Source organism: Lutra lutra, chromosome 9 (genome assembly GCF_902655055.1).
Source record: "Lutra lutra chromosome 9, mLutLut1.2, whole genome shotgun sequence".
Taxonomy (NCBI): Eukaryota; Metazoa; Chordata; class Mammalia; order Carnivora; family Mustelidae; genus Lutra; species Lutra lutra.
The window spans coordinates 78,740,658-78,812,564 of record NC_062286.1 but is presented as its reverse complement, the minus strand read 5'-3'; the positions used below and the strand labels follow the sequence as shown (position 1 = coordinate 78,812,564).

Genomic DNA, 71,907 nt, shown 5'->3' with positions numbered 1-71,907 from the left:
CAGACATTGCCTTCCCACTTAAGCCTCTGTTTCAAATGGCCTCAAGATAGTTGTCATTAAATGGAGAGCTCTTGGCAGGGCCCAGCAATCTGTAAGTGAAGGAAGAGCTTAGAAATTTTGAACAGGCAAGAGCTTTTGTAGTAGTAGTTTCTTGTCCGTGGAATGAGCAGAAGTGAACGCATTTCAGAAGCATTTGAAAAAATCATTTTACCAAAGGAACCATAATCCTGTCTTTGAAAAGCTTGCTCGAGCCTTAAAAATCATCCCTGGGGACCCAGTCCTGTACTAGTAGGAAGGAACCTGAAGAACCTGCACAGCCCTGTGAGAGTCCACACAGGTGTGTACGCAAAGGCCAGTGGACAAGGGAGTCTCCTCTAGGGAGTAGGACAGGGGTTCCATCGGGAGAATCAACTTTGGAATGATGGCCCTGAATATAAGTATATGTGAAGGATAGTATGCATGTAACACACAAAATCTGAAAAATCGAGATAAGTTACCTCCCCATGCCAAGCTCCCTGCAAATGACCTGTTATTCTATCACATTGCATGATTTTGGTACAAGTTGGTCTTTTTTCTAAGAATATCTGTTTATATGTTTACTTGTTTATATATGCATCTGCTAAGAAATCACATTATGCTCTATTTACTATTTTATATTCTACTTTTTAAACTTTGCATTTTATTATGAATATCATCTCTTTGTCTTAACTATTCTTCTCAAACATGAAATTTGATGGCTGTATAATATCCTACTATGCAGAACTCATAAAGTTGGACATTCAGATCAGTTTTTCTACCTTAGGATCTCTTCCTTCACATGGAAATACCAGGCCATAGGGCACAGACATTTTTGCTATTTACTACGGTCTGCCTACCTCCTTCCAGCATGGCTTTTACTGGTTTACACTTCCTCTGGCTGTCTCTGAATGTGCCCATTTTCCCATTTGCGCTACCACATGGGCTGACACTCGCTTTCATCTTGGGGATGGTGAGGTCTGAGGCCAGCACTGTCCCTGTGCAGTAAAGCTGTTGCTTGAGTGTTTTTGGCTCTTTTGCATATCCACACTGAAGATTTTTTTCTGATCGTCTCCTTGCTGAGCTGCGCCAAAGCCTGTGGGTGACCATCGGTGTGACATCTCCAACACTGTATGTCATTGTTCAGGATGATCCTGTGGGTCCTTATATCATCTGCAGAAATCCTAGCTGCTTTCTCGAGGCCAATACCCAGAAAAAAGAGATACTGTAAGGTCTGAGCACACACGGAACCAGGAACCATCCAGCCACAAATCCTTTAGTGCTTACTTGAGAGAAAAGATGCAGTGTCTTCCCTCATTAATAGTCATCTCCATGACTGCCAGGTTGCTCATTCCAGTCTGAAGACCTGCTGTTATCACCAATAGATTTCTGATGACAAAAGTAGTCCTTGTTCTTGGAAGGACTTAAAAAAAAAAAAAAGGTGTAAAGAAGAAAATGGAAGTCATACATGACCTCCAAGAAAAAAACCCCAAGGTTGACATTTTGGTATATACATTTCCAGAATTTTCTTCTCTGCATGTTTTTCTCGGAACTACAATTATCTAGTGTACAGCTTGCTTTAAACATTACAAAGAGCTTCAAAGTGACCAACATGTGTCATAAACATTTAAAATTGCTGCATATTATTCAAACACAAGTGTTCCAGAATTTTGGGGGGCATTCCCCTATTACTGCATGTTTAACTGTTTCCAATGTTTTAATAACAAAATCTGTAATGCTTCATAAGTATCTTTGTGCATAAAGCTTATCTTCTTTTGGATTACTTCCCCATAATCAATTTCCATATGTGGAACTATGTGTGTTTCAAAAGGAAAGATGCATGGCTCCAGGTGATGTGGAGGAATATTACTGGGGGAAGACTGTTTGTGGGCCACATCCCACCAGACTGGGATTAGGGATCAGTCAGATTATGTATGGGTCACTGTCGAAGGCTGAATAATGTGCCCTCCAAAGATGCCCATGACAGAGTCCCCTGAACCTGTGATCGTGTTACATGGTGAAAGGGATTCTGCAGATGTGAGTTGGTTAAGAATTTTCCGATAGGAGTTATCCTGAATCATCTGCCTGGGCCAGTGTGATGACAGAGGTCCCAGTTAGAGGGAGACAGGAGGGTCAGAGTTATAGAAGGAGATGTGATAATAGAAGCAGAGATCAAAAGAGAGAAAGGGAGATTTAAAGATGCTACACCGTTGACTCTGAAGACAGATAAGGGGACCATGAGCCAAGGAATGAGGCAGCCTCTAGAAGCTTAAAAAGGTGAAGAAGATTCTCCCTTAGAATTTAGAAGGAGTGAGTCCTGCCAACAAGTTGATTTTAACCCAGTGAGGCCGCGTTGGGGCTTCTGAGCTCCAGAACTGTCAGAGAATAAGTTTGTACGGTCCGGAACCACCAAGTCAGTGGTAACTTGCTACAGCAGCAGTAGGAAATGAACACAGCCCCGGTCTATCACAAGAGCTAAAATGTCACTGAAATAAGCAAAAAGTATGGTCTAGGTCATATTCCCATACATGATTTTCAGATGTCAGTGTTTAACACACGGGGGTCTTTCTCGCTGCTGCTAGTCCCCGCGACTCTGCGAAGCACATGTCCTCCACGGAGCCACTCGGGGGTCCGTGAGTGCCTACGCCCAAGCCCTACGGCCTCCTTCATCAGTGAGGCAGATGAGGAGGGAAATCCTTGCATGGGTGCTTCCCTACCTCGGGCTAGGGGTGCCTCCTCTCACAGCCCTCCGGCAGAGGCCAGCCCCTGGCTCTGCCTGGCTCTAAGGGGCTTGGAAAGTGTAGACTTCCTGCTGCCGGCGAGGGGATGGGAACTGAGGATTCACAGACACCAGTGAGCCTACCGTGCGCTGCACGCGGGAGTCGTGAGAAAACGGTCTTTACTCTCAGACCCTGGAGCTCACAAGTGCTGTGCTGACTCCCATCTGCGAGTCGCCCGGTGTAAATTCCAGGCCTCCCCACCAGAGACGGGCAGCAGACAGGTGCCTCGAGCCGGCAGCCCCATCCGTGGAGACTGAGAAACCGAATCACGTGTGCGGTAGCTGTTCTCGGAAAAAGAGTGGTTTGTTTTATTATCTAAACTTTGAACGTCTTAAATAGCCCTGCCAAGAAGGCACCTGGCTCAGGGAACTGCAGAAGAACTGTGGCATTCTGCGGAAGGCCAGCTCCCACCCACGCCCCACCCTCCTCCGTTCTCTCTTTTTATTCATTGCGACATCGTGTTCCTGATCATCCAGGCTCCAAACCTTGACATCCTTGCCGAGTGTCACTCTCAATGACCTCCCATCCAGTCAGCTCCCAAAGCCCACCACTTCTGTCTCTGACTGGGCTCTGGTCTCTGCCTCCACCTCCTCTCCCTGCCTGTCTCACTGTCTGCTCTCCCAAGTAATTTGTGCCTCCCTGCCCATCGTCCTGCCCCCGCCTGGCAGCCGGCTCCACACCCCTTGGGTGGCTCTCACCGGTGCTCCCCTGCTCCCAGCCCTCTAGCAACTCCCTGCCACCTTTTGGGCTTATTCCAGACTCCGGAGTGATGTCGCAAGTCCTCTTGCCATGAATCCGATGTTTTTTAAAGTTTTATTTATTTATTTATTTGAGAGATTGAGAGAGAGAGAGAGTGAGAGAGCACACAAGCAGGGGGGGAGCTCAGAAGGAGAAGCAGGCTCCCGCTGAGCAGGGAGCCTGAGGCTGGACTCAATCCCAGAACCCTGGGATCGTGACCTGAGCCAAAGGATTACATAGCAGCCAAGCTGAATCGCGGACATTCCATGAGTCTCTTCCAGGCTTTTCCATCTCTGGGCCTTTAATGTCACTGCACTGAGAGAAGACTGCCCCTTGGTTCCCCCACCTTTTGGTCTATTGAAGTCCTACCCGCTCTAATGATTGCCCAAATGTCCTTGCCTCCACAAGACCTTTTCACATGGAAGTGGGTTCTTCGATGTATTCCCTAGTCCTTTCAAATTGTCTCAAAGCTTTATCAAATTTGCCTTGTATTGAGGTTATTTATGTAGAAGTCTTATCTTGTGCACTAAACTACAGGCTGCTTAAAGGCAAGGAAGGCAAGCCCCTTGTGGTTTCCATCTCTGTGGGCACTAGGGAGCCCAGCAGAGTTCTTAGTGGAGCTGGTTCCCCATCCACATGCAGACAGGCTGAGAGTCGGAGAAATTAAAGAGGTTGCAGCAGGTCAGAAACTACACCCCCAACTCTCGATGCAGTCTTTCCCCCTTAACTCTAAGATTGACCATTTTGCCACCCAGCATACACTCACTAGGTGCTAACCATAGTCGAGCATACGTCCAGCATTAGGTGCTGAGGGTACTGGGTGAATAAGATCCAGCAGGCCCTGTGCTCATCGGTGGCTTATGGCAGTGGGAAAGCAGGGAAAGGAGGAGAAGGCACAGGTTTGTGGGGAAAGCAAACCTCAGGGCCTGGTAACAAGTGCTGGCGAGGAGAAGCAGAGTGCTAGGGCAGCATTGAAAAGGGGCGTGTTTCCAGGCTTGAGGTGCTGAGGGAAGTCAGCAAAAGCTTTCCTGGGGTACTGTTGACTAAAACAGCCAGTTGAAGAGGACCAAGAAAAGAATGCATATTCTCTCATGCAGAGAGAACAAAGTATTTAAAGGCAGCAAGGACTAAAAGAAGGCCAGGGTGACTGCAGCATAGGGAGGGAGGGACACATTGGCAGGAGATGAGACTGCTTAGGAAAGTTGCAAGTGTCTGATGGCCACTTACAGACAGGAGGGGCTGTGGCTAGAAGTGGGGTGTGGAGAAGTGAGCACACAGTGTCGAGTGGAGTGGGGAGATGAGTGGCAAGAAAACTGGAGACATCAGACAAGATGTCTGGGGTAAAGTCTTCCCGGTGGGACAGATGAAAGCAGGCAGGCTGCTACCCCCAGCAACCCTCTCAGTGATCCCACAAGGCAAGCCCATGCTTGGAAGGGCGCGGGAGTAATTCGTGCCTTTTCCAGCTGCTGGTTTGGGCAGACTGGGGAGAGAAGTCAGTTCCTCCACACACCCCTGTGTGGCTTGGGCAGAACCTGGAGCCTCTCTGGTTTTCATTTTCAGAATCATATAGTGAAATGGGTAAAGCCTCTCAGTCCTTGCCAGGAGAAGCGTCTAGATTCCCAACAGAATGGGACTCTAGACATCCTCTAAAGAATGAATGTTATTTACCCTCTCTTAGTTTTCATTTTGCCCCTGATGAGGGGGGGGGCTGTATATGAAAGAAAATGCTTAAAAAAAAAAAAAAAGCATCATTGGCTGCTCTAAGAACTCGTCATTGCAGACTGGCCTTTGCAAGGTGGATAGAACTTTGCTGTTTGGGGGAAAAAAAAATGCAGCCAGCCACTCATTGGATTAAGAGTGTAGAAAAGCAAACGTGTTCAAATCTTAAACACATCATAATTTTAAGCATCCACAAGTGTTTAAAAAGTGTTAGCTGCTATGAGCACATACATCCATTTAGTAGTTAAACATCATAACCTGTTTCTTTTCTAAACACATGGGCAGGGGAACCGAGGACAGTTAACATGTTAAACACACTGACATGTTTACAATGTGTTGCAAGAAGGTGTTTAACTTTTTGTGCTCCAAAGCTAAACACTTTGGAATTAGAAGGGTGGCTAATCCCCCCCCTCCCCCCCCAGTTAGTGTGGCTATTACCTAGCGGTCGCCTTGGCTCTCAACAGACGTACCTTTGGAAACACGGACAAGCTAGTGACAACATGGCTTCCACGAAAGGCAGTGCAAGGCTGCTTTACGGCAGGATCCTGGGTGCAGATGAAACCGATGTTTTGGAAAATGGATTGGAAAAGGACTTAGTCCTGAATCTGTGAATTGCCAAAGCCAGCCCCTGCCACAGTTAGCATGATCCCTTTCTTCTCTCAGGTGTTCCATCTGTTCTGCTGGTGGGAGCTTCCGAGGCCTGGGACGCAGGCTGGCTGGGACCCTGATCTCTGCTGCACCCTGGCTCAGACTTCCATAGAGAATAGAGCCCCAGAAGCTAATTTGGAAAGAGAGACAGAGTGAAGAAGAAGGAGAAGGGAAGAAAGGGTGAATATTTGTTTTGTATGGCTGCTTAGTAGATTGCCACATGGTGTGGGAAACAACATAAATTTATCATCTTATAGTTCTGGAGGTTAGAAAGTCCTTAAATGGGTCTCCTTGGGCTAAAATCGGGCATCAGTAGGGCTGTGTCCCTTCTGGAGGCTGGAAAGGAGAATCTGTTTCCTTGCTTTTCACCTTCTAAAGGCTGCCCACATGCCTTGGCTTGTGGCCTCCCTTTGTCTTCAAAGGCAGTGAAGGGCGGTGGAGGCTTTCTCCCCCTGTGTCACCTTGACACTGCCTCTTTCACTCCTAAGGGCCAGTGATCACCTGGGTGATCCAGGATCCCCTCCTTAAAGCTAGCAACCTGAACGCGCCCTTGCCATGGAACAACATTCAAGATAACAGGATTAGGACGGAGACATGTTTGGGAGGCGTTATTCTGCCTGCCTCAAGGTGTTATGGAGAGAGGCAGAGAAAGGGAGAAGGAATAAGAGAAAAGGAAGTAAATGGAATCACACAAAGTCGGAATACTGTTTAGCCTGGACTTAGAGGCCATCTCAGACAAGCGTGAGTCAAAGGGTGGAGGCTGGCACTTGGTCACAGTGGGAGCCATTGCATGCTGTTCTTAAAATTCATTGCATCAGTTAGGGTGTGGGCTCAGCTGCTATTATAAAATACCCCCAAATACAATGGCTTAGACAAGAGAGAAGTTTCTTTCTTTTTCATGGTAATAGCGGAGGCTGGCAGTCCAGGACCCCTGCTCTCCCACCCTCTAGCCTCTGGCTTCTACTCCTCAGTCCAAAGATGTTGGGCCAGTTTTGCTCAGCTTATAGCCTGGGGGAAAGGATGAAAGGGCCAGAGGAGGGCATGGACATTCCTTTGAAGGGCATGATATAGAATAGAATATCTCAACCTTGACACTCAGTCACATTTTGGGCCAGGTAATTCTTTTTTGTGCACTGTAGGATGTTTAGCAGCACCCCGGGCCACTGCCAGTGGGATACCCCAGTTGTGACAACCAGAAATGTCTTCAGGTGGGGAGGTTAGGACCATCCCTGGTTAAGAATCACTGATCCAGGGGCGCCTGGGTGGCTTGTGGTAAAGCATCCAACTCCTGGTTTCAGCTCAGGTCATGATCTCAGGGTTGTGAGATCGAGCCCCAAGATGGGCTCCACACTCAGCACAGAGTTTCTTTGAGATTCTCTCTTTCTTTCCCTCTGTCCCTCCCCTCACTCAAGTGTGCTTTCTTTCTCTCTCTCAAATAAATAAATAAATAAAATATTTTTAAAAATCACTGATCTGGAAAAGCCTTCTGGTGTTATCCTATGGTCCTAACAAGCTAGGCAGTCATATACCTGTCTAGAACTTGGAAGCTCTATTACACAGCAAGAGAGAAAATGTTTGGGAACAACTAGTGGTCTTTGCGTCCATTTCTGGCATCTGGACTGCCAAATTACTGAATCCTACCTCATATATCCTACCTCATACTGAATCCTACCTCATATCCATGTGTCTAACATGCAAAATGGGAGGGAAGGGATTAAATGTGGTCACCAGTAAGAAGAATTTCTGGGGTCCTCTGCCAGAGCTCTGGATGGTCATCAGGCACCCCTGGGCAGAGCTGCCTGAGGGGGCTGCCAGCTGGGTCATCACTGCAGCCTGGATTCCCAAAGCTGAGGGTGGGGAGCCCAAGGCATTTCTGGGAACCTGGGCCCTGCCATTCTTATTCCATGCATCGTGAAATGGGACTTGAATGCCAGGGGCTCTGGCCTGCGTGCTGTCAATTGTAACATCTTATTCTGCCCTTGGGGGTGACAAGGTGACCTTGGGGACTCACTGGCCTGGATCTGTATAAGGTAGTGGGTTTAAAAGACAGACAGAACTGGGTTCTAATTCTGCTTGTGCCATTTGTTAACTATGTGATTCCTTAATGCCTTCATTTTCCTCGTCCATAAATTAGGACACTGTCATGTCCTGCATTGAAGGAGGTTGTTGGGAACTTAGATGATACGTGAAAAAAGACAGGGCCATCCCCAAGACTTTGTAAGCACTTGGTAGATGGACTCATATGTCTCTTTATTCCTCAGATATTATTTGCTGGGTACCTACTATATGCGAGACTCTGCACTGGCTTCTGGGAATGTGAACATAGCAGTAAGCAAACTTTCTCAGTAGTTGTACTGTGGCAGTTAGTGCTGCTGTTAATGACTGTCATCATGATTCTAGAAGCAAGACTAGAGATTGACCATCTGCCAGTGGGGGGGGTTGGGCGTGGTGGTGAGGTTGAGCCAATGAACTCGGGGGCTGAGTGTGTGGGAATGAGGCTGGCTGTTGGGGTGGGGACACTGAGATCCCACCTGTATGTTTGATGGGGCCGCTTGGGTAGAGTGGGAAGGGAAGAGTTGGGGGGCTGACTGAAGCAGAACAGCTGAGGACTTGGTCTTATAAACCAGGAGCAGGGCTTCAGAAATTCCTAGGAATTCAGAGGACAAGACTTGAGAAGGGGCTGCCATCCTGGGACTAACAAATGGGGCAGGGAGAGGTGAGCCTTGAGAAGGGAAGCCAGAGAACAGGGACAAGCATCAGGATAGTGGAGCTACTTTGGTCCAGTTGGAGAAGCTAAGACCTGGCTGAGGTCAGACTGCTAGGGCCAGTCCCAATGAAGCAAGACTTGCTGATGAGGCAGGGAGGGCTGTGTCTTGGGGGTGACTGAAGTGCCCCCACAGATAGCCTAAGAGAAAGTCTTGTACAAGCAGGATGGACCCTCACCTCCCTGATCCGCTGCCAACCCCCATGCTGTCTCACACCTCTTGGCAAGCTGAGTAGGAGGGCAAGTTTGGGAGGCAGGTCATCTCCATTCAATCCTCAGGGAGTCCCTGATGGCTCCAGAGTGGTGAGTCTCAGACTTTCTCCATCTATATCTCACTCTTGGCAAAGTAAAAGACCTCACACATTTCCACATACTAAAAGGAAGCCCTTCTTTCTAGAACACAACTTAAATTCCATGGTCAATCATTATATTCATCCCCTTGCCCCTTTCATTTCATTGTACTGTCTTGGCAAAACCACCACCAAAATTAAATCCAAGTCCCCCCCTATTTACTCCATGCCTGTCTGAGGTAAAAATACAACCATGCTGACAGATCTCACTTTAAATCCACTCCCACAGTTTCCAGGGAGGACTCAGTTGCTGCCAGATCACCTTCCTTCCCTGTCCGCTCACTCTCTGACTCCCCTAGGTGACTGTCTCTTCTCTCTCCAGCCCCAGAAAGCCTTTCTCCAGTGTGACTTTGCGTCCCTCTTTACCACAAAGTTGAAGGAATCAGAAGAGAACTCCCACAGACTCCGCCAGCACATCTCCCCCAGCCCCGACCTAGATCTGTCCTCATGTCCTCCATTTCCTTGGCTGTAACTTGATGAACTTTCTATGCACCTCTCTAGAGCAACCTCTCCCCCTGTGCACCAGATCTCATCCCTGCCGCCTATGCAAGGACAATGCTTCCGCCATATTGCCCACTTCTCTCCTCCATCTAAATTGTTCATTCTCTCCTGAATCCTTTTCATGCACACAGGCATTTGATTTTTCAACCATATTAAAAACAACTTCTCTTGAACCCATTTCTCCTGCAACTTTTCATTTACTCCCCATTTGCAGCAAAACTTCTCCAGAAATTTGTCTAAACTTTGTATCTCCAATTCACTTCCTCCAAATCTTTATGGGGATATAAAATGTGTTTCTATTTAAGGTATATAACTTGATGTTTTCCTATAGGTATATATTGTAAAAAGATCAACACAGTCAAGTTCAGTAACTGATTCATCACCTCCACATAGTCCCTGTGTGTGTGTTGAGAAGATTTAAGATCTATCCTCTCAGCAGACTTGAAGTATACAATTCAGTACTGCTCATTATTATTACCATGCTATGCATTAGATCTCCACAATGCATTCATCTATTCAACTTGTATAACTGGAACTTTGTACCCTTTGACCAACATCTCATTTCCCCTTCCCCTGCCCCTAGCAACCACCAGAGACTACTCACAGCTTATATATATTTGACTATTGTAGATTCCACATATAAATAAGATCATGCGTTATTTTTCTTTCTGTGTCTGGCTTATTTCACTTAGCATACTGTCCTCCAGGTTCATCCATGTTGTCAAAAATGGAAGGATTTCCTTCTTTTTAAAGCTGAATAATATTACATTGTACGTGTGTGTGTGTGTGTGTGTGTGTGTATACAGAGAGAGAGAAAGAGAGAGAGAGGTACATATGTAGAGAGATACACATATATATTGGTATATACCATTTTCTTTAATTCATTCTTTGATAGACACTTAGGTTTTCCCATATGTTGACTCTTATGAATAATGCTGTAATAAACATGTAAGTACAAATATCCCTTCAAGATACTGATTTTATTTCCTTTGGATATACATCCAGAAGTAGGATTGCTGGATCATATGGTAGCTCTACTTTTAATTTTTGGAGCATGATTTTCATATTAGCTGTACCAATTTACATTCCCACCAACTGTGCACAAAGGTTCGTTTTCTCCACATCCTCACCAACACTTGTTATATTTTGCCTTTTTGATGATGGCCATTCTAACAGGCTTGAGGTGATACCTCATTTGTGATTTATATTAGTTTGATGTAGTTGCACTTATCTATTTCTGCTTTTGTTTCCCGTGATGTTGGTGTCAGATCCAAAACATTGTTGCTAAGATCAATGCCAAGAAGGTCTTCTGGTATGTTTTCTTCTAGTAGTTTTACAGTTTCAGGCCTTATATTTAAGTCTTTAATTTAAAAAAGTTTTTTCCTTACATTTAAGTCTTTATTTTGAGTTAATTGCTCTATATGGTATTAGATAAAGATCCAATTTCATTCTTTTACGTGTGGATACCCAGTTTTCCAAGCACCAACTATTGAAGAGACTCATTTCCGTCTTGTGTGTTCTTGGCACCCTTATCGAAGATCAATTGGCCATGAATGTGTGGATTCCTCTCACTCTCTCTTAAATGAACTCCAATCACTCAGCAGACTGCTCTTACCAACTTTCATATTATGGGGCCCACTGGTCAAGTCTCAGTCTTGACCATTTAGTCCATCAACTGCATTTGATGCAAGTTGACCACTTTTTCCTCCTTGATACATGTCCTTCACTTGGCTTTCAGAACAGCACACTGTCATTGTTTTCCTCCTGCCTTGCAAGTTGCTCCTTCTTGATCTCCTTTGGTAGTTCCTCCTCATCTCCTTGATCTTTTAGGGTTGATATACCCCAGGAGATCAGTCCTTGGTTCCCTTCTCTTCTTTATCTACATTGCTTCTTTTGGTGATCTCACTTGATCTCATGGCTTTGCATATTGAATATCACTGATGGTGCCCAAATTTAAATCCAGATCTCTTAGAAAAGATATCACAACTCAGTATACTCTCCTGATCTGCCCGCATGCCCACTGATACCTCATAAACCTGCTCCACGCACAGCCATCTCCATTTTGATGGCGACTCCATTCTTCCAACTGCTCAGGCTTGCTACCTCCATGGATACCAACCTGCTTGGAACCTCTGTAATGTCTCGCCTGGATTCTTATAATAGCCTCCTAATTGCTTCCACCTTTGTGCCTCTGCAGTCTATTCTCAAAATAGTAGCTAGAGGAAGTCCTTTAAAATTTAAATCAGATTGTGCCATTTCTTTTCTCAAAACCTTTCAATGGCTCCAATTTCCCTAAGGCTTTACAGGATCTGCCAACCTATCTCAACTCTACGTCTCTGAATTCACCTCATACCATCTTCCTCTTATGTATGTCATTCCATCCCACTGACCATATGGCAGTTCCTCAACTGTCCTCCACTGTACATAGTACACTGTCTGTTCACTCTCCTGGTATCCTCCTTTCCCAAATAGCCACATGACCTACTCCCCCACCTCCCTCAAATCTTTGCCAAGATGTCACCATTTCGATGAGACCTACTCTGACTTCCATATACCCTACCACTTATCAGCATGCAAATCCCAACCCTCCTTACCCTGTTCTACTTATTTTCCATAGTAGTTATCACTTCCTGACATACCCTGAAATTGCTTATTTTTTAATATTTCTTGTTTGTAGGTCTCTTCCTGATAGAATATAAGCTCTATGAAGGCAGACTCTTTTTCTACTTTTGTTCACTGATGAACCCCAAGGGCCTAGAACAATGGCTAGCATGTATAGTAAGTGAATGGTAAATATTTGTTGGATGAATGCTCAGAAAAACTGTTGCTGTTACGGGAAGACCTCCATGAAGGATGTCTGCCATCCATCCGCCTATCTGTCTACTTACCTATCCACCTATCCATCCAGGTTAACACAACGAGTGTGTTTTGAGTGCCTGGTCCTTTTTTATCCTCTGCCTTGTCCTGTGGGAAAATGGCATCTACCCCAAAGGAACTTCCAATCAAGTTAGGGGAAAAAACCCAGACACAGGAACCATTAAAAAGAAGTTAGCCATTGTTATTGAAGCCAGAATGAAAAGCACAGACATTGTTACTCTGGAGGGCTAGTGACAGGGGTGGTAGCAAATATATTTATGGCCTGGCATTCCAGTGGATTTTAGGGTTTGAAGATCAAAGAGGCTTCGAGGACCCACACACTGCAAGTCCTGGGGACGCTGGAATCGGCTGGGAGGGGGAGGGAAGAAGCCTGTTCCGGGAGCCCGAGGCTGAGAGAGGAACTACCACCTTGCTATTTACTCTGTGTTTGGCCTCGCCCTTGGGGCTTTCCCCCCAGGAGCTATGGGACAGTTTTAGGCCCTCAGACAGTGGTGACACCAGCTACCTCAGTCCAGGGAGCTGCCCCTCCCTGAAGGCAGCCTCCTCGACACTTGGCGGAGCTGGAATCCCCACCAGTGGTGAGATATGAGAGCCTAGAAGCCAGGCCCTGGCTGTCCTCAGCTTGGGATCCTTTGTCTCACCCCTGAACCCAACCTGAAAGGAAAAGAGTCCTAATCCTACAGCCCTAAGCTGAGCAGCTCACAGCTGGCCAGCCCACCAAAACAAATAAGCCGGGTACCCTGCGATCCACAGAACTGGGAGGAGAGACTCCCATCCCCTCTTGCTCCTCTTCTTTGTTCTGTGGCCCACTGAAGGCTTGTGGGGAGGGAAGCAGTGAAACACTTGGACGCATCTGGAGGGGTTGCTGCAGCTCGGGGAAGGGGCACTGAACAGGGACTCAGGGAGAGAGGCGGCCGGGAAAATTTACATGCAGGCACCCCATACACACTACGGCAATAGCTGGCACCCCCAGGCCACGCTCTCGGGAAAGCTGGTTCCTTTCCCGAGGAGGAAGGGGGCGGCGGAGCAGGGAGTAGCTCTCCCAGCTCTCCACTTCTCCCCCCAGAGCTCTGAGTGTGCTTCCCACACCATATAGCTATTTCTATGTGGACACGAAGGACTTAATCCTCCGAGCGTGCACGAGAGGTGAAATCACTCAGATGAAACTCATTTTGCTCATGGGGCCTGGTCCCTTGCCCCTGCTTTAGCTTCCTCCTGTTTCAGAAACTCGTCATCCAGGCCTCTAAATGAATCCAAATGCTTCTGTCAAACTTTACGATTTTTCATACCAGTGATTCATATTTATTGTAGCAAGTACAGAGAAATTAGGAAAGCGTTCCCGTCACCCGTCATCTCCCCTCCCCGCCAGAGGGAACTACACTGGGGCACACACTGGCCAGCCCGGTCCCCAGGCTCACACACATCCATGTGGTCAAGTCATCTACCGTGCTGTTCATCGGTGTGGCTTCTCTCTGGTTCCTTTCCTCCTCTAGTCTAAGCCTACGCATTCTTAGCCTGGGGGGATTTAGGGGAGGAGGAAGCAGAAGCTGTCCCCCCTTCTGGCTCTCAGGAAAACCCAAGCTCCCTGAAGAGTAGGTATTTTGACAGGTGCGCATGGGGACTTGGGAGAGGGAACAAGACAGAGCCCGCCCTGGTCAGGGACAGAGAATGATAGCCCTCAAGTTGCAGAGCCTCTGACCTGTCCTGGTGGCATCTGCAGAGGGGACAGGACACTTGGAGGAAAATGACTGTCCCCAGAGAACAGGTTGAAGGCACTTGAGCTCTCAGGTTTGCTGAAGAGCTACCCCCGCCCCCCGCCTTCTGTGAACACCACATACCTGCAAGGGGCCTATGGGCTTGACCATGAGGATGTCACAGTCACAAGAGACGGGAGGCTGGAGGCTGGCCTCCTGTTTTCTGGGTACCATGTTAGCCTGCTGGATTCTCAGGTATCACTGGGTAGGAGAGGAAACCCCAGGGATGCCTGAAAGTGAATTTCCTACCAGCCCAGCAGGGTAAAACTTGGAGTCAGATTTGAGTTGATTTAAATAAGGAAGTGACATGTGATACTTCTTCCATATCTCAACTTGTGTAGTGTGAGTCATACACGCTGCACGTTGATACTTTGAGCAAAAATGGAGCCATTCTGTTCTGTTACCTGTTTATTTTGCTCAGCACCATGTCACATATCCTTCCACATGTATTCATATGCCCTCATTATTTGTAATGGTCACATCACATTCCATCATGTGAATGAGTCCCAAGTTACTCAACCGGCCCATCTAAACGTTTCCTAACCCAGGCTGCCCCTAAGACCCAAATCTCCAAAGGACTAAAAGAGGGGAGAGTCTTCATTTTGCTGCTCCCCTCAGGAGCTCTGCAATGGCTCCTCAGATCTTGACTTTTCAGGGCTTGGTGCTCAGGAATGATGGGCAGCAGTAGGGAGAACATGGCCCCAGTAATAACAGTAATTAACATTTCCCCAGCCCACAGGGCTGGACCCTGTTCTCAGCACTTCCAACATATTCTCTCACTTAATCTTTACAATGAGCCTACAAGGTCATACTCTTTTGATCCCCCATTTTATAGATGGGGAAATCAAGTCTCAGACGGAGAGAGTGGTGACTTGTACGAGATCGGCCCAGTAAGGGGCTGTCCTGGGATTTGAAACCAGTGGTCGGCCAACAGGCTGGTGCCTTTCACTACCAAATTAGCTGCTTGGTTGGAGACTTTGGGCTGGCTATTGGGAATAAGCCAAAAAGGTTTTTTTTTAACTTTTCCCCCTAAATTTTGGCAGATTGTATTTTGAGGCTTCCATTTTTTTTTTTTAAACCAAGAAAATCATCTCTAGTTTCCCTCTAAAGATTCAAGAGCCCACACCCTCTGGGCCGGTCATTCCAGGGCAAGGCCCTGCTGACTGACTGATAGGCTACAGGTCAGTATTTTGAGCTGCTCCTGGTTAATAGGGCCTGACATCCTCCCTCCTGCCTCCCCAGGATCAAAATGACAAGGATGTCCCCCTGCTGGCAAAGGGTCACCGTGCCAGCCTTCTTCATCCTGTACCAATATGTTTCTGTGTAGAAGGTGACCCCATGACTGGGTTGAATCTAGTGGTTCTAACTGAGGGGTGCAGGGTGTTGATGTCTACTGTTCAGCTGTCTATGGGGACCCTGGAGACCCACCACCATCACTGAGATGCTTTTGCAATATTCAGATGCCTTGGGTCCAGACCTTGGGTTCCAAAGGAACTTCTGGGGTTGGGGCCTTGGACTTGCACCTCTTGGAAAGGGCCCCTAGTGAATCTGATGCCCAGCCTGGGCTTGGGGGTCGGGGTGGGGAGTGGACTTTGACCAGCTTCAAACTTAGATTTCCTCTGCCTCGAATGCCCACTTGTACAGAACGTCTCCCACCTACCTCAGGACATTTGGTGTAGAGGTTGAGGCTGTGTGGGTGTTAGCTCCGTGGATCATGCTGTCTGAAACCTAGAGTTGAGACCCTTCCTGCTGGCATCCAGAGACTGGAGGGGATTAGTGTCAAGGGCCCTGCGACTGTGAACAATCCCTATTACTTGTTACTGGCAGTGCAAATAGATGGAGAAACACTCAGAACCATTCTGTAAACTTGCAGTTGAAGAATCAAAGGCTTTGGCGATTCTATTCTCAAGCTTAAGAGAACAAACATTGTTCTCTAAAAAAAACAAAATTGTTTTTTTGGTGTTTTATTTTGCTTTCCCTTCTCTTTTCCATTTTCCTTCAAGGAGGATGAGAAAAAAACAAAATCAAAACAACAACAAACAAGAATGCATTTTCTTGATCTAAAAGGGAGCTGAGTCCTTCTGTTTCATGTCCTACTTTCAGCCCAAGGACGCCAGCACATCTTCCCCATCTAACAGGTGCCTGGGCCTCTGATGGTAGGGGCTTGTGGGGGGCGCAAAGCTCTGAATTTTAGCCTTTTCTTCCCAGTAGCTAATCTCATCCCTGCTTCTACAGTTGAACCACAGTTGGGAAGCTCCCTTCTCTCAAATGCACTGTGGGCAGAAATCCCTACCAGGTACTGTAGGGGGGTGCAGAAGAACAAAATAGTCTGTGTGAGGTTTCGACACAAACTGGTAAATACCCGTCTGTGATTCTCATTAACCGTAGGAAGGTAGTGTGGCCCACAAAGCCCCAAACCCTTTAACTTAAGGTAAATAAATAAATAGATAAGAAAACTATCCCCAGGTTATTGAACCATATGCACTCTGTTTCAGAAATGAACAAAAACTCATTTGAACTCACATAGCTTCATGGGCTGTCTTCACATCAGACCCTTGGATGACCTTATACTTATTCCCAGGAGGCTGCCATTGACGGCTCTGAGAGCACTTTCCCTGTGGGGCTCTAGGAGCCCAACCCTGGAGTCAAGGGAAGAAGGACTTCTCAGGGTGCTGGGGTGGCTCAGTTGGTTAAGTGTCCAGCTCTTGATCTCAGCTTAGGTCTTGATCTCAAGGTCATGAGTTTAAGCCCTGCATTGGGCTTAAAAATAAATAAATTTAAAAATAAATAAATAAAAAGAGAAGGACTTCTCTGCCCCAAAGTATCCCTCTTCTATGGGCTCACAGTGCAGAGTGCCATCCTCTTCACTCGGTTAATTCTGGTGGGGGGATTTGTGGCCACGCAGCCTTTATGTAGTCCTTGGCCAGACAGAGCAATGCTCAGGGTATGCCTAGGAGGGGGACTAGAGGGGCTGGAATGCCCCTCTACCCCACACCCATGGATGGCAGTGTGCCTCCTGTGGGGGGAAGCCCTGGGGGCCCGGCTTCCCCCAGGAAGTTACAGACTCTTGTCATGCCGCACCACAGACACAGCAGCTTATCTGAACTTTGGATTTCTAGAAATGACCGATAATGGAGCACTCCTGCCTGATGGCCCATCCCAGAGTGTGCTGTGTTCGAGGCTCCTTAAGATCAGGAAGGCTCTGCTTTCCAAAGGCATGATTTCTTACCGATGATTTTCCAGCACCCGAGGTACAAATCTGTTGAATTACTAAAAGCATTTATTAGCCAGATTGGATCCTAGAACAGGAAAATGGTATTAGTGGGAAAACTGGTAAAATCCAAAAGAAACGTAAACTTTAATTACTAGGAACCCACCAGTGTTAATTTCTTAGTTTTGACAAAGGTACTCTGGTTGTGTAAGATGTTACCATCAGGGGGCACCTGGGTGGCTCAGTCGTTAAGCGTCTGCCTTCGGCTCAGGTCATGATCCCGGGGTTCTGGGATCGAGCCCCGCATCGGACTCCCGGCTTGGTGGGAAGCCTGCTTCTCCCTCTCTCACTCCCCCTGCTTGTGTTCCCTCTCTCTCTGTGTCTCTCTGTCAAATAAATAAATATTTTAAAAAAAAAAAAGATGTTACCATCAGGAGAAGGGGATACAAGAACTCACTTTACTATCTTTGTAACTTTTAGAAATCTAAAATTACTCTAAAATGAAAAAGCTTATTTAAAAAAAAAAATATTTGGTAGGGCACCTGGGTGGCTCAGTCAGTTAAGCATCTGACTCTTAATTTCAGCTCAGGTCATGATCTCAGGGTTGTGAGATTGAGCCCTGCCGTGGGGCTCTCTGCTGAGCAGGGAGCCTGCTTAGGATTCTCTCCTTCTCCTTCTGCCCTTCCTCCCTCTCATACACACATGCATGGTCTCTCTCTAAAAAAACAAAACAAAACACCAAAAAAACTATTTGGCAGAATGTCCTCAGCTCTGGCTGCCTACTCTACCTCAGTCTACCTCAATCTACCTCAGTCTTGCTCTCCTTTTCCCTCCTACCAAAGAGCGTCGTAGGTTGGAGAGAATAGAGCAAAATGCTGTCAGAAACCTTTCTGCTTCCTTTCGATTCCTGGAGAGCTCCCGGGACATCAGGCACTTTCTAGAAGCTTCCATCATTAGGCCCCCTCCTCCTGAATATTGGTGCCCTTAGACACTCCACCTGTGTTTATTGGGAGCTTAGGGGAAGCTCCAGCCCAATCGTAAAACCCTACTTAAATGAGGGGCCCTGAGCCTTAGCTTGGTCCAGATGGCCCCGAGAGCCTTGGAGCTGGAGTTGGGAGGAGCATGGGCAGAGGTGAGGACGACTAAGGTGGGTCTGCACGGGGGCCCAGAGCCCGCCCAGTCTCCACGACCAGAGGCTGCTCTGTTCCCCACCACGCCTCCTGGGCAAGCTGAGGAGCTCACCCCGCTTCAGTTTGGCTGGCCCTTGATTTTGGAGGGTAGGGTGGGGCAGTGGGCCAAATCCCCCAAGAGCCCTCAGTCTGTTCCCTGTCCTGCCTTCAGGCTGAGGTGGAAACGGCAGCCCTCCTCACTTCCTCTGGACCCGCCCCTCTCCAAGGCTCCCAGGGTTCTCCAGCTGTAAGGGAAGACCAGCAGATAGGAGTGAGTGGGGCCAGGGAGGAGGGAGACAAGCACCACCACGATGAGTGCCTTAAGTTAAGCTCTGTGGCCCTCACAGCTTTTCTGAGGCTGACTTTGCTCCCCTGAGCGACTTCACTGGGACAGTCACAGGGTGGCGTGTGTCCTTAATACCATGTCGCTTGCCAATTTCCAAATAGCGTACTTTTGGCAGGAAAGGAGGGCCCGTTTGGAAGTGAACAATAGTTCAAGGCAGGAGATGGCTGCTGCTCACTGAGGTATCTCCAGGGTGTAGCTCGTAAGAGCCCCGTGAAATAGCAGCATGAGCCCGGCCAGGAAGCTGGGAAAAGTCCCCCGCCCACCAGGCACTCCAAGATCACCCAGACGAGGAGCACAGCAGGAGGCAAGGTGTGCAGCGTGGAGGGGAGAGGTCCCAGGAGGAAGAGGGTCCAGCTGAGCCTGGGAGACTCAGAGGCTGGCAGGGATTCCAGGAGACGAAAAAGCTCCGGGGGGATGCTTTCCAAGGAGGGCTTCCAGCCAGGAAAATGCTTGCAGGTAAGAAGGGACGTGGAGAATGAGGGAGTCACCCCGAGGCTCCCTGGCCCCCTGAGCCCTGGGCTGCACGTGTTCCCAGTCTGCAGCAGCTCCCCCCGCCCACCCTGGGGTCATTAACCACGGCAGGGGAAACACCTGCCCCTGCTCTGCGCCCGGGGTTTTATGTCGTCTTCATTGCTTCGTGCTTATCTCATTTATGATTATAGAAAAGATTCTTGGCAGCTGTCACCAAATCCTAACAGAGCCTTTAATGTCCCTCGTATATCCTGAGCGTGTCAGTAATTCCACACTCCACATTTATGCCTTTCTTTCGCTTGCAATAAAAGTTTAGAAAAATGTAACTTCGACAGAAATGCCTGTGAGGACAATAAAGAATATAAACACTCGCTCTCCTAGCGCTGGAGGCAAATGTGTGCGAGTGTGCAAGAGCACACACGCAGAAAAGTGTGGGCTGAAGTGGCCGTGGCTTGAGGAAGACACCAGGCTGTGGTGAGTGGAGAGCCTGAGTGCCCTGGAGAGAAAGACCGTCAGTGTGACGGCTGGGCCAGCCTGGGCTTTGTCGGTGGGTGTGGCGGGGGAAGCTTGAAGGTATCATAGCTGATGCGTGTACTCTCTCGCCTCTCTTATGGGCGTTAGTATGGTTCTTTGGCTTCTACTAGGGAAATGATAGGACCCCTGACACCATGTCCCTCTCACCTTCCTGCTGGAGACAGGAGCAGGGCCTTGAGTCAGGCCCGGGTACCATGGTGTGGTCATCGTGGCCAGCGGAGCCTGGCTGGGGATGGCAAGCCCCTAACAAATCCTCTTAGCAAAGGAGGCATTCATTAGCAGGCCTTCAATGAGCAGTTATGGGATAGCTGACCCCATGGAAGGTGGCAGGTCCAGGATAAGCTCCTCGGCTCTCAGAGTGCCAAGTGTCGTCAAGTCCGGGCATGCTATGTTCACAGGGCACATGCACTGAGCCCTTGTAAGAAATTCTGAAGCATCATGCCACCTGCCCAACAAGCTGAGGCCTGTGTACATTCAAGGGAAATCAGAATGTTTCCATATGTCCTTCGAGGTTTTGTTGTACACTCGTATTTGTCATCCCACCTCAGCGGCCCCAGAAGCCATTCAGAAGTCCAATCAGAGTCCTGCCATACTTGGAATGTGGGCGGCCCTTTCGAGTCAAGGCGGTGAGCTCAGACCTGCCTTTGCCACTCTAGCCTACCCACTATGTACACAGTGTGCGCAGCGGTATGTCCACAAAGCCAGCCAGGGCACCTAGAAGCAGGAGCTCCCCGGAGAGAAGAGATGCCCACCTGTATACTGGTGAGGGGAGAGCAGGTGTCCATCACCAAGCATGGTGGCTGGGCCTCAGGAGATGCTCAGCTCTCCTCTCCCTTCCCTCCCCTTGCTGCTGGGAACGGGGCTCAGGCCACGGCGAAAAGCACTGGCTCTCTTTGCTCCTGGTGCTCCTTCTTTCATACTCCAGGGCTTTGTAAGACCTGGCAGTTGCACAAGAGGGTGGCCCCTAGGAAGGATCTCAAAGTCACAGCAGCTTTAGGGGCTTGGCCTTCCTGGGGAACCCAAAGCCCCAGCTCCCTCACAGTATGGAAGGGTGGTAAGAATGGGCAGCCTCTGTCACAGAGAATGCCTCAGCAGCCATTCCACTGTCTTCTGGGTCAGCACTATCCCAAATGCAGGTGAAGTCTGGAGTCTGCCACAGCCTTCAAGTTTCCAAATTGGGTGGTACCCATGTTGGGAAGTCATCTAAGGGCCCGAGTAAAATTAAAAGTGAGTCAGGGATGAGCCTTCAAAACTACATCAGAGGCTCTTTAGAAAATTTACTTGGGTTTACAGAACTCTTAGCTGTCAAGGGTCATCCCCATGACACTTAATGAACCTGGATTTAAATTCTGGCTGGGAGACATTACTGGAGAGAGGCATCGCCTAGAGACAAGGGGTGTCTAGCTTGGAATGGGAACTGCTCCCGGTGCCTTTGGGATTGTAGGATTGCTGACCCTGGGCAAGGGATCTAATGCCTCCTTAAGGAAGTTCAGAGAATACTAGGTCTGATTTGGGGGATGTGGTCAGCTTTACAGATCATTGGTGTGCACAAGGCCCAGGGAGCACATGTGAGCCAAATCTAAGTTTTTCACCTATCTCAAATATGGTTTTGGTCCATGTCTGGGGTGTCACACTGGACAAGTCACCCACAGCTCAATGGAAATTCAAGAGAGTCAGGTTAGCAGGAATGGCCTTGTGGTCAAGAAGAGGAAGAGGCCAGATACAGCTACCAAAGAAGAACCCCTCCTCCCCTTCCAGCCCACACCCAGTGCCTCAGCTGTTGGCCCACACAGTGACCCTCAGACTATAAGAGGCACTTTGGGAAGCCCAGGGGCTGAACACTGGGACACCCTCTAGGCCACAAGAGGTGGATTCCTCTAAGGTTATGCCCTGGCCTGTTGGCTTGGTGGACAGGAGGGACCAAATCTTTCTGTGTATGGGCTCTTTCTCGTGGAGCTCTGTGTGGGTAGAGAGAGTGGTGTTGTTCAGACTTTGTTCTGATGCCTCCTGTCCCACCTGTTGGGAGTTTTTATTATAAATGACAATATCATAAGACCTTTATAGGGAAATCCTCCCATCTTCCAATCACCAATCAGCAAGTCTTCATTGAACAATTACTGTGTGCTAAACTCTACTAGAGCTTTAAGAAAAGATAGTAAGATGTAAAAGAAGAACCTTGAAAGAGAGGATAAAGACCTTGAGAAAACAGCTGCAGGACAGGTCCAAACAAGCAAAGTGCCATAGAAGCGAACTTGGCAGGAACTGAGTTGCCATGAAGACAAGGGAGGGTGGGAAAAACCTTGGAGTTTTGCAGTTCTCAGCTGCTGAACTGTATGGAAGGGAACAAACAGAGATAGAGGAGCTGGAAACCCTTGGTAAGGCCTCGGCTCTGCCCTTTAACTGCTGCATGATACCAGGCAGGGCGCTAACCTCCCCAGGCCTTCCCTTATCTGAAGGATGGATAAGATGACATTTGTCCTGCCTACCTTCTGGGCTGCTCGTGAGGATCTAATGAGACTGGGCATGGAGATGAAGCTTCTAAGAGTTATGGAGATACTATTGGTGCTGAGAAGTCTTGGCCGGCGAGACCTTGGGAGAGCACCAGAAGGAGTAGTCACCCCAGGGTCCCATGTCCTCAAACACTGACGTTTTCTTGGATTTCTGCTTTCTCTGCCTTTCTCTGTCTACGATGTCCTTCTAATCCTCTAAGACCTGGGTTAGACCCTACTCCCCCAGGGAGCCTACCTGGATCTGAGCTTCCTTATTCTGGGCCCCATCATACTGTATGGATGTCCTTCTGCCTCGTGGTCCAGCTGATCATTTGTATGACTCTCCTCTGTTGGACCAGGAATGACTAGGAGCTAAGACTTATATTATTCATCTCTAAATTCCAGAACCCACAGAAGGTACCCATTTGTGGATGGGAGCTGAAGGCGACGACCTCGTACGTCCCTGGAGGCTCCATGCCAAGAAGAGGTTCTAGGCTCTCACAACCTAAACAGACTGCTCTTCCCTCTGAGCTTTCTTACTCTCTGCTCAGTAAGGATTTGAAGGCTGTTTCTGATTTGGAAACTAAAGCCAGAGTGCTCTTGGTGCCGTTTTCCAAAGTCAACATTCCCAAGCTGAACTGGGGTGAAGAGGAAACAGTGCCCCTGGACCTCGGAAGAAAGGATCAGTGTGGTTCCATTATTCAATTAGGCTGAAGAACGCTCACAGGCGTGTCCCAAACGAGGGGTGGTGGGGGCACCAGGGAAGGCAGATGCTACGTGTTAGACCATCCTCCCGCTCTAGAGAGGGAGCCTGGGGCAGGTGGTGGGGATGTGGGGGGTTGGGGGGAAGCATGGGGTGAAAGGTTAGGGTGCTGGCCTCAAAGATGCCACTAATTATACACATTTAGTCATTCAGGGCCTCCTTTTTCTCATCTACCAAATGCAGATACATTGTTATTTCCCAGATTTATTGTGCGACTCAATTTAGACAATCTCTATAAAGAAGTTTTTGAGAATCTCCGAAGCCCTGCTGTGGTCTAATGGGAGGTACACAGGGTCATTCATGGGCTATGCAATCCTGGTTAAGTCGCAGCTTTCTCTGGACTTCAGAGTCTTCAATGGAAACAAACAAGGTTTTGGATTGGATTGTCCTGATAGGCACTCAGAGTTCAAAATGTTCATGTGAAGAAGAGACACATACATAGTTTACATTCCAGAACACACTGGTTGGCTGGCATCTGCATAGTCATAAATTATTGCTATTGTCAGCCTAATTAAACATCCATAAAATGTTGACTACCACTCTTGGCCTTGTACTTGTTGACATTTTATTGTTTGGCTCTTGTACTATCATTGATTTTGTGGATACCCATATCTTGTGGTCCCTTTAGACCAGCACTATCCAATAAATATGATATAAGCCACAAATACACTTTAAGATTTTCTAGTAGCCACATTAAAAGAAGTAAAAAGAAATAGGGGAAATTGATTTTAATAATATGTTTTATTTGTTCCAATATATCAGAATAGTATTATCTCAACATGCATTCAACATAAAGCATGTCTTTACTATTTTTATTGTGTTATAACATACTTAGAGCCTGTGTCAGTTTTCATCAGTCACATTTCAAGTGCTCCATGGCCCCTTGTGGCTGGTGGCTACCATATTGGACAGTGAGGGTCTGGGTTGTAAGCTGCCTGAAGGCAGGGACTGCATCCCGTGGCCTTTAACACCTCCTTCCTTTAACATCTCCTTCAGTCCTTACTGTCATCTGCGAGGCTGATACAGTTAACTAATGCCATCTTATACACAAGGAGACTGAGGCTTTGAGGAAAGCAAGCACTTGTCTAAGACCATAGGACAGGTTGTAACAGACATGACCTTGGAACCTAGATAGTCTGAGGCTGGAGATGTAGAGGATCCTAAAATGGCTGCTGCCTTCATTTACTTGTCCACTTAGCTGTGGCCTCACTGCTTAGTCAATCTGGGTGGACACCATGCCTCATACCGACATGGACGAGGCACTATGTTCCTTCATTATGCAAAGAGACAGAAGGTGGTGGTTTCCTTGTTAGGTTTCTCTCTCCCTTTCAAGAGAAAGATGAGGCTGGAGGATGACTCTAGAATTATGATCAGTTTCTTTATCATTATATCTGCAAGCCTGGTTCAGCATCTCCGGGGAACCAGGGCTGGGTGCATTCCTGCATTTCAGACTGTGTTTCCCCTCCCTGTTATCTCCCGATTCTGTGAGTCTCCCTGCCTGGCTCCTCGTTCCTCCTTGGTCTGTATCCTCCAGCGGAGCCTGGAGATGGTTATCACACACACTCTCCGTCAGACCTGACTTGAGCCAAACTAAACATGGTTTTCTCTCTCACATGGTGATCTCAGCTCATTGCTTTTAAGAACAGACATCCCATTTGCTTTCCTGATGAAGATTCTCATTGTGGAAGCCTAGGCCTGCCTGCAGCCAGGAAAGATGGGTCTGTGCCACTCCAAGGGGAAGCCTGATGGACTAGCAAGGTCCTTGGCTACAAGCTACTCACCAGCAGTTTCAGGTGATGGTTCTAGAAAATGGGTGAGGAAGTCCCGGACTTGAGGGCAGGTGGAGATGCAGGAGACAGAGCCAGAACCCGTTAGCCAGTATTGATGCTCACTTGGAAATGCCTGGCTTGGGGGGGCAGTGCTGGGGCTGAAGAGGAAGCAAGGTGCAGAATTTGAGGCCCCCAAGCTGGAGTAGACAATACCACAGTCAGGGCCCTGGGCGGGAGATGAGGTCTGAGAAGGAGGGGCCCCTCACAGGCAGGGACCACAACCCATGTTCTGTGTACCACCCCTTCGGTGTGTGGGCACATAAGAAGTCACAGAATCCTTGGGATGAAGGAACCTTAGAGGTCAGCTGTGTGGATCCCCCTACCTAAAGCCAACGTGGCCCACACAGTGGGCTCAGTCAGTGCTCTGGGAAGTCCCAGACTTCCTTGGGAAGGTTTCAGGAATAGGATTGTCCTGCGCAAGATTTGGTACCAATTATACTAAAAATTTACTCTTTGTTTATCTGAAATACCAATTTAACTGGATGCCATTATTTTCATTTGCTAAGTTTGGCAACTCTGCTTAGAGGCTCTGCCCAGAAAGAATGTGGGGCTCCTGGATAGGGATTTCTACCACCTACTCACCCACCAGTTTAATCAGACCACCTCTGCTTTTATCTCTCAGTGATAGCTAAAACAAAACTAGTAACCAAACCCAATCCCTGCCTCTCTGTGGTCTACGGTCAAGGAGAATGGTAGGCATTCCAGCAGGAGATCTGGGCATGGCCAAGGTTATTAACTCTCTCCAAATAGGTGAAAGTCATGTTAAAGGAGAAGTATAGATCTCTCCTGAAAACCAGCCTAGGTGTTTTGCTGTTGTTTTGGTTTTTGAAGGAATTAATCCACAAGATGATGTGTTGTGGGTGAAGGAGAGATAACTGCATGTGGGAGGGATCCTTCCACTGTCCGTCCTGCCCTCAGGTTGCCCAAGACCTTCAGCCCAGAGCACACGCTCCCTCACCTCCTATAGCAGCTGATGCTGGGCTGGGAAGAGGCACCGGGACAGTCACCGGACCCCGGGGAAACCTGTGAAATTAGCAAGATATGGGGAAGGACCTAGGTGTTAGGAATTGACACTCCGAATGGGGAGCAGTGGGGCCACCAGGGGAAAGCATGGAAATGCTTCAGGTTCCCACCCCTCGGGGGATAGCACTAGAGAGAAGTGAGGGCAGAAGAGGAGAGTCCTGGAATGAGGAAACATCCTTATCACCCTCTTTCTGTATGTATGCTCACCGGTACTTGCTATTTTCTGTGGTTGGGTTTGTTTATAGTAGCCGTCCTAATGGATGTGAGGTAGTATCTTGTGGTTTTGATTTACCTTTCCCTAATGAACGATGTTGACCATTTTTTCAAATGCTTAGTAGCCATTTGTGTATCGTCTTTGTGGAAATATCTGTTCAAATCCTTAGTCCATTTTTTAAATTGGGTTGTGGATTTTGTTGTTGTTGAGTTGTAGGAATTCTTTATATATTCTGGATATTAACTGCTTATCAGATACGTGATTTGCAAATATTTTCCCCCATTCTGTGGGTTGCCTTTTCCTTCTGTTGATTATGCTCCGTGATGCACAGAAGCTTTCTATTCTGAGGTAGCCTAGAGATTGTGCATTTCCCCATGATCATGAATTGGTGAGAGAGTCAGGAGGAGGCCAGTCTTGGTGACAGGAGTTAGCATCTGGGGCAGGAAGGGAGGTACCCACCAGGGCCTCTTAGCTTCCTGGAAACACCCACATTTGGGGAAAGCTTCAGTATTTGAAGCATGTGGTCGGGAACCTGATGCCTGCTGGGCATGGCTGCTTCTCCCTGGGGCTCAGACCCATACACTGGGCACTGTGCACTGGGCACTGGGCCCAGTTTGAGTGACAAGACCTGGCATTTCTGTCGATTGCAGTGGCCGCTTCTTAGAGCAGCCTAAAGGTCTAGATTCTTTAGGGCCACCCATCCCCCCCACCCCCAGGGGAAGAAGGGGCAGTGCCTGGGAGGGAAAAATGCACATCTCTGTTTCATGTTTGACTGCCCTTGGAGTCAGACCTGCCTGAGGCTGGGTTCAGCAGTAGGTCCTCTCTATGGAGGTTTGCAGTGGAGAGGAATTCCAGAAAGACCCAGAGCCGGTACCTAGGCTGGGGCTAGAAGTGTGGGCTTTTGGGGGTAAGGGTGTGACCTGGTCATTAAAAGCTGCCAGTAGGTAGAAGGATCTGACCAAAGGTGCCTGGGATCAGCCATTGATAAGCACTTTGAAAAGCCAAAGTGACTGCTCTTTTCCTGAGGAATATGCCCCAGGGTGGGACTCCCCATCATGCTGTAGAGAGCAGGCCTGTGTCTGTCTTCTAAGCAAAAGAGAATGGGCTGGCACCGTGTGTGCCACCAGTCATTGGGAGCAAGAGGAGGGGAGGCCCTTGTTCCTGTGTCAGCAGGGTCACAGTGAGAGACAGTAAGTACACCAGACAGGCTGACAAAATTGGCCACCGTTCCAGTGGATGCTCTTTAAATACATGTTCCCTTTTTATTTGGAGGAGAGGTGGAGCTGTGTGTGGGAAAGGGCACCGAGGGAGAACCTTCAAGGCTGCTACAGTTTCTCCTCTGGTTTTGAGAACTTAGTTCCATTCCAGCTCCAACTTAGGTTGCCTTCCAGCACAACAAGAGCCCCCGAGTTTGCTATGCCTTTAAGTGCAGTGAAGGGCCATCCGTTGTGACTTCACAATGACCCTTCGGGGCTCTTGTTCCACCTCTCCTGCTACCCAGATGCGGAGACCCGAGGGGAGTTCAGGAAATGCATCTTTCTCCATCTTGATACATCATTGCTCAGTTTATCAGGACTTACAGATCAGGCCACCCCCAAAAATTAGTGCTGCCTCTGGGGAGGAGTCCTGACCTTTCGGATGAGCCCCAAAGCCAGGGTCTTTTGCATAGGGGAGTCCAGACTCGCTGGGAAAAGGAAAAGGCATGGTGGTGGGCAAGCCCTCTTGTTCAAAGTTTTAAGTCCAGGGGAGGCAGTCAGAGGACACCCAGCTGGAGGGTAGAGTTCATGGCCATGCCGGTGAGCCTGCTGTAGGGAGTAGGCAGAAAGTCACCTTGCAGTGTCCTTGAAGCCTGAGGGTTTGAATTGGTGAAGAAAGGGGAGACAGTTCTTCTTTGTGGACTGGGAATAGGTGTGGAGGGGGGCAGTGGTGGGGAAAGAGGCCGGCAAGGCCCAGATTTTAGAAGGGCTTGAAAGTTACACTGAGTGTCGTCTTGAACCTGAGATTTTGAACAATCGCTTGCTAATATTAATGGGCCCTGGATTCCCCTTGCAATACAAAGAGGCAACATTCCACACTCCCCATCCTGCGTCCTTTCTCACTTAAAGCTTCTCAGCAACCTGGAAAACCTGTCTTCTGTCTTGGACTGGAAAAGGCTCTGGTATTGCCCATGGCCCCTGGGAATCTATATGTTTTCCCTGCTGGGAAGGAGCTCAGTTTTTAAAAATCCAAGAGTTTGCCATGAGACGCAATTTTCTCTTGAAAGCAGTTAGTGCCTGCTGATTCCTTGGCACACAGTTGCTTTGAAAAATAAATTGCAAGCTCCATACAATTTCCCATAAATTGTATCAAAAGATGTCTTTCTCCTTATGCATTTTATTTTTAAACAGGTTCAGACTTTAGCCTCTAAGTAGTGAAAGATCCCAAAGCACAAACTCCCTCCTCATTGTAGATATGAAGGTTTATATATGAAGTTCCAGATGAGATTAGAATCCGATTATGTTGTTGATGGACGAGTCAGTGCTGCTCCCAGCAAACTCTATGCTGCTGTTTCCAGGTGAGAGAGAGGTGAGAAAGTGCTGGTGCCTCTAGATAATTGTGGGATGTCAAAAGGAGGATGAGAAGTCATTAAAACAAAAACAAAATAGGGTCGGCTGAAGGAGGAGAGAGGAGGAGAGGAGTTCGGGAAGGAGGAGAGGAGAACAATTCTAGGGCATTGGAGAACATTGATGGTGGAGGAGGTGAGAGGCGGACATGGGGCTCATGCCAAAGTGGGGAAGCCAGGGACCTGAAAAGGAGTCCCCAGAAGCCCTAAAATATGACCATGGCTGTTTTGTAATTCTGCTTATACCAATTTTGCATCAGGAAAGAGGGCTGCCCTGCCCCTAGAACCCAGAACTCGTTTATTATCCTTTGCCTATATAATGGTGTTCATGGGTTAGCCTGAGAATATACCAGCAAGCATAATAGGACTGCACGGGGGAGATTTGTTCTATTAACTGACTTCTGGGGCACAGAGGACTTGTAACTGGGGCTCCCTGAATCCATATTCAGGCAGGCCTTCCTTGGAACATGATGTTGGCATAGGAAGGTAGTTTGTTCAAGAGACAGATTCAAACACCCAAAATGATTCCCCTTGGTAGGACCATTGAGCAAGGAGATTCCCAGATGTATACAAAGATCCATCTTCAAGATGTTTGTATACCCATATACAGAAACCGGTGTTCATAATAGCTAAAACATAGAGGCAATCCCATTGTCCATTGACGGATGGATGGATACACAGAATGTGATACATACAGACATACAATAGGATATTATTCCATCTTAAAAAAGAAGGAAATCCTGAGACAGGCTACAACATGAATGATGCTTGAAGACATTATGCTAAGTGCAATAAGCCAGGCACAAAAAGACAAATATTGTATGACTCCACTGCTACAACGTACTTAGAGCAGTCACATCCGTAGAGTCAGAAAGTAGAATGGTGGTTGCTGGGGGGCCAGGGGCAGGAGGGAATGCCGAGTTGCTGTTTCATGGGGGCAGAGTTCCCATTTCACAGTGAAAAGAGTTATGGAGGTGGTTACACAACATTATGAATATATTTAACACCACTGAGCTGTACACTCGAAATGATGAAAGTGATAAATTTTATGATATGTAGATTTTATCACAATAAAAAAATACACACCAAAGAGTTTATTTTCAAACCACTGATACCTGACCAGAGGCCAGAGATAGAGATAGAGATAGAGAGAGCCTTGTAGTGGCTACCTGGGTCTCTTGAATATTCTTCAGATGGAAGGATAGAATGGTTCTTAAATCAGGGGCAGTGGAAAAATTAGATTCTATTTATGAAAATGCCCCAGAAAGCAAAGTTTTCAGGTCTGTGCTCTGCCTTTTGGAAGAATGAAGCCCACATAAGCAGAAATTCTCCCTTGGACTGGAGGTTTTCCAACTCTCCTCAAAATGGAATGGTGGGGGTTGGGGAGAAGTTAGCATTTCTCGGGAGAATCTGCTCTGAGGGGTCACTGCACACACTGGTGTGATCCCAGGGCAGCCCGGGTGGTTCAGGGCACTGAATGGAAGTCTGGGATTCACAGCCCTCTCTGCCACTTACCAACTAGATACATTGGAAAAATGACTTAACTTTTCTAAGCCTCAGTCTTCACATCCATAATGAGGGACAGGTCAGGGAGCTTTTGCGGAATTATAAACTACCTGAAACTATGGTAGCTTAAGACAGCAACCAGTTCCTAATTTCCCATGATTCTCTGGGTTAGCTGGGCTTCAGGTGTGGGCTGCCATGGCTGAGGGAGACAGGCTGACCTCCTTCCTGGGCCTGTGGCCTTGGCCCCAGGTGGCTGGAATAGCTGGAGTCTTGCCCTGTCTGGTCCCTCTCCCTCCCGGAGTGTTGACTGTGCTTGTTCACATAGCAGTGACATGGTTCGAAGCTGTGAGAGAGGGCAAGCCCTGATGTACAAGCACGTTTTGAGACCTTGCTTTGTGTTTGCTAATAGTGCCTCACTGGCCAAGGCAAGAGGATGGTCAACTCCAGATTCGAAGGATGGATAATTCACTTCCATCCACCTCTCATTGGGATAAGGTGCAAAATATTGTGGCTTTTTCTTTCTTTCTTTTTTTTTTTTTTTCAATCTACCACAAAAGATAATGACAAAATCTACCTCAGAGGGGTTATTGTGAGGATCCTTTCAGATAATGCATAGAAGCAAGGTTCTTGGCCCAGTCCCGGCACATAGTAGGCCTTCCATGAATACAAGTTTCCTTTCCTGCTCCATCTCCTTCCTGATTAAGAACACATCTTTATGAAAGACACAATGGATCTGTTGACTCTAATTCCATTCTCTTTCAGAACACATGGAAATTGAAGCCATGTGGGGCTTAACAAGAGATCAAATAGTGCCTTAAACGTCCCAGGGCAGCAGCCGTGTCCCCAGAGTCTGGGCGGCCCCTGTGATGGGGCCTGCCCCGCCTGGTGCTCTAGGCCCCTCTCCCCCCAGACTGCTGCAGGTCGGTCTTTTTTTCATTACAAATTGCTCATAAGCACACACATCCCCAGATGCCCGCATAAAAGCTGGTATTAAAGTTGTGTAATGGTGGTGTGAGCCTTGTTACGATTAGGGCAGCAGTAAGCTGTTCCCCAGAGCTTGGGGCTCCAGTGGGAAAAGCCCTGGGAAGCCATGCCCACTCCCCAGTACAGTCTGATCCCTCCCCACTACTACCCCCAGGAAGGTTGGAGGGGAGAAGATACTGAGCTGTGCAATCTGTTGGTGAACCAGGAATCAAGAGAGTAAGAATTAGCAGGAACACACACCTGAAGAGAGAAACCCGAGGGAAAGAAAAGAAGCATTTGAGATTTGCACGGGACTCTGCTAATGAGGGTTTTCTGAGGCACGGACCACAGCACTTGGCACCTGTCAGAATATCACGCCCTACATCTGAATGGCCCTTCCCAGGGACCGATCTTCTTGTTCTCACAGCCAAGTGAGCTCTGCAGACACCTCAGCCCCATTTTATGGACGTGAACACTGAGGCTTTAGACCTGTGTTGTTTTTCATTTCCCAGGAGTGCTCTTCCCCCTGCATCTGGGGTCCCCTCCTGTTCCTTGATCTTGATTGAGCCATCATCCCTGATGACAGCACTGAGGAAACATGAATTAATGTCCTCTAGAATATGCAGTCGTTAACAAGCATGAGTGTGTGTTGTGTGTGTGGTCATACACCAGAAAATAAATCATCCTTGGCCTCCTGCCATCGGAGCATCTAGAGTTCTTACAATGACTGGATTAAAATTGCATGATGAGAAGCTATAAAAACCTGAACCTGGAGGCTACAAGATGTTGCAAACTAGGAAAGGGGTTCTGGCTTCTAAGAAAACTGGTCAGAACCAGAATGGAAGAGAAGTCAAGTGATCAGGTGCAGGCCAGCCTTTGGAGGGTCATGATAATAATGATTACAACATTCAACCTTGAATAGCACTTTGCTGGATGCCAGAAACTGTGCTAAAGATTTACGTGGATTGCTCCCCACCACCATCACCAGCACCCTATTCAGCATTACCCCCACCCGTGTTCAGTGCTCCCTCCCAGCTGGCTGTTTCCTGCTGGCATCTGGTTGATTTTCCTTCCCCACGCTCTTAATGGAGGCCCATTCGTGTGACGAGTGTTGACCAGTGCTTGGTGCATGGAAGTGCTGTATGTCATTTCTGGGCCACGGCACTGAAGAGTCGGTACAGGCTCTGCAGAGCCCTGTTCTGTTCACGGAAGCTTATGGTAGATGGGGTGGCCCCTGGTTGTAAAAGCCTGGATCTGTTGAGCTCCCATGTGGGGGACAACTGCCTTGGGAGGTGCCTGGACCTGTAGCCAGCTTTGCTTGAATACGGAATAAGCATCTGTTGTTTCAATCTACTGAAATTTGGGGGCTGTTTGTTATCGCAGTGCTATCTAGCATATTCTGCCTCTTGGACTTGCCCTGGGCACTCAGGTGATAAGTGAGAACACCAGGCTTTGAAGCCAGATTTGGCTCCAGAGCACAAAGCCTTTACTGCCATCGTGTGATTCCACCAGCCAAAGTCATGACTGGTGGGAAGTCCTGAAAGGACTTTTCAAACTGGAGGTGACCTGATGACCGCAGGGTTTAGGGGAGCCTGACCTGGCTTAGATGTGGAGGGTGGGCTGGACCAGGGAGACGAAGAACACGGCTCTGCCCCGTCGGGTCACCTGAGGTTCATGCTTCCCCAGCCTCTGTCTCACGGGGGAACAGCTTCATGGCCTGCCCTGCCTGGGCACTGTCACTGCTTTTTTTGTGTGTCTCTGGAGGACAGCTGCTTCACCTCGGGAGCAGGGAGGGTAGGGTGGGAAGGGGCAGCTGGTGTGCCTGCAGGGGTGATGCTGCTACGGAGGGGGCAGAGAAGTTGTCCATTCCCCTCCCGGCTCCCCCGGGCGCTGACAGCTTACTCGACACTGACTTTCTTCCAGCGGACCTCTCTTTTGGGGTCCCACCTTAAAACAAATGCCACGTGCCCAGAGATGGGGTTGGTCATTTTAATGGGTTTTTACTGTCAAGTTCCGCCATATGGTTGTGGTATTAGTTTATGGCCGTGTTTCCAAAGCTTGCCTAGACTTAAGATTACCTGGGGCCAGAGAGCATACCCTGTCCCCCACCCGCCCTGAGGTTGTGATGTCATTGGTTTGCTGTAGGACCTTGCATTTTACGTGCTTAACAAGCCCTCCAGAGGACTTCTTCCTCTGCAAGATTTGGAAATAGTGACTTACGCGGTGCCCAGTCCCTCTGACAGAGCTGTTTGGGGAGTGAGGTTATGGGTTACTTTGACGTCATGTGTACCACATAGAGCCCTTGTCTCTGAACTCCCCTTCAACCAGGGAAATCTTTTTGTCTGTTTCATTTCTTTACTTGAAAAAAAAGACTTAAGTTTTAGTTTAAAAAAAGAATGACCCGGGGCGCCTGGGTGGCTCAGTGGGTTAAGCCGCTGCCTTCGGCTCAGGTCATGATCTCAGGGTCCTGGGATCGAGCCCCGCATCGGGCTCTCTGCTCAGCAGGGAGCCTGCTTCCTCCTCTCTCTCTGCCTGCCTCTCTGCCTGCTTGTGATCTCTCTCTGTCAAATAAATAAATAAAATCTTAAAAAAAAAATTAAAAAAAAATAAAAAAAAAAGAATGACCCAGTCGTTCAGAATGAAAGCCTCTGGTTTACTACATACCTCGGGATTCCCTTGGAGAACCCAGGCAAGCATTGCTTTGCAGTCTCCCTTCCAGGAACATCTATGATTCTTCTGATGAATGGTTTGCTTTTTACCTTGGTGACCTTGTCAGTCTTGCAACTAATGGTACCATCCTCTGGTACCATTGGCTCTGGGATCTGGGAAACACAGAGACGAAGTGACAGTTCCCTTTCACAAAGATTTTCTGTAGCATCTAGGATTCGTCTTCTTTTTCTCCCCTCATTTTCCAGTCATTTGCTACAATATCATTTGTATCTCAAGTGCATTTCTACATATGTTTTACACAAACTTTATTTGGAAGGAGGTGGCGTGAACACAAGTAAAGATAATTCTGGGGTAATAGTTATACAGAATCATTGGCTCAAGAGTTTCAACTTGTGGGAACTACAGGAGCTTAATGAGAGGACAGTCCACCATCCCCCAGGGATCCTGGGGCACAGAGAGGGGAAGTGATGCTCTAGGGTCAGGAGACAGAGAGGCATCTTGGGAGGGAAGCCAGGCATCCTGATGCCCAGCAAATTCTAGTCCTTAGACACTGCCCGGTGCTGGGGGGCGCCCTCCAGCATGGCTGAGTTCCCTGCTGCCCAGAAACAGCTTTCTTAGCACCTAAGACATTCAACAGTAGGGAGTCCATTCCTCTGGGTCTTGAGAACTCTTAAATGTTCAGAGTCTCAATGAAAAAGCACAGAGATCCCTGGAAAGGAAGCAAGCCTCTGGTGTCTCAGCTAGTTCCAGGGGAGTCTCAGGAGGTGACAGGGAACACAATTCCTGGGAAAATGAGTGAGCCAGGCTGACCCAATGCCTGAGGGCTCAAGCCAGCAAGGGGCGGGGTGTGCTTCGGGTGAAAGAAGCAAAAACTGTGGCTCTTCCCTGAGTCTGGGGCCTCTGTGGGCCTCCTGCAGGCTCAGACTAGGATATGGGAAGAAGAGGAGAAAGATGGGGAAAAGCCTAGTTGGCAACTCTGCCAAAGGCCAACTGGGCAGAGTTCCCACTTACTTCCAAGTGCCCTTGAAAAGATTGTGCCCCTGTCCCCTGGGGAGGCAGAAAGCACCAGGGTGCTCTGTGGGAGCCTGTGTGGAGGACCCTGAGAGGGAGAACAATGAGCTGTGGAGGGAAATGCTCCCGGAAGAACTCAGAAACCATGAAACCTCGCCCAGTGATGGTTCAGGTTTGGTTCCTACCCTAGTCTCTTGGCTCAAAGACCCCATGGCTGCCAGGACCTGTGGCTTGTGGCCTTGTGTCCTCGGTGGGACCCAGCCCTGGCCCGGACTTTCATGAGACACACATGCATGTGCATGTGTCTGAGTGTGAGCGTGAGGCCTGGCGGGCACGCAGAGGCCCGCCGCTGTCTATTACATGCAGAAACATCTGTTTTCTGCAGAACCTCCACAGTATCAGATGTTTTACTACAAGGAACCCCTTTAAAAAAAAAAAAAAAATGAAAACTGAACATGGAAATCAAGGTAACCACATTTTAAACGTTTATGGAAGATAAAGGTTTAACCACAGGTCTTTCATCAAATGGTGGATACCAGAAAAAAGTCGAGGGAATGCTCTCTGGCTGTCCTCACCTGCACGGTGAAACCTTTGCCGAGTCTCACCTAATTCAGTGTCGGGGCCTCCGGGCAGCTGGGAATATTCAGCACTGTGTCTAAATGCCGGTACACAGCAGCCCCACCATTCGGCCCGGTCTGGCCATGACCACTGGGAGGGAGGGATTTGCTCAAATGAAAAGCCCAGACTCCAGTGTGACAGGCAAATGGCACCCCAGGGCTTACAGCAGCATAAGGCTCCTGGCCTCCTCTGGAAGGATGGGCCTCTGACTGGTTCCCAAGCTGTGAGGGTGTGGGCAGGGGAGGCAGGAGGGCCTGGCCTCTCTGCCCCTTTGTTCCTGCTTTCCTGGGGTCCAGCAGTGCTGGGCCAGATCAGGAAGGCCCCTCTGTGACCTCCCTGTGCAAACAGAAAGAGCCAGGGGTTGAGCCTCTCTCTGAAGGTGCTCTAGCCTCCCAGAAGATACACTTCTTGTGCATTTCAAGGGTTCTTCCTCCCAAGGACTAATGCATACTGGGATTTTATCACATTTTCTCGGCGGAAAACTTTTCCCGTGTTACAGATGGGAAAATTGTTGGGGGGAGGAAGGGGGATGTCCCAAAGCTCCCGACACAGTTCTGAGGTTGCCTGGCACGCCAGCAGAGAGAAAGGCTGAACTTTCCTGATGGGGACTCGTGATGGGCTCCCAGGGTGGCACCCCTTCTCTCCCTTCTGCAAGGTCTTGAGCCAGTCACTCCTCCTTCGATCTGAAGTAACTTTTCCATTTTAGGGCAATCCCTCGTCTCCCAGCTCATTGCAGGGACTTATCTCTCTGCCCATCAGCCGCCATGTCCCCCGAAGTACATAAAGTGTAGGATGGAGTGAAGGATCAAGTTGAATTATGTGACCTGCAGTTTACAGCAGGGGCCCTCCAGACATCCGATCCAGTGTCTGAGCTCAGTTACCTCGGCTCTGGCTGAGGCTGATCAGACTTTGGGGAGAGGGGGCGGTTCTAGAGGGAGAGGATGCTGAGGAGGAAGGGAAGGCTGTGAGGGCTGTGAGCTCCGTGCAGCAGTGGGTCCTGGGCACACTTCAGGCCTCTGTGGCCTCATCACCATTCGCCACTGAGCCATTCCAGTGGTGGGAGGGTGACTGGAAGTAGGCAGTGAGATGGAGCCATGGGACATTGCTTTGGCTGCTTTGGCATGCCAGAGAACTGGGTCTCCCTCCCCACCAGGCCTAACCCAAGCTGTGGCCATCTTGCCGAGTTAGCAGGACCCAAAACGTGAAAAGATTTTCAAGTGGGGCAGTGAAACCAAAAGTGCTTTCTAGATTCACAAACCTCTTTGCTATCAAATAAACTGGAGGATTCTGTGTGGTGCCCGAGCTTGGTCTTTATTAAAATTGCCACAGTCCAGCTGCTCGGCAAAGAGTTGCTCGCACAATAGTGTTCTGTTTTCTTGGGCAAAAGGACATAGGTACATTTGCAAAACACAGACATGTGCCACTCTGGCCAGGACCCTTCCCAAGGATCCCTGCGGCCCATGACTCTGATTCTGGGATCCCCAGGGTGCATTAGGTCAACATGAAAGGCCTGAGGAACGCTGAAAGCTTCTGCAACCAGGTGTTAGAACTAACCAACAGCTTAGAGCCAGGCCCAGGGTAGGGTCTCAACACATGTTTGTTGAATGAATAGGAATCAAGAGACCCAGATCCTCGTTCCGGTTCTGTCCTTTGTCCTAAGTGTCTTTAACTAAGACACGGAACTTCTGAGCCTCGGTTCCTTCTGTGAAAGGGCCTGCAAATACCCATCCGGAACATCTCCACAGGCTGCTCCAAGGGGCACCTGAGGGAGTGGATGTGAAAGTATGTCGTGTCCTGTGTCCTGTGTCTTCAAGGGGGCACTTATGTTACCTTTTGTTCTCAGAGGCTCACCTTGATAAGCCACTGTGGGACCCTTGTTCACACAAAAGCACCCAGCCCTTCTCAGACTGGTTTCTATTCCAGCCAGTGTGGACTCTCCAGGTGAGAGTCGTGTGTGTGTGTGTATGTGTGTGTGTGTCTGGGTGTGTACATGCACATATGATGAACTGTGTGTCATGTGTCTATGAGATGCATGTGATGTGTGTATACATACGTGTTTGGGTGTGTGCATGTGTGTGTAGTGTATGTGTGCTGTGGGTGGGAATGAGATACGATCTCATTCAAGGAGAGCTCTTCATTTTCAAGATCTTCTTGGTTCCTCTCACCATTTATCTTTCTCACCTGAGACCTTGGGTCTCGAGCACAGCTCTAGACATACCACCCTCTCCCTCTAGCCAGCTGGAATCAGTTTCAGTTCTTCAGGAAGGTGGAACTTCTCTTTGGATCTAGCCTTGTCCCTGTTGGTAATAACAAAATAATGATAGCTCATGGTGTTCTAGAACTTAACACTGAGAAGCCACTTCTCAATAATAAAATTGCTGCCAACATCATGGTCACTGTGCTAAGTCCTTTACATGCCACAAGCAAATGACTAAGAAAAAATGTGGCATTGATGAGGAAGGGTTCAAGTTTATAATATACAAAGAGCTCTTACAGATCAATAAAAGGTGTGTCCCAAAACGAAAGTGGACAAAGAACAAGAATTAACAGATTTCAAAATCAGTCTCATTACTCTCTCCACAGGCCAACCCCCATTTTTAGGAGGAGGAAACTGAGGCCAGGAAAGGTTAGGTAGCTGAATGTATACAGCTGGTAATCCCAGGCAAGACTATGAACCAACATGAGTTCAGAACCCAAGCGGGGTTTTTATCATGCTCATTTCATAGATGGCATAGATGTTCATAGAACTTCTGTCTTCAGTTGAACCCACACTATTCAAAGGTGTGATGGCTGCTTAGCCCATTTGCTCACTGATTGAAGAAGTGGTGGGCATAGGAATCTGAGAACCGGAATTGGGGTTTGGGGAAGGTGGATGCTGTAGGTGCTTGGACAGACTGAAGTTAAAATGGTCAAATGTGGGTTCCACCTCTCCCATGGTCACCCAGCCGGTGGGTGGCTGAGCCAGGCGTCCAACCCAGGGCGTCTGGATGCAAGGAGATGCCTTCCACTGTGCCTTGTGAAAGCCCTTGCCTGACTTCGACCTCCTGCTCACTGGCGATCCAGTGAAGGGGATTGATTTTTTTTGCAGCTTCCTGAGTTGTGAGGGGCACATGATCTGGGGAGATCTTTGATTCCTGGACTCAGAAATTTCATATAAATGCAGAAATGTAACAGCTAACCAGAGACAATGGTCTCTAACAAACCCAGTAAGGTTTAAGTGTTTCTATTTGTTATCTGAAATGACCCAGGGCTGGGGCGGGGCGGGTCCCTTCTTTCTTCAATATGTTTGCTACCGGCTGCCGAGGGAGCCTTCCTGTCTGTAGTATTAATATGATAGAGGCCTTTGGTTTCCAGTATCATCTCTTTGGAATTTCTGTCTCAGACCCTGTGCAAATGAACATAATCCCCTGGCAGGAAAGGCGTTTCAGAGTCCAGGCATCAGGCTCGGGGGCTCTGGGTTTCGCGTGAGGAACGTGAGGAACGCAGGATGCTGTCACTCTGGGGCTTTCCTTCAGTCAGCACCTCCCCCGCCCCATCCCCCACCAAGAGGATCTAAGCTGAGATCTGCACCAGCAGGGAAGAAAGCACTGGGTGCTCTTGCTGGAAGGGAGGAGGCTGGCCCATGAGGGCTGTCATCCAGTGACCTCCCCCCCGCCGCCCCCCCACCCCCGCAGACAGAAGATGCAGAACATGTTTCTAAATATCTCAGGATAACTAGAAAGGGTTGGGTGTGTCCCTTTCAAGTTTTTGAGGAGCAGTACAAATCTTCACCCTTGAAGTGAGACTGTGTTTCACATTTTCCCAAATCATACCACATGTAGAACTCAATAAGTGTTGGCCATCCTAAGCAAAAAGGACAGTCTACTTCCAGCCAGGGGAAGCTTCCGGTCCCAGAGTCCTGGCTGTCCCAGTGGCTGAGGCCACCTGTAAGCCATCAGGGACTGCTGAAGCACAATGTCTAGTTGGGAGGCTTGGGTAGGGATATGTGGAATGGCCTCATCAAAGATGGTCAGGCTGCCATTTATTTATTTTACATTTCCTCCCAAACAATATGTAGCAGCCACCCTGTGTCAGGCATTATGTTGGGTGCTGGGGATACTGGGAAGGGTGAGAGTAGGTACATGGCCTCCGTGACCTCATGGAGCTAGCAGTGAAACTGAGGGAGACAGACATATGAGTAAGTGGTTCTGTCACCAGCTAGCTAAGTGACCCTGAGCATGTCACTTGACCTCTCTGAGCTTGACTTCCTTCATCTGTCAAATGAGAAGAAAAAGCATGTACCTTATGGGATTGTCGTGAGGACAGAAGGTCATATTTATTAAACACCCTAGCCCCCTGACCCGCTGGCAGGAAGCACTTAGTAAGCAGGGAAGCATTTGATACATAGTAAAAGGCTGGTACAAGCTTTCTCATCTCTTACTCTGTATTGCCTGACAATGTTTTTGGGTGGTTTCCCAAAAAGGGTCCTTAAACAGTTACATAGAACTGCTTGCGTAGGGTGGGAGGAAGTAGTGATAGAAGGGGGGCAGACCCTATTGCAGAATATACGGATTGTCCTTTCCTGTTCCTGGAACATTCTAGTGAAAGCAGACAAGGCTGTTGGCAGCAGGAGACTACTGGTCCAAGGTCTCCAAGCTAACATAAGCTTATGGTGTAGGGAAGTCTATGTTTTTTCCAAGCTTTCCAGGTGATTTGGATGCTGAGGTGGTTGGAGGAACACTGTGTGGTTGACAGTTTTGGGGGTGACTTTCCTAAAGCCATGGGTCACCAGAGTCCAGAACCATAAATCCTCTGCCAGCCATGCGGCACACACTGACTGACACTGGCCCCCTGCCACAGCTAATTGGATAGTGTGTAGGAATCGGGCTCAAACCTAGACAGTTACAATTCCTTACCCCAAATCTGGAATGAAGATTAAGAAATGGCCTTCATGGCAAGACTTTTGGACAAAGAAGAAATATAAATTTAGGACCAGTAAGGAGGCTTTTTCCCCCACTGTATGGACTGAGTTAGCCGAGAGACAAGAATGGAGTCATTGGTAGAGGAAGAACGACTGTGGCCCAGGCTATGGATGACTTTCCCTTTCCTGATCCCAGTCCCTGTCTTAGGCCCGCTGCTCTTGCTTTCAGGTTCCTCACACCTGCCCTTGTGTATTTAAGTTAGCGTGAGTTGCTTTCTGTTTCTAGCAACCAGAACATTTCCCATTAATAAAAGAAGGGGAGCCTATTTCATTGACTATAAAGAAATAGGGTTTGGAGGGTGAAGTGATTTAAGCCAGGGTTCCAGAATTTATGTAGTTAAGTTCAGGGTGTTTGATCCATATCATCTCACTTCAACTAATTTTTAGCATGGAATGGTCTCAACCTTGGACCTGAAGTTTTCATGATCTGCCTTTTATACCCGAGAAATCAAGTGGCCTCTCCAACACCATGGCCCACACACTGCCCTGGGGATGGCAATGGTCACTTACATTTGCACAGTGCTCTATAGTTTACAAAGCCCAGGCCCCATTTATAGGATACCATGAACACAGCGGTTTGATTTGTTTATTCTGTGCCTCTGCTGTGTTCATTGAGCTATGTACTATTTTATTTTATTGAAGATTTTATTTATTTTTTTTCTTTTTTTAAAATTTAATTTTATTTTTTTCATTGTTTATGCACCACACCCAGTGCTCCATGCAGTATGTGCCCTCCTTAATACCCACCACCAGGCTCACCCAACCCCCCACTCCCTTCCCCTCCAAAACCCTCAGTTTGTTTCTCAGAGTCCACAGTCTCTCATGGTTTGTCTACCCCTCTGATTTTCCCCAACTCACTTCTCCTCTCCATCTCCCAATGTCCTCCGTGTTATTCCTTATGCTCCACAAGTAAGTGAAACCATATGATCATTGACTCTCTCTGCTTGACTTATTTCACTCAGCATAATCTCTTCCAGTCCCGTCCATGTTGACACAAAAGTTAGGTGTTCATCCTTTCTGATGGTGGTATAATATTCCATTGTATATATGGACCATATCTTCTTTATCAATTCGTCTGTTGAAGGGCGTCTTGGTTCTTTCCACAGTTTGGCGACTGTGGCCATTACTGCTATGAACATCGGGGTACAGATGGCCCTTCTTTTCACTACATCTGTATCTTTGGGGTAAATACCCAGTAGTGCAATTGCAGGGTCATAAGGAAGCTCTATTTTTAGTTTCTTAAGGGATCTTCACACTGTTTTCCAAAGTGGCTGCACCAACTTGCATTCCCACCAACAGTTGAAGAGGGTTTCCCTTTCTCCACATCCTCTCCACCACTTGTTGTTTACTGTCTTGTTAATTTTGGCCATTCTAACTGGTGTAAGTTATCTCAATGTGGTTTTGATTTGAATCTCCCTGATAGCTAATGATGATAAACATGTTTTCATGTGTCTGTTAGCCATTTGTATGTTTTCTTTGGAGAAGTGTCTGTTCATGTCTTCTGCCCATTTTTGGACATGATTATCTATTTTGTGTGTGTTGAGTTTCAGGACTTCTTTATAGGTCTTGGATATCAGCCCTTCGTCTGTAGTGTCATTCTTGAGTATCTTCTCCCATTCTGTGGGTTGCCTCTTTGGTTTGTTGACTGTTTCCTTTGCTGTGCAGAAACTTTTGATCTTGATGAAGTCCCAAAAGTTCATTTTCACTTTTGTTTCTTTTGCCCTTGGAGACATGTCTTGAAAGAAGTTGCTGTGGCTGATGTCAAAGAGGTTAGTACCTATGTTCTCCTCTATTTCTTTATCTATTTGAGAGAGTGTGTGTGAGAGAGAGTGGAGGGAAGAGCAGAGGGAGAGGGACAAGCAGACTCTGCTGAGTGCAGAGCCCCACACAGGGCTCTATCCCACAACGCCAAGATCATGGCCTGAGCTGAAACCAAGAATTGGACACTCAACTGACTGAGCCACCCAGGTGCCCCACTATGTGCTATTTTAAATTGTCTTTTGGTTCACGGAGGGCTCCTGCTCTAAACTTCACAGTCAGCATTTCCCCCACGTGGATGATATGATAGACCTAAGGGAAATGGGTTTAAATTACAAGAGAAGGTAGCTCTAATTAGCAATGGAGGAAGAACAGATGGGTAAGAGGGTGGGTATATGTACCCAGAAATCTTCAAGAACAGAAATGATATGATAAAGACACGTGCTTGTCTGATGGCAGAGGCTAAAGCCCTGACTCTGAGGTTCTTTCCCAGCCCTGGGCTTTCATATTTCTAACTGGAGAAGAGATCAGGTGAGGACACAGCCCCAACACACTATCTCTGGGGGACCAGTTTACATGGCAGTGGCCCAGTTCTGGTTCCTGTTCTCACTGAAGCTATTTCCTAGTCCATAAAATGGGGTTGATAACACTGCCATATATGAATCAGGGTTCTTCAGAAAAACAGAACTAACTGTATTATAAGGGAATTGGCTCATGTGATAGTACAGGTTCAAATCCAAAATCTGGAGAGTAGGCCTGCAGGCTGGAGATCCAGGGAAGAGTTGCAGCCCAAGCCCAAAGAAGGTCTGCTGGTACAATTCCTTCTTGCTCAGAGGAGGTCACTGTTTGCTCTATTAAGTCTTTCCACTGATTGGGCAAGGCCCACCTGCGTAACGGAGGATAATCTGTTTATTCAAAGTCTGCTGATGTAATTGTTAATCTCATCCAAAAGACACCTGCACAGAAACATCCAGAATAATCTTTGACCCAATATCTGAGAACCATGGCCCAGTAAAGTTGACACAAAAAAATTAACGATTGTAGCTCGCCTCATAGGACAGGCCTGGAGATTTTGTCAGGAAGTATAAGACATGTCTTGTGAATGGTGAACTGCTTTATCCGCTGAAAGAGCAGGGAGCTCTGAGAGATCCTCCCCAACCCACAAGCCAGAGTGTCCTGGCACATGAAGGGTTAAGGAGCCCTGCCTCCACTGGCTTTCCACCTGCTCTCTGAACTGTCACTACCCCCTCCAGACCCTCAGGTGAGGAGAGACTGGGGGGGTGGGGGGGGGTGGGCTGAAGCTGCCTGACACTGGATACTTCCTTCCTGCCTGGATTAGAGCGGTCTTGTCAATATCATGTCAGTGTTTACCAAATTAACAAATGGACTTCAAGTTAAACACTGGGCGATTTGTGAGATGGATTTTTTTAAAAATGTGACCCAGCTCAGGAGATCACTCACAGGTGATGGGCTGTTTGCCTTTTTTTGGACTCCCGGCCTTTAACGTCATGTCACTTTAAATTGCTTTTCATGGAAAACTGCCTCTCTGCCATTCCTCAGCCTCCACACAGAGCCTCCAGGCAGGCATTTCTGCGCACAGCTGGAGCCTGGCCTTGCTGTGGGACAAACTTCTTTCTTCTGGGCCCAACAGAGACAAATCTCCTCTGGTCAGTGGCTCCAGGGTGGAAAATAAAGTGTGTGGAAACACTTCACTCCCCACCGGGAATTTCTACCCACAGAGCGGAGCCAAGCAGGGCAGAGCAGGGTTTCTAGGCGTCAGGACAGTCTGGTAGTGAGTGACAAAGAAAGCTGAGTTTCTCTGGGCCGTGGGGATGACACCAGCATCTGGCCTGGGTTGTTCCTGTTGCATCTAAATGTTGGCAGCATGTCCTCCCAGCGATGGGAGGCACCTTGACCCCAAGGAGACAGGCTGCTGGGAGAAGTGGGCCTTGGCATAGACGAAGTGATGCATGGCTTTTGTATGTTTTCTGACGGAGCTTCGTTTTTGAAGCCTACTAATTTTTAAATGCTATTTATTTTGGAAAGACGTGAAAAGAAGAGAAAGAAGCAGGTTTCAGCACCTTCACTGGGTGCCCGGCCGCCGTTGTTCTGTAAGGCTGTAAGGCAGCAAAGCAGCCATTTGAAAAGTGAAAGACTTAGGCCAATTCTTTTTCTTTCCTTGGCTTACTGGACAGCAAAGCTGGTTTAACTGAATTGACCAGTTGTTTGATGAATCAATCAATCAGCAAATATTTGTTCTGCGAGGCCTGTGAGCAAAGCACTCACTGTTTGATTAAATTGTTTGATGAAACAGAACAAATAGACCTGTCTTCTAGGCCCCTTGCAGACAGTCGAGCTGTGTGCAGCTAATTACTCTACCACCTCTAATTACAGATACACGCTCAAACCGAGCTCTTTTCCTTGAACTCAAAGTTAATCCTGGAAATCTGGTAATGCAATTACTATGCTTGTTTCAACAAGCAAGGGAGAGAGGGGGAGGGAGAGAAAGAGAGGGGAAAGGATATGAATATACCCCATTTATGCAGCCCTACAATGAAGGGAAGTTACAAAAAGACTTTTATATACCAGAGAAAGTGAAGGTCTGTAACTGAGGATGATTTGGTGTCTAAGACGCGGCTCGGAAAAGGAGCCGGAACCAACTTTCCTAAGTGGCATTTAATGTGCTCCCGTGGGTTTTGCTTTTTCATTAGCTTAGTTTTTAATCGATGTCACAACTCAAAGTCAGGACCGTATTTCCAGAAGGAGGAAAGAATGAAAACACTTAGGAAACACACAAAACAACCAAAAAACTCTAAACCACAACAGTGAAAAAACATGTCTTTTCTTCTAAACATCATCTCAGCATGAGGCAAACTGATCTGTCATATATGCTTGTCATAGCCACATATTTTATAATCCAATATGTTCAGGCAAGAATTTCGGCACAAACTGCCAACAGCAATCCTGAACTTTTCTTGACACTTTGAAGAGCACATAATATGTCGAGGGGGTTGGATTTGGGGGAGGCCTTAACCCTTTCACTCAGCATCTAAGGGTCCTTTGGCATAAGTGTTACCTAAGAACAGCCCCAGAGGAGGACCTGCCATGGGGACAGGAGTTGACCAGCTTTGAGCTCTGACAGTGGCTATTGCCACAGCCCCCCTGGTGGCCTCTCCCTGCTGTGAGTCAGCAGGAGTTTTAAACCTGACCCTCTCTCAGAGGTGACTACACTTGGAATAGCATCGAATTCATTGCAGTTCATGGAGCCATAGAGTTCCCCGGGACCATGTGGTTGATCGAATCCAGTGGTTCTCCATCTTGGCTGCACATTGGAATCAGCTGGAATGCTTTAAAAAAGGGAACAAAAACTGATGTCCAATCCCACCCAACTCTGTTCAAGCAGAAGCCCTGGGGGAGGCCGTAGCTATTGAGCCTTTTTCTAAGTTCCCATGTGACTCTAATGTGAAGCTAGGGTTGAGAACCACAGTCCAACCTCCCATTTTACAGATAAGGAAACTGAGGCCCCAAGATAGAGGTGACTGCCCCTGTCAGGCCCAGGCCTTGTATCCAGGCCCCCATGAACTTGGTTCTCTAGGTGGCTGTTGAACTCCAGCAAAGTCTTTAGTCCTCCCCTGGGCATGATGGGATTACATGATGGACGTGGAGCCTGGCCCCCCTGCCCCTCAAGGAGCAACCAGCCCCGGTGGGGTGGCAGAACTAATAGGCGAAGCACTCAAATGGACACCATAGGACAATGTCAAGAGAAGAGTGGAGCTTCGTAACATCACATGCCAAGTCCAGACTAACATGTGCTGGAAGAGATGCTGTGTGGGATAGAGGGAAGCATTACTGGAGTCAGGAACCCATAGGCAAAGCTCAGCATGAGGAGATGTGGCCCAGGAAGGGAGAAGAGGGCACTTCCCAGGGAGAAGAGCTTAGGTGACCACTTAGAGGTCGGAATGAGTGGTGTGTGGGTTGTGTGCTTTGGTGGCCGTTGCTAGAAAGAGGCTAGGACTTGAGAGAAGCATGTGGGGTGCGAGGAGGGATTCAGGGAGAGAGGCTGTGTACCGGTGGGAGAGAGCCACACCAAGAAGTTAAAGGGCAACTGCTGCCCCATACGGAGGGATGACCCTGAAGTTTAAAACTAACAAGTAGAAGGGACTCAACATGAAGGTATCTTGGGTGAGAAAGCCTGCTCTGATTGGTTGGTGCCCAAGTCATACCAGTAATTAAATATCTTGAAGAGCTCCCCTGCACGTCCTTGACCTGTCCTCGCAGGTCTTTTGGGAAGCATAGTCTTGAGTGGTATACTTTGGCAAGTCCTGAGCTGCTACAGGGCAGCTGAAGCCCAGTAACTGTTCATGGGTGGTGGGGGGGGGTTCTGGGGGGGGCATTCAGAGACAGGTGGATGAACGGAGGCTTCAGGTCAATGCTAAGAAAAGCTTTGTGTTCTGAGATATTTAGCCATGGCCTCTGCGGCCACCCATAGCAGACGATGGCCTATGAGCTTGGAGGTGCCGCTCCAGGGCTGCCCACATCTTCTCACTGAGTCTCCGCACCCCTTGTCTTCTCTTCCACTGGATTCTTGCAAGGTTGTCAGCTTCCTCCCTTGATTCAATGGATCAAACCTGCCTTTATTGCACTTTGCGTAAGAGCAGGTCCAAAGGGTAGCATTTGGGGCGAGCATCTCCGGCCAAGAGGATGGGGAAGGAAGATGAGCTTTGGGTACCAGGTGTCCCTTCCTTCAGAGCCCTTTTGCTCAGAACCCCTGAGGACCCCATGGGAAGACAAGCAATCTTCTTGTGTCCGCCCTCCAGCTATGCTGCCTCCTTTCACATTCCACGTTTGACAATTGGTTATTGTCTCCTCCATTTGCTTTCTTGGTCAGTGGGTGCAGCTACTGAGAAGTCACTCCTGTTCTACAGAAATCGCTTCTGTAGATTTCAGATCCAGAAAGCCCGCTGGGATTCCTGTCCTCTGAGCCCACTGTAGGAATCCCTCCCGAATTCTGTTTTGTGTACCTTGGTTCTTTCTAATAGAAAAATTCCCACCTACCAAAAAGTGGAGGAGACTAAACTAAAGAGGACATGGCCATCTTGGATTTGTCTTCATAAGAAAGGGTTTCTTTTCCTTTGTTCTCTTGATCCCACCCTTTCATTCCGTAGTCGATGTAGATGAATAGCTAAGAAAAAAGGGCCTGTTGTCGCATTAACTGGGGTTGAATCTTGGTCCCACCACTCTGAAGTTCCAGACCTTGAAGTTGCCTGACCCTGGACACATTACTTAACCTCCTTGAGCAGCTGAAATAATGATTCTCTTTTTGTTAGATGGTAACCAAATTTTTAAAGGATGGCATGCTTAGAACAGAGCCTGCCATATAAATATTATTTTATTATAATTGCTTAAATGAAGAACTTGAGGCATGGACATATTTCTTAGTCTTACTGGAAACTCGATAATGGGAACTATTTTGTAACTTTCATGTTAGTTACATTAGTTACGTTGTTCTTGAACTTTTCACCAAAGCATCCCTAATATCAGAGAAGAGTAGAAGCGTAAACCCAAAGAATCTCAGGGCTTAGCTCTGTTCCACAAGAGTTAAATATCTTGGACTTCTGGGTTATCTGAAACAATGCATGCAAATTTTGCCTTTCATTTCTTAATGTGTCTGTGCTTGTTCCAATCCAGAAATTGTGGTTTCCCCTCAAACTCTTTATCTCTGTAAAATCAACACTCCTGAACGTAAGTGATGCTTATTCATTGGATGCTGAGCGTGTCTAAGAGTGTGTAGCTCCAGTCTGAGGGGCATGAAGTTAGTCACGGGGCACTGTAAACAGTGGTGACTGCTCCATGAAGGATAGGACTTGAGATCTCGTGTGAGAGCGGGAGGGAGGAAATCACACAGAAGCAGTGCCTCCTCCCTGGGACGGGGCGAGGCTGGCCGCGTGAGATGATAACTTTATCCCTGAGAGCTGGAACCTTTTTGTTCTCAGCAGACCCAGAGGCCCCTCTGTGGGACTCTCTGGGCTCCAGACTGGAGGATCTGGTCCCGCCATGCCCCGGGGAGGCCACAGTCTGAAAGATGTAGCGTGCCTTGGTGCCTCGAGGCAGATTGTGTGCTGAAACAGAGGCGAGACAGACTGTCAGTGTGGAAACCATGTGGTGACAGCTTCCTTCACCCTCCAGACCTGTCAGCTCATGGGGGAACTGACAGGCCTCAACTAATAAGGTAAACAAAGGCTTTAGAGCATGGGGGAGGAATGCTGGAATTCCTTCTTTAATGTTTCCCTATTCATAACATGTCACAGAGTTAACGCCTGGCCCCGTGGAGGTAGGGCTTCCTGGTTTTTAAGATCTCCCAAGTGTGGTGAGGGACAGGCCGGAAGCACAGAGGCAGAGCTTATGGCCAGAGCGGCTCTGTCATGGCTGTCTTGGCACCTGGCCGCTTCTTTAAGAAGTCCATGGCTCCCGAGGTTGCATGTGTGAGGCTAAATCCAGGCACTCGGCTGATGGTGGAGGCCTGGTCACAGCTGGGGCCCAGCTTTATTTCCCTCTGCTCCAGGGGTCCCAACACTCCCTTTTCTCATCCCCAAAGTACGGCTCCGGTCCTCCCTGTCAATCTGGACAGCTTCCAGGAAAAGCCACCTCAGCTTTGCCTCCTCCGAGGTCTCACCAGTGTGCACATTCCTGTCTGACTCTAGAAAAGCCTCCCATTTTTTTGGATCAAATCCCATCCTACCTTGAATGTTTCTGTGTCCTGGGCCTCTTTCCTAGCTACCTACCTGCACTCCCAGTTCAAGGCAGACCCCCTTTGCAGGGCTAGAACGGCAGTAATACAGTATTTCTGTGCCATTACTTAAAAAGACAAATGGCCTGTTAGCCTTTTAGGATGTAATTTAAAAGCCATTTGTCTAGTGGTAATAACTGGAAATGGACTTCCGCTGAAGGCCAGTGTGGCTTCCTCCAGGAGCAAGGGATCTGCTAATGGTGGCCAGTTGGCCACGGCTGTTTGCAGACTTACCCACTGTTTCCACTGGAAGGCTCACAGGGCAGGGGAATGGCATGTGGAAGGGACCGGAGCTCACCGAGGGCTTTGAAGAAAGGCAGGCGCCTTCCTGTGGAACCATATAGCTGCTGCTATTTGTCTTACAGACTGAGAGGACCAGGAATAAAAATGGGCTTAGAGGGACAGGGATCATGATGTTTTTAACAAACAAATCTCACCCATCAGAGCTCTTGAAATCTGGAAAGGCTGGTCTTCCTCTTTGCCCTCTCTTTAAGAATTTGCAGGCAAATTTGAGTTATCTGGCTTTGGTGCACCTCAGAAGTGACATTTCTCAGACAACTGTGGCTTTTTCCTGTAGACAGCGAAGCTTTTATTTTAACCATTCAGGATAGACAGTCTTCCAGAATATATTACTTGGGCTTCTTCAATAGAATTGTTGCAGAGACATGAAGTGTTCATTGATGATGCAGAGCCATTATTTTGAATGTCAGTTTTAAAGACTTTGTCTTCCCTTTGCTATTCTTTTGTTCATTATATGCTATTTTACAATTCCATCACCTCATCTATCTTGATATTAATATACATTTACTTCTTATTCAGTGAGGAAAAAAATGATGGAAAAATCCCCTGTGGTAAAATAAATGCTGATGTGCTCACTGAATGGGTTCCTCTGTGACCTTTGAAAGGGATGTAGAAGACCATTGATACAGACGTTGGCAGAGTGGAAAGAAGTCTGTGCTATGTCACGAAGTGTGGCAGTGGGCCACTAACCAATATGTACATTAGGGTGGCCTCTGTGCCTAGGCAGTCCTGGTGAGCTCGGACTCCAGACTGTCCAGATCTAGAAATGAAGATACCAGACTGCTTAGCCTCAGATGGAGGTTCTGTGCATTTGGGTAAAGGACTCCAGGTAAAGGAAGCAATGTTTACTCATCACCTACCACATGCCCCATGCTATTTTAGGAGCTTTCCTATACTGTCTTTTTTAATCCTGATAATCACACTCTGAGGTTCTCTTGCTCCATGGTTGGGGAGGCTGAAGCAAAGAAGTTGTGTAGCGAACTCAGAGTCGCACAGATGGAAAACAGTGGAGGTAGGAGTAGAACATAAACATAATGGACTATAAAGCCCCTATTCTTTTTACTATATGTTACCAGCTACCTGTTGCCTCAGGAACACTGCATGATATGTGACAGACAACCATAAAACCTAAAAGGCATACAACAATAAGTATGCACTGCTCGCCCCTCTGGGGTCCACTGGGAGTCAACTGGGTGCTTCTGCTGTTCATGCACACGTCTGGTGGTTGACTGGCCTTCAGTTGATCTAGGTCAGTCCTGTCTGGGGCACCTGGGGAACTCAGTTCTGCTCTGAGAGCCTCTCATCCTTCAGCAGGCTAGCTTGGACATGGTCTTGCCACCGTGGTGCAGGCAGAAGAGAGCAAGAGGAATCCCACAGGCCCCTGCAGCCAGGCCAGGAGCCGGCACACAGTTGTTGCTATCAGCCGAATGAAGGTGTGTGACCAGACTCAGAGTCGAGGAAGGGGAAGTCTATTCCGCTCCTTTTATGGAAGCAACTACAAAATTATGTGGCAAAGGGAAAGGTGCAAAACTGGGGCCCTTACAGCAATTAGCCACGTAGAACCAAGCAGGTGTTCTAAGAGCTTCATCTGGGCATCCCACCTCACCTTCCTTGAGGTTTTGGTAAAGTATGGAATTTGGGGGTCAGGGAAGGGAGACAGATATATATTTAACCAAAATAATGTCATTCCTGGTATGTTAGTGACTATACTGAAGGGAAAATTGTTCCGTCCTTATGTTCTATTATTCTAGGTTATTTTGTAACACCGGGGTACACCCTGGGAGTCTTAAAGAAGGAGGGCATTTTTGTTGTTGTTGTTGTTGTTGTTGTGTGTTACCTCCGTCCCGCATTCAGCGGGTCCAGGCTCATGACCCGGAAAGAAAACAGACAGAGGAACTGCTTCCGTAGCGCGTCCTTGGCCGTCAGCAGATCGTGTGTTACCGCTGTGTTTCTTGCTGCCAGGCTCTACCCCTCAGCTGCCACAGCAGAGGCTGGAGGACATGGGTCTTGTGAAGGGTACAGTGTGCTTTGTGAAAGCTATGGGCTTCTCAGATATTCTTTCCACTTCCCAACGGGTGTCATGGTCGTCCCGGGTGCTTTGGAGTCCCCGGGTCTCTCCTTCAGGTGGCTGCTGTTGTAGGATACATAGAATTGCAGGTGGAAAGGTAGCTCAGTTAAAAGAGCAGTTGTCCCCATGTTTTAGGAACGTGGGCAGCCAACCATGTGAATCTGCTCTGTTTGTCTCTATTTGGTAAGTGGGACCACAAAATTTCTACTTGTCACTCTTTTTGTTAACCTCATTCAAGGCCCTCTTTGTACCTAAAATATCAAAGCAACGTTTAAGAAAGAAAGGACTTTAACTCAGACTTTTCACGGAGAGGGTTGAGGTTTCTAACAGGGGTTCCACTGCTTGTGCTGATTCACCCTCAGCAGAATGATGGCTGAGAATTGTTGCCACAGGGCTGGCCTTCTGCTGCTTCTGGCTCACGGGGCAGGCTCACCCAGAAGCCCTATTTGACCAGAACTGAAAGAGGATGACACCGGTCCAGTTCCCTCTGCTTGCCACCTGGGCAGCTGGGGGACTAGACCTTGAACCTGGTTCCTGCTCCCACTTCCTTCTGGGGGACCTGCTTCCATTGATTTCTGACATGGACCCTGCCATCTGCCAAGTCCCAGCCCCCCAGCCCGCTAGGAGTCATGGCAGAGAGTGGGGGGGGGACCTGTAAGAAACTGTACCACACAACAGATTCTTACTTTCCTCCAGAGGCTTAACAAAAATGGTGGTAGCTGCTTTTGCAGGACTAGAAGTTACCCATCGGACCCTCTTCCGGGGATCTCTGTGTCTTACACGGGCTCAGTGCTTATTGTTCTGGGAGTCACACTCCCTGCCTGTGTGACGGTGTGTGAACTAGTGCTCTCTGGAACTTTATGTTCATTTCCATAACACATTTCTCAGGTGCATATATGTTATGCATGAGTCTGTGTTGTTAATCATTTGAAATTTAATTGGAACATGACAGTTTTTCCTCCCTTTTTAGTTTTCCCTCTCTCTCCCACTCGAGCTCGTGCAACACTTCGGAAGAATCCCAGTCTCTTCCTGGCACTGTGGGCTTCCTGACTTCTCACTTTATGGAGGGGGAGGACACACGGAAGTCCAGGTGGAGTGGACCTCTCACCCGAGGTGATTCCATGGGCCAGTGTGGGATCTGTGAGGGAGCCCCAGGCTTCCCTGCCCCACCAGCCCTTCCTCTCTCCTCCTTTCCCCTTGGAAGCCTGCCTCTGTGAGAAGGCTGAGGGATGAGGTGGCCAGGCCATCCCTAACTCGCTCGGTGCTGGGGCTTCTGAAAGACTCTCCCAGAATTCCGTCAGGCAAGGGCTCTGTATTGGTCACTGAGCCATGATGATTTCCCTTTGACAGTTAGAATTCTTGACAGCAGGGAAGGATTCTTTCTGGCTCACCAGAAGGTGTGAGCTGAAGGACTTTGGAGGACAGAGCTCTCATTCGCACCGGGTCTCCCCCCCCCACTGAATTCCCCCCACGGGGAATTCAGTTCTCTCCCCACCTGCTCCATCCTGCTCCCCACATGTCCTGACCTGAGCAGAAGGCAAGTTCAGTTCCCACAGGTGCACAGATCCCACTCTCTGAAATGAGGGAGAAGAGAAAAGGGATGAGAGCTGATATCCCAGCTCCCGAAAACAGGAAGCGGGCTGGGTAGATTGACTTGATATGAAGCTATCAGACTGCCGCTCGCTCACACTGGGACCTTTATCACTGCCAGTCATCAGCACTCTGGCAAGCTCATGAATAATGCATTTCCCAGTGATTTCCTTCCTTATTTGCTAGCTCGAGGCAATATTGATTTTAAAAAAAAAAGTCTACATAGCTGAGCTGTGTTGTGGTAACGTTTATTTAAAATGATTGAGAGACAGAACACACATGTGTTTATCTCTACATATGTGTGTTGGTGTCTGTTGTCTGTGGATAATGACATTCGTTTAAGGGGCCACAGTGGTTATTAGCGGTGTTTCTCAAATCAAAGGTTGGTTTGCATTGGAGCCCTGAGTTAGGTTGAAACAGCTGTGTGGTGGTGAAGGACCAGGAAGACAGGAGGAGGGTGGGTGGGAGGAGGGGGTGTGGGTAGGGAGAGGACTGGGAGCAGGGGGAAGGGAGGGTGGGCTGGGGAAAAGAAGGTGGACAGGGACATGAGGTGTGGATGAGGAGGGGGTTAGGAGGGAAAGATGGGGGAGGGGTGGGTAGGGAGGAGGAGGGGGTGCACAGGGAGGAGTTATAAGCAGGAAAACTAAGTCACTGAGTTAACAGTAAGGTCTCTTGTTAGTCAGATGAGGTCTCTCACCCTTGGTCTGGTCTCTATATCTCTCTCTCTGCCGTGGATGCAAAGCCCCCTGGCTGCACCAGTCTCCATATCCATGGAGCAAATGCGATAGTGGACACAGGCCAGGCAGGGCTGGGGCATCAGAAGTCCCCATGGGTGGCTCTGCCCTGTGCTGGATCAAGCCCATCCTTACCTGCTTCTGGCTCTGTTGACGTCATTTCTGGTTCTCAGGAGCTGACAGAAGTAGGCACATGCTTGGAATTACTGTGTCGATGGCAGCCTGATGCCCCTAGCCCCACTCAGCCACCCTCTGCCTCAGGAGGGCCAGAAGCTCGCTTGCAATCTGACAGGCTGTTGAGGCCTCCCTCTCAATCTTACTGTCATAGGAGCTCTCGGGGGTTCCAAGAAGAGAGCCCCCTTCTGGGAAATCGGATTCTCCTCCCAGGTCAGTCACTGGGTCCACTACTCCCTCCCCTCACCATGTTGGTCTTCCCTCCAAAGCTCGAGAGCAAGTCCAGCAAGAGCTGGGCATCTACGTGGTATGGAAAATGGGTCTCACAGGGGGTGGTGGCGGCCCCCTCAGTGGTCCTTCCTCACACCTTCTGTCCCAGGCTCTCAAGGCTCCAGTCCTCACCTCCCGGGGCAGGTAGTATCAAGGTCAAGAAGCCAATCACAGAAGTTCTGGAGAGCCCCCGAGCAATCATGGCAGTTCAGAGGGTGGGGGGCACTGGAGAGCTGACCAGGGAAGGTTCAGTTGGTATAGGCAACTGGCTCAACACTCCCACCAGCTAATAACCAGGAGCCTGAATAAATAACCAACTAATAACCAGGCTCCCTACTACCTTGACAGTATATCATGCGAGCTGCCCCAAAAGCCTAGAAGGTTCCCCCCAAAACCTTCATTCTCTTGTCTTTCTAGCCATAATTTGAGATTTTTCATCTTCCCTTCAACCCCAAACTTGCAAAGCAAAGAAGGCTCTGTACACACTATTCCCATTTCTTGACTTAGAACCCTCCTCCCACATTGCCTGGAGCTGCCTTCTTTAAGATGACCATTAATGTTCAGATCTAAACCCAGGGCCTTTTCTGAGTCCTTACTGACTCTGCTGCAGTTTTCCTGTTTCAGCTTCGAATTCCTCTCCACCTCCTCCCAGCACACCCTCACATGTCACAAACAGGTAACATGGTTGATCCAAAGGAAGGTGTCTGCAATGATGTCATTCCAGGTATCGGATGCAGACAATATATTGATTGGGTCAGACAACAATGCTAGTGGTTCTCTCAAAATTTCCATTTGCACAACAACCAACTTGTCCCACAGAGGTGGCCCTAGGTCTCTTTGGCTGGGAACAGACCTTGGGAAGTCACCCCACAGTGAGTCTCAGCCACTTACATTTCTTTGACCCCCAGGAGTTCATGGAGGCCTCTGTGCTCTGTGTCTCAGACTTCCAGGTCCACCATTTGCTAAGTAGCAAATGGAACTGAGAGTTGGCATACCCTCCCCCTCCTGCTACCACATTGAATTGAAAACTTGAAGCTGGAACCCCTGTCGGGCTTAGGTCTCTGCTGTTGGCCACCTAAAAAGAAAAGTCTAGAAAGAAAGGCCTGTTTCCTCTGCAGGGTGTGGAGAGCTATAGCATGTACCAGACGACACTGGTTTATTTGAAATTGTTCCATGGTGCAAAGCCCTCTAATCGATCACTCTTTTGCAAATGTCAATGGGAGAAATGGGAGTTCCGTATTTATAAAGCCAGAAAAATGGGGGCTTGTCCCCCACCTCCCAGGTGTATATTTATGCACTGATGAATGACCCCAAAGTGGGTTTGTTATAGAAAAAGCCCGTGCCGAAGGCAGGAACCTTGCATCTGGAAACACAGTCTAACAATTAGGCCTCTGAGCCCGGAGGCCTGTGCTGTGTGTTTCCTGAGTGTGACTATCACATCCTCAAGGCTGGGGTGAGCCCAAGAGTTTTGGAATTTGGATCCTGGTTGTCTCCATAGTACTGTCTCCTGAGGTTGCCTTTTGTTCTGTTTTGGGTTTTCTTTGTTTTTGGCTCTGAAGATGGAACTTTAAAAATCTTGGAAGCCAATAAAAATCAGTGCAGGAGAACAAAACTCTTATTCCAGTCTTGTCCTGAGAGGAGAGTCATGAGGAATAAGGAGTTAATGTTCAAAAGACCCTTTGAAGCAGTTAGATGGGGAGTCCCTCGCAGACTTGGGGTGTCCTCATTGGGTGGGCATTTCCCAGGGGACCCGACCTTTCCCAGTCCCCCCCCACTCCCCCGCCGGGGAATGCGCATGCCTGTGCCAAAGAGTGACCCCTGACCCCAACTCCCTTGGCCTCCCTCTCTCCCCTCCAGACCAGCCTCTCCTTTCCTGCCCTCCAAACAATGGCACACTTTGTTCTTTAAAAAGGGCAGTGAAATAGGAATCACACTTTCAAAGTAACATTTTGAAAATGGGATAGGAGTGAAAAATTGGGACTGGCCAAGCCAACGGCGTGTGCTGCTTTCGAAAGGTGAGGTCCCAGGTGAGGTCCAGGCTGAGTAATGTCTGACTGATCTGTGCCTCGCGTTCCATGCGCTGTGGAAAAAACCCAGCTGCTGTGAAAGGGTTAAAAATGAGCTCTCTTGGTCAAGAGCCCCAAGCAACAGGCACGTTCAGTTTCAGTCAGGAAGAAAGACAAGTGTTTGGTTAGTAATGGGATATGGCTAGAGCTGGGTTTTGGCCTGCAGTCCCTGGGCAGGTTCAAAGTTGGGGATGGCCCAGTTCTTGTGGTTGTTTGGAGGCGGGACAGAGGCCGGCAGCCCGGAAGGCCGGTGCCTGGGAGATGCTACCCTCCCCTCCTTTGCACAGAAAGGAACTAAGGCCCAGGGCAGGCTGGGGACGTGACCTGGGTCATCCTAGTGAGTGGCACAGCAGAGATAAGCGAGGGTGGAAAGGGTTGCCTTCCAGTTCCAGAGCCCTTTCTGGAAAGCACTGGCTGGTGTGGAATGTGGATTCAGGCAGATGAGGATTTAGGGTTGTTTCAATCTCTTCTTGGCTGGGTTCCCTCCTGTTCATCCAGATCCCACATCTGTGAAATGGGGTTCAAAAATAGCTCTTCACCTGTTTTTTTTTTTTTTTTAATTAAATGAGATGGTACATATGAGACCAGAGACTAAGACGCTCAGAACGTTCTCTTTCTTGGACCGCCAGGACTCCTCCCGGGCCATCCGGATCCTGCAGAGGGAACAGGCTCTTCCGAATAAGGACGGATGCAAATAAAGCCTCCAAGAACCAAACACCCCCTTGAAAGTCCTATATACTCCCTTAGGGGGGAACACCACATCAAAGGCAAAGGCAGATGGGATGGGGAAGAAGAAAAGAGCCCTTTCTGAGCAGAGGGGAACTCGCCCCAGAGAAGCGCTGAGTTAACGGAGCCCAAAGCCGGCCTGTGAAGTTAGAGAGGCCCGGAGATTAGAAGGCCAAGAGGAAATAATGCTTTTCTTGTCTTGGCTGCGGGGGCAGAAGGAGAGCAGCAGCTGGCAGGCATATGCAGCCTGTTAGGGGCACACTCCCATCAGACAGAAGGAAATCCTGCCCGGGGCTGGCAGCGCCGGCACGGCCACTGGGGAGCAGGCGGTCTGGGGGTCTCAGGGAATCTGAGCTGTTGCTGCCAAGGCTCCAGGACCTGCATCCCCCCTCCCCTCTCAACCACCCCCCTGCCCATGGCTGCCTGAGCAGGGGCCTCCCTCCCCCATCACTGGTCCCTAAGGGCCTTCCCTTCCCAGGAGGTGTCAGACCCAGTGATGCTATCAACAGAAACTCTGGGGACACGCCTGGGGTTTATTTTGTATCCACTTCAAAATCCATATGAACCGCCTTCCTCCTCGCCTGTGCCCGGATGGGTGACTTTGGCCCACTCTGCAGCCTGGAATCCTTCTTCTCAGCCAGGCTAGACAGAGAGTGGCCTTCTTTTTTTTCGCCTCCAGCTTTTCCTTGGGTTCCTTTATGGGCCAAGGGATCAAACTCCTGTGAAAGGATCTAAGGCCGCCTGCCATCCCCTCTCGGACCCTCAGCCTCTGAGCCTTTGGACCATGTGACAAGGTGCCCAGAATTAGCGTCTGCTAATTAATCGGAAAAACTGGATCCCTATTGGCCCATAGCTTTTTACAAACCTGAATTAAACGAAGTGTTTATGTGACAGATATGTGGGAGGGATTTCAGATATAATCACCATCAATCTGGCTGTAGCCAAAATAAATTCTGTGAAAAGTAAAACAAACTATTGCCCAGACAAAGTAGGCCTTAGGGGTCTCCAGCAATAATCTGTGTTTTCTTATTTAGCCTCATCTAATATTTCTGCTCTTTTCAGCGTAGATAGGATCTCTGCACACAGGGCACTCTTGCTGCAGCTGACGGGGGCGGACACACGCTCCTGCCCCCTGAGTGGACGGAGAGGGGAAGGGATGTTGCATATTTACATTAAAATTCTTAGTTCAAATAAACTGGCTCTGGCTGGGCACACAGTGGGGTGGGCACTGGAGATGGAGGTGGGCGGGGGAGAGGCCTGGCTGTGAGGCGGGGGTGTGCTACAGTCTCCCTTCCTCCAACCTGCTAAGGTCAAGGCCGAGGTAGACAAGTCAGAGACTGCCAGTCCTTTCAGAGAGGGGCTGGGTTAGGCCTTCTCAGGGTGCGCGTGAGGTGTGTGGGCTTTCTGAGCGCTCTCTCCTTCGGCTATTTTGGCACTCTTGTGAGGAAACTAAGGTTTAGATATAATAACTACTTGCCCGCTCTAAAGCCATGATATTGGGCTTTGACCCTGACTCTTGAAAGCCTATGCAGTCTCTCTCCTCAGTACTTTGCTAAACAAAGAGGAGCCAGGCTTAGTCACTCCTCCCTGTGAATAGGCCTTTGGGCACTTCAGTCAGCCCTGCCCTGCATCCTTCTCTCTCTGTCTCTCTCTCTGTCTCTGTCTCTCTCTATCTCTCTCTCTTGCAGCTGGGTCTGTTTGACACCACCTTTCTCTGGCTCTCCCTGCTTTGGCCCAGCTTATCCCCAGTTCCCAAACCAGGTCTGGGGTAAGAAGGGGGAGATGTTGAGGGTCTCCAGACTATCAACCACCCATCCTGCCTCTCTGGTAACTGAGCACAGCACTAGCCTCCTGCCTGAGCTCTGGCTCCTCTCCCTCAGGGTCTTGCCCTGGTGACCAGCCTAGGATCCCAGGAGCGTTCCCCACCCCCCACCCCCAGGAGCAAAGACTCCTGCTTGTTCCATACAGATGTCTGCGGGCTTGATGCCAGCCTTCTCACTGGCCTGTACCCAGGCTTGGCACACTTACCGAGATTCCACAACGTTGGGGGAAATCCCCTCTTTCTTCAGCCACTGCCCTACTGCTTAGCACTCCCGGGGCCTGGATCTAGCGGAAGTCCTGCCCCTAGCGGAAGTCCTGCCCATTGAACTCCGAGCCTGCCCACCTGCTTAGAATCCCTGTGCTGGCTCCTGCATTTGTTGCCACATTGGTGGGTCTGGGGCCACGTTCTGTCCCTTCCTCAATATCTACAATTGTGATAGGTAGCATTCTTGGTGCTATGCCTTCCTGATTCTGAGAGTAAGAGCTCCTCTGAAAATCTACCATGAAGGATGTTTTTCTGGTTTTTTGTTTTGTCTTTCCATCTGCTCCTTTATTCCTCTTTGGAAGAACCCCATCTAGAGTCAAGAGGTCCACGCCCAGTGGAAAAGATCCTCCGTCAGTGATTCAGGTCATGGCACTCCTTTCCCCCTCCATGAAAGTAATGGGACAGATTCCCTGCTCCCTGCCAACCCTGTGGCACCAAAAGGAGTTGATTCTATCATGCTTCATCTTGTAGACCCTTGAACAGAAGGGTCTTGCAGAAGGAAGACCTCTCTATGAAATAGAAGTACTCTGCAAACCCATTCGCTCATTCATTCAATAGTATCTATTGCGTATCTACGATGTGCCAGAGGCTATTAGAGGCCCTTGGGATACATCAGTGAGTCAAAAACATCTGCCTCCCTGGAGTCTGTATTCTACCAGCTGTAGGCAGATGATAAATAACGATCATAAACAATAAGAAATGTATACGTTGTGACAGAGGCAAAAAATGCTGATGAAAGAAAGAGCAAGGTAAGAGTGATTGGAAGTACTAGAGCAGGGGCTGAGTTACATTTTCACATAGGGTGTTTGGGGCGGGCCTCATAGGGAATGTAATGTGTGAACATAGACCTGAGGGAAGTGAGGATATTAACCATGAAGGTAACTCAGGAAGGGTGTTCCAGGCAAGGGGAACAGCCAGTGCAAAGGCTCTGAGGCAGAGCTCAGTTAAGGAACAGCAAGGAGGCCAAAGTGGCCAGAGTGAGGTGAGCACTAGGGGAAGCAAAAGAGGTGAAGTCAAAGTTGAGGTCAGAAAGACAATAGGAACCACATCATGGAGGGCCTTGCAGACCCCATAAGGGCTTGGAGTCTTTTTGTCCCTACTCGAGTGAATTCAGTATCTCTCATTAATCAAGCTAAAGCTTGAGAAACTCAATAAATATTTCTTGATTTTGTATGCCAAGTCCTGAAGCATATGTTGTTGAGTAAGGGTGTCTGTGCCTTTAGGAAGTTCAAGTTCGGATCCCAGTGGTTGCAGCAGCAGGGTGCAGAGCAAAGCTCACTGTACTAGGAGGTGGGAGGCCTGGGTTCTAGTCTTGCCCTTCCATGTAACCTTGGCCATTTGCCAAACCTCAGCTTCCTATTTCCTGGTCACCCCCCTGGCACTATGGCAATCAAATGAATGAAGGATGCAAAGACTTGTTGAAAATTGAACAGTCCTGTATAAGTAGAAGGGGGGATTAGGGGACCAATTAACACGGTCACTGCCCTATGTCCCTTTCCTTGGGGCAGTCGACTCAGTCCATGTGGTTGCCTTTGCAATGGCTTCTTCTCTCTCCACAACCTCGTTGGCACTCACACTCCACCCGGGGAGAACCACCATGGCCATCCATTTGAGTGGGTACAGATATCCAGCATGAAAAACACATCCAGGGGTATCTGCTTTGCAAAGGAAATGTGCCCATGCCTCTCTAAGTCATGCTTCCCTGATCAGATAAAGCTGCACTGGGGGTGAACTTGTGGGTCAGGTATGCACGACTCCAACCAACAATAACAAAAACAGGCCCACAGGTTGCTGGACACAGTGAACTTTTAAAATGCATTCAGACGGTGTGAGGATATTAATAGGGAGACACGTATCTCATTTCAGGCTACAAAGCAGATCCCACAGTGGGACATGGAAATGCTGGCTGCTTCCAGGTTAGCTTAAACTGAAGTGAGAGACTCGGCCGGAATACAGACATGCCTCAGGCTGTGTCCCAGGCGCCGGGCTTCCAGCTCTGACAACAGCCCGTCAACTCAGCTCTGTTGTGAGTAGAACTAGACACTCAGCAATGGCCAAAAACAACAGTTGACTAAAATAATGAGGCTACGTTTGGACAGTGATGGAGGTGGAGAAGAATAGAGCTGGATGGGCCCTGTGGACATCGTCTTGAACACTTCCTTTATCTTACAGGTAAGGACACCAAGACCTGCGGGTCAGTTATGACTACAGTAACGATGAGACTCTAATGTCATTTTCACAGTGAGTGAATTTGCCTCCAATGGGGTCACAGCATCCTAAATGTCCTCATTTATCCTTTCTGTGTCACTGAGACCCTCTAGACACAGGACTAGCTGAATGGACACTTGGGGCCTGGCACAGGCCTGGCTCTGGACTTATTTACTGGGTGACATTTGTCTCCTCATTTGTTTTCTTCACGGCAAAACATGAGATATACATAGTTAAGACAATGTGTGTTAAAAGACTCTGAAAACCAAAATTGTTTTCTACCTCCGTTTTCCAAATTTCCAGCCTGTCATTTGTGAGGACATGGTTCCAAATTAGGGGTGAGTCTCTGATCAGACCGGGTCGGGGGGGAAGATAGCTGGCCCCACATGGACCTCCCTGGTCACAGTATGCATTGCTCTTCACCATCGATGCCTACCTCCCCCACCCCACCCGGGGCCCCCCTTCACACCCTCCTCAGCCTCACCAGCATTCTCAGCAGCCCTAAGGTTGTTCTCAGGTTTGCAAATATCCCTTCTTCACCTGAGCAACTCCTCCTGTCCTTTACAATGGTAGCATTGCTACATGAATAGGACCATTGCGTCTCAGTTTCCTGATCTATAAAATGGGGATAATAAGAGAATCTAGATCATAGAGCTATTCTGAGGAGTAAGTGAATTAATATACATTGAAGCACACAGAACCATGCCTGGTTCATGGTAAGTGCTATAAAAATATCTTCTATTATTCTTACTATTAGACTACAAAAGATATTGTTCAATATAATGGATTATATATCTGGTCTGCCTCCCCTACTCAGAATATCACAGCCAGAACAGAGTCCTATTTTTCTATTTGCTCAGTGCTTAACACCATATCAGGAACATATTAAGTGCTCAATAAACACTTGTGGGATAAATGATTGGGTGTGGTCTATGTAATCATGTCTATGACATCATTCATGTCACTTTTCTCCAGTAAACTTCAAAGGACAGGCAGTATGTCAACTCTACTCCTGTGGCCCTCATTTGAATTGTCTTATTGTTTTAAAAATTTCCCAAGTCTCATTTTTGTTTAAATAACAAAGAAAGTCATTTTGAAATTTTAATCAGTAGAACTACCACGTGGAAACAAGTGAAACTCAATTGGTAATAAGTTTTTCCACTTGGAGTTGTGGGCCCAGCCACACTCTCTTTGACACTGTTTCAAGAAGAGAACCCAGGGCTGGATTCTATTTGAAGAGTAATTAAGATAAAAGAAGACCCCGGGGCACTTGGGTGGCTCGGTGGGCTAAGCCTCTGCCTTTGGCTCAGGTCATGATCTCAGGGTCCTGGGATCAAGTCCTGCATCAGGCTGTCTGCTCAGTGGGGAGCCTGCTTCTCCCTCTCTCTCTGCCTGCCTCTCTGCCTACTTGTGATCTCTCTCTCTCTCTCCATGTCAAATAAATTAAAAAAAAAAATTAAAAAAAAAAAGAAAAAAGAAGACCCCACTCCCCCAATCCTGCCAAAGTCTTTGGGATCGTATGGTGTGAAGGGGACAAAAGATTTAGACGAGTGAACACAACCTCCAGGAGGAAACAGATGCTCTAAGGATATGCAGCATGATCAGGGGAGGTTAGAGTTGAGTTGGGGGTGTAATTGCCTAGAAGTGGATTTTAAGCCACTGGTTCTACTTCCTGCTCTTAATCTCATGGCTGTGCACAATATCCTGAAACTGACACCCAAGAGACTACCAATTTGGGTTTCAGGTAAGAGTGCTGCTGGGGAAACAGCTCCCTTCCTATTGTGTTCTTATTTTCCTATGTGCAATAGTATTGTTTTTTTTTAAAGTTTTAATTTTATTTCCAGTTAGTTAACACAGTGTAATATTAGTTTCGTTTGTATGATATAGTAATTCAATTCTTGCATACATCACCTAGTGCTTATCACAAGTGCCCTCCTTCATCCCCATCACCTATTTCCCTCATCCCCCCACCCGCCTCCCCTCTGGGAGCCATCGGTTTGTTCTCCGTAGTTAAGAATCTGTTCCTTGGTTTGCCTCCCTCTCTCTCTTTCTTACCCCCAATAGTATTCTTAAATACAACAAAATACAATCCCTTCAAGAGTTTATAAGGTTAAAATGCAACCATGTTATCTTTTTCTGATAGTCACCGGTGAAGCTGATAATTTAGTAAATGATGCTATCTGATAACATTTAGATATTAGCTAAGGCAGTGATGTAAATGTATGTACTAATGAATAGAATATGCAGAATATGCATGTGGTATTATTTATACTATTTAACAATATAAGTTAGGATTGGATAATCAGGAATATTGACCTGCTTTCTTCACCTGTTTTATGATATGATTTCTAGGCCAGTAGCCACACAAGTGGATCCATTAGTTGAGCCGAGAAAGGGGTATGGTAAATTATCTGCTAAGATGGCTGCCAACAATTCCTTTCCTCCTTGGACATTTGTGTTGTGTTTCCCATCAAGAGGTGGAGTTTATTTCCTTTTATGACTTACTGTGACCAAGGGAATTCTGCAGAGACAATGCCGTGCTTGTCTGAGCCTTGTAAGAGGCCTTTCAGGGGCCTGAGAGTTTTTACTTTCACTGTCCTAGAGTTCTGAAACACCATGTAAGGACCCTGCTGGAGAAGGGAGACCAGCCAACCCCCACAGACCTTTCCAGCCTCCCCAACCAAGGAGAGGCATGGGAGTGTGACGCCATCTTGACCCTCCAGCCCCAGGCAACATCCTTTCCCTTGACACTGCTTGGAAATGAGATAAGCTGTCTCCTCCATACCCTGTCCAATTCATACCAACAGGAGCCCACAGTTGTTGTTTTGGATCACTTTGATTTGAAAGTTTTGTTACACAGCAGCACATCCCTAAAACTATGGATAGCACTGATCTACATTCTTGTCTAAGATCTCTTCCTTTGTGGTTTCTTCTTTGGATTAGGACAGGTCAGGAGAAATCTTGAGTGCCTCTCTCTCCCTATGACTCATGCTAGACACTGCTGGTTGATACAACATTTTTTCCCATTTAGTCCAGATAATGCCTTCAACCTCACCACAGAGCTCTAGACAGCAACAACTAAATCAGGAATGTAGGTCTTTGAATTGAAACTATTTGCCATTCTAGGATTAGTCATCATGTTTTGAAAGGAAAGGGGACTGGTGTACCCTAGTAATCCACTGTACCTTCTAGAGCCGTGGAATGCTAAAGATGACAGAACTTTAGAGATCCTCTAATCTACGGGTTCTGAACCCTGGCTGCAGATTAAAATTACTGGGGTTGATTTATTGTTTGTTTTATTTTGTACTTTCAAGACAGACTTTAAAAAAATAAACAGAATTTAAATACTTTAATGTGATTATAGGTTAATGTAATATGATGAACAACTTAAAGCTCAAAGCTACAAACATAAATCAGATTACAAAAGTGATTTGAACTGGTTACAAACCTAAAACATGACCTTTTTTATATTATCCAAGTAACTGCAAAGAAGTGTCTCTTTAAGGGCATCAACGTAGTCTTTTTTTTTTTTTTTTTAAGATTTTACTCATTTATTTGACAGAGAGAGAAATCAAAAGTAGGCAGAGAGCAGGCAGAGAAAGAGGGGGAAGCAGGTTCCTCACTGATCAGGAGCCTGATGGGGGGCTCGATCCCAGAACCCTGAGATTGTGACCCAAGCTGAAGGCAGAGGCTTAACCCACTGAGCCACCCAGGTGCCCCCAGTACAGTCTTTTTAAAACTATTTTAGCTGGAATTACTTGAATTTTTAACCATTCTAAGAGTATGAAAATACATACATTTTGGTACAATTTTTCCATATATTTTGAATAGAGAATACAGTTCCAAGTTGGTATTACTATTCATGATTAAGAGGAAAATATGTTTCAAATACAAATTCACCAACTTATTGGAAGAATCAGAAGTAAAAAGATTTATCCAAATTCTTCTAAACTCCTCCTCTTTACTGTCCAGTGCCTTCTCTCCTGTACTTTTGGTGTAAATACTTTATAAACAAATGTGACCATGTGTTAATGCTACATTTCGTGGGATTAATGAAAGAAAATGAAGTGGAAGAGATTTCAGGTAAGATCTCAAAAAGGAAATCTCCTAGCCTAAGTTCTGTATTTAAGTGTGCACTAACCTTTACGATAAAAGGTGTTTTCAACCGTACTTGGTTTTCCAGTAACACTAGATCAGCCTTGCTGAGGACCCATTTCTTAGTGCAGAAACAGACCACGATATTTCTAGAATTGCTTTTCGAAATTATTAAAACTTAGGAACATCCAGATGCTAAACAGACTCAAAAATGAAAACCAATTTGTAAAACTGGGCTATTTTCATGGATTTTGGGTTTCTTTGTTTTTTTGGTGTGTCTTTTTTTTTTTTTTTAAACAATAGAATAAATAGTTCTGTTGGTGACTGTAGACACGTCGGGCTGTTTGGTGGTATACAGAACTAACACAGAAATGGTGGTTTTCCTGATTGGTCTGTGGTCGTCAGTAATTCTAAGGAATTACTTACCAGAAACTGCTGGCCAACCTTTGTGCCTTTGTGTCTGTCACTGTCAGGATCATTGCTACCTGGGCATGTTTTCCCCAGATCCTCTCGCCTCCTTGTGTTACATGGCCCAACTCCCTCAAATTCATCTCGGTGACAGTACCTTTGGTAATAACACCCAAAGTAGTACGTAGTGGGGATGAGGGATTCATTTTTACGCCAATATTGGCAAGCGAAAGGTGGCTTTCAACTCAGAATGTGTTGCATGGGCATTTTGGCAATGTAAGCCCATTGGCCTACTAAAATCTCTCGTATTTAGGGGTTTTTGAGGAAAGCCTTTTCCAGGAAAGCAGACTTTAATAACTAACCTCTTCATGCTTTGTTGTTTTTCTTTCCTGTTTGAAAAACTTTCGATACTTCTGTTTCTCCCTGGGCATGAACTTTAGGGCAAAGGGACTTCCCATTTGCCCGCTTTCTCTTGGCATTTTTGTTTCATCCCATTGGAAAGGACTTGAGCTGGGGACAGTCCTTCCCTGCCCAGTAGACGTGCAGCACCGCTCCTCATGGAGTCTCTCACCATCATTCTTTTGTTTGGAGCTTCTCCTTTCATGCGTCCTGATAGTCATTTTATTTGTATTTTCTCAGCCTGGTGCTGTTGATGGTAGAGCTCGGCTTTCATGCGTCCTGATAGTCATTTTATTTGTATTTTCTCAGCCTGGTGCTGTTGATGGTAGAGCTCGGCTTTCAGACCAATCATCCTTTTTGCCTTCTTTGAATGTTCTTGAGCCTCCAGACCTTCCCTCTTCCTCTTTTTCTCCTGGTAATCCAAACAATGGCCATGGTGCTTCCAGTGTAACTCAATATATTGGTTTTGTGGCGTGGTAATGGGGCAGAGCTACAAGTTGCTGCTGCCAGTGTGAAGAAGCTCTCAATTTTCGGGTGTCACAGACCCAGGAGCTGAACCCCGAGACGGGAAAGAGACTCCCTGGGCTGCTTTAAAAATTGAACTGATGTCGGGGCCTCACCCCCGACTCGTTCAGATTCAACTGAGCCTCATTATTTTAAACTGTGCGTGTTTCTTAGTAATAAAGGAACTTGACTTCACAAATTGGGGCCCAAAGGAGCAGACCACAGCTGGCTGAATCCTACTGAGGAACTATTTGGAGGGTTCGTGGGCTCTCACAGGCCATCTGTCCAAGGACTCAGAGCGCTGGAAAGCGGGTAGGTGTCCTAATGGGGAAGTGAGGTTTCACCTGAGGGAAAAAGAAGGGAAGGGCAGGCAATCAGGAGAGCCAGCTCCTAGGCAATCAGGAGAGCCAGCTCCTAGACATCCCTTCCCTTCCATCAGAACAAGCCAGGAGCTGATCTGTGAGGGCAATTTTGATATATGACCCCAGATGTTAGTGGAAGGTACAGTGTGTGTTTTGAGGTTTTTCCTGTGGAGAATTTCTTAAACCTCAGACCGGATTGTCAAAGAATTGAGATGAAGTATGAAGAGCATGAGAGATGTGTTTGACACAATAGGGTCAGAAAAGTTCAAGGCGCCCTCTCTCCTGGCATGTTTGGCAGGAACGCTAAAACACAAGGAGGGGACTAGAAACCGTATGACAGTAAAATTTTAAGGCTTCATTTTTTTTTTTTTTTTTTTGGGTAAAATACGACTTGCTGTCAGGTGTGTGATTTGGTAGCTTTGATGCAAGTATATAATAAATCTCGCCTCTGCTGAAATCGGAAGAGTTTTCTGCATATAAATAAAAATGATGAATGTAATAAAATTGCTTTTGATCACCTCACATGAAAGGTGTTAGGAATTTTCAGACTGTTATCATAATTAAAGTGCAAATGCTTGGGATGAAAATCTCTCACTTGAGTATCTCTCCTCCTGTCCTGTCTTAAAAGGCATTTCTGGAGAAAATCACCCTCACCCACTTCAGTATTGTTGTGACCCTACTTTGTAGTCTGAAGAAATGTTATAGTTTTCAGTGACAGCAGGAAAATGGTCTTGTAGTTGAAAACACTACAAACCACAAAGCACACCGGCATTTGCAAAAATGAACCAAATTCTCTTTACAGCCTCAGTCGAAAGGGATGACTTCTAAGAACTCATTTTTGTCAGTAAAGGTATTGCCTGGAGACCTTCTTTCTTTCTTTCTTTCCCTGGGTCTGCTTCTTGATCTCCTGTCTATAGGGTCACCGTGCCGGACTTGGTCTTTCCACAGGTCTTTTTAAGTTGCTTTTTGTATTTGCTTTATATATGAATCTCTGTTTTGAGTCCAGAAGCATAGACTAATGATGGGAGAGGGATCATTCCTCAAGCAAATACCCCCATCTACTTACACTTCCGAGTTTCACAATGGCTACCTCATGGGTCATCCCAGCTCTAACCTACCTGCTTCAACCACCCCATGCTCTCTCAAGATTTCATAGTCAGAACTTTGACTCTGTGTGTGCCACAGCTCCACTCAAAATATTTAAGGGATTCCCTTTTGCTCACAGAATAAAGCTCAAACCCCTTAGCCTGGCCTTCAAGACCCTCTATAATCTAGTCTGTTATATCTGGCACTCACCTCACTTGAAAACTTGGATCCAACTTTGCTGCTTTGCTTACTTCTATGCCCATTTCTGGCACCTTGGCTTTCATCCTGCCAGAAATGTCTTCCTCCCCCTGAAGGTATGATTCCTGCAAAGTCCAGCTCACTTCCACCTCTGCTGGGAAGCTTCCTCCAGTTAGCCTGTTCAGATCCCTTGAACTTTAGTGGGAATTATTTGAGACTTAGCATACCTGACTTTTATTTTTATTTCTTTTCTAATTTAAATTCAATTAGCCAACATATAGTACATCATTAGCTATAGATGTAGGGTTCAGTGATTCATCAGTTGCAAATAACACCCAGTGCTCAGCACACCACATGCCCTCCTTAATGCCCATCACCCAGTTACCCTATCATCCCACCCACCTCCCTTCCAGCAACCCTCAGTTTGTTTCCTAGAGTTAAAAGTCTCTCATGGTTTGTCTCCCTCTCTGATTTTTTCCCACTCATTTTTCTCTCCCTTCCCCTATGATTCTCTTTCCTATTTCTTATATTCCACATATGAGTGAAACCATATGATAATTGTCTTTGTCTGATTGACTTATTCACTCAGCATGATACCCTACAATTCCATCCACATCAATATAAATGGTAAGATTTCATCCTTTTTGATGGCTGAGTAATATTCCAGTGTGTGTGTGTGTGTGTGTGTGTGTGTGTGTGTGTGTGTAGTTATAGATAGATAGATCATATCTTCTTTTTTTTTTTTTAAAGATTTTATTTATTTATTTGATAGAGAGAGATCACAAGCAGGCAGAGAGGCAGTCAGAGAGAGAGGAGGAAGCAGGCTCCCCGCCGAGCAGAGAGCCCGATGCGGGGCTCGATCCCAGGACCCTGAGATCATGACCTGAGCCGAAGGCAGCGGCTTAACCCACTGAGCCACCCAGGCGCCCCAGATCATATCTTCTTTATCCATTTATCTTCCAGTAGACATCTGAGCCATTTCCATAGTTTGGCTATTGTGGAAATTGCTGCTATAAACATTGGGATGCAGGTGTCCCTTCAGATCACCATATTTGCATCTTTGGAGTAAATACCTAATAGTACAATTACTGGGTCATAGGGTAGCTCTATTTTTAACTTCTCAAGGAACCTCCATACTGGTTTCCAGAGTGGCTGCGCCAGCTTGCTTTCCCACCAATAGTGTAGGAGGGTTCACCTTTCTCCACATCCTTGCCAACATTTATTGTTTCCTGTCTTAATTTTAGCCATTCTGACTGGTGTGAAGTGATATCTCATTGTGGTTTTGATTTGTATTTCCCTGATGCCAAGCGATGTTGAGCATTTTTTCATGTGCCTGTTGGCCATTTCTATGTCTTCTTTGGAGAAGTGTCTGTTCATGTCTTTTGCCCATTTCTTGATTGGATTATTTGTTTTGGAGGTGTTGAGTTGGTTAAGTTCTTTATAGATCTTAGATACTAGCCCTTTATCTGATATGTCATTTGTAAATATCTTCTCCCATTTCATTGGTTGCCTTTTAGTTTTTTTACTGTTTCCTTTGCTGTGCAAACCCTTTTTATCTTGATGAAGTCCTAATAGTTCATTTTTTACTTTGTTTCCCTTGCCTTTGGAGACATGTCTAGTAAGAAGTTGCTGAGGCCAAGGTTGAAAGGTTGCTGCCTGGGTTCTCCTCTAGGATTTTGATGGATTCCTATCTCACATTTAGGTCTTTCATCCATTTTTAGTTTATCTTTGTGTACAGTGTGAGAAAATGGTCCGGTTTCATTCTTCTGCCCATGGATGTCCAATTTTCCCAACACCGTTTGTTGAAGAGACTGTCTTTTTTTCCATTGGATAGTCTTTCCTGCTTTGTCAAAGATTAGTTGACCATAGACTTGAGATCAATTTCTAATTTCTGGGCTCTATTCTGTTCTATTGATCTATGTGTCTGTTTCTGTGCCAGTACCATACTGTCTTGATGATTACAGCTTTGTAATGGAGCTTGAAGTCCAGAATTGCCACCAGCTTTGGTTTTCTTTTTCACCATTCCTCTGGCTTTTTGGGGTCTTTTCTGAAAAAAAGTTGCATTTTTATATACTAGTTGCATTTCTATATAAAAGTACATTTTATATAAAATGCATATATAAATATGCATAATAATAAATATAAATATAAATATAAAAGTTGCATTTCTATATACTAACAATTAGAAGAAAAAGAAATTAAGGAATTGATCCCATTTACAATTGCACCAAAAACCATAAGATACCTAAGAATAATCCTAACCAAGGAGGCAAAGGATTTGTACTCTAAAAACTACAGAACACTTATGAAAGAAATTGAGGAAGACAAAAGAAATGGAAAGACATCCCATGCTCATGGATTGGAAGAACAAATATTGTTAAAATGTCTATGCTACCCAGAGAAATCTACACATTCAATGTAATCCCTATCAAAATACCATCAACATTTTTCACAGAACTGGAATAAATAATCCTAAAATTTGTATGGAACCAGTAAAGACCCCAGATAGCCAGAGGAATATTGAAAAAGAAGAAAACCAAAGCTGGTGGCATCATGATTCTGGACTTATATTTTTGTTTCTTTTTTATGTGTGTGCCTTATTTTCCTTTCTAGAGGTTAAATTTCATTCATTTGTTTAGCACATATTTACTGTGGCCCAACCATGTGTGAGGATCCGAGTCCCACGTGGGAGTGCTGCAGTGATTAAGACACACATGGTCCCTGCCCTTAGGAGCTTACATTCTAGTGAGGAATCATAACCATTCGGTGTGCCAAGTGCTATTTAGGGGACAGCATTGGGTGCCGTGGGAGAATGCAAGGGGCCCAGTTAAACATACTCAGGAAGGTTTGAAAGGCTTCATAGAAAAGGCAATGCCCTAAGCAAGACTTAAAGGATAAGTAGGAATTAGCTAGGCAAGGATGTAGAGGAAGACTATTTCAGCAGAGAGAACTGCATACATAAGTTATGGAACTGGAATAAGTCAAAGATCAGGATGGGCATAGAGGAGGTGGGAGATTTGGTGAAGACCGTTTAGGGGGTAAGCAGAGGCATAGTTCTGAGCCTTCTGTTCATTCTGTCAATGGATGAGTTTTTAAAAGATTTTTAAAATTTATTCATTTGAGAGAGAGAGTGCCTGTGAGAGCAGAGCAGGGGGAAGGTCAGAGGCAAGAAGGAAAAGCAGAGCCTGATGTGATGCAGGGCTTGATTCCAGGACCCCAAGATCATGACCTGAGCTAAAGACAGAACTTAACTGACTGAGCCACCTAGGACCCCTTGATATTCAAGTTTTTTAGCAAGGAAAAAAGAGATTACCTTTGGGAAGGCAACCAACAGTGTCTGCCACATAGCATCTCCTGAATATATTGACTCAAACCCCTATACCAAAGCCCTAGCAGAGGGAAAGGCATGCTCATTTCCAGGCCTAAAAACTATTTGTATCAATTTTCACTGTCACATACAAGATGACTGGATTTCAACAAAAATTTATGAAACATACAAAAAAGCAGGGGAAAATACACTATCAAGAAACAAAGCAATCAACAGGTTCAGACTCAGGAAAAAG

General features: G+C 47.4%; 1 pseudogene; it reads right to left on the bottom strand.

Moving 5' to 3' along the window:
• Positions 1-20,174: 20,174 nt before the first annotated feature.
• LOC125109837 (ribosome biogenesis protein NSA2 homolog) lies at positions 20,175-68,430 on the bottom strand (annotated as a pseudogene).
• Between the last annotated feature and the right edge of the window lie 3,477 nt (positions 68,431-71,907).